The following is a 72089-nucleotide window of genomic DNA, read 5'->3' as shown; positions in this document are numbered from 1 at the left end:
GTTCAAAACAAGACCATAGAAGGAATATGTGAAAGTGAAGTGGAGGGGGGCATTTGGGGGGTCTGGAGTTTACTCAAAAATTAAAAAAGGAACAGTTTTATCACAGCACCAATTTAATACACTGACAGAATTCTTAGACTGAGCTGCATGAGCAAAATATCTTACTAATGACCACAATAAACACTCATGGGCTGGAGGTTAGGGAACCAGGCTTGCAACCGGAAGATCGCCGGTTCCATCCTCTGAGCTGCCTGCTCCCTGTGCGCTGTGAATAGGGCTGCCCACTGCTGTGGGCAAGTATGCACACTGCCCCCTAGTGTGTGTCTTTACTAGTGTGTATATATATATATATATCATTTGAAAACTCCAGTAACCCTTTGAGACCCATTTTGTGATAAAAGACAAACAGAGATGATTCAAACTTACTTCACCTACAAGCGAAGAATGTTTTTGTTTCTCCTGTACGGTTAGTATTTTGAAGATATGAAACTGAAGTAGCTCCTAAGGATCTAATCCACCGAGTAAAGACACATTTACAACAAGTTATTTTAATGTCTGACATTCAAAAGCAGACCTCTAAAGGCCAGGATGAAATCTTCTGCCAATATTTGATGACTATTCCAAATAAAAGATTCAACGAATTCTGTTGACTCGTCACAGAATACCTCACCTGATATGCAGACGGCGGACCCAGAAGCCTGTCAAAAGGCTCTTACTGAACAAGGGCAACTTCTTGGACGACACCAGCAGGTCCTGTCAGGAATAACTCATTCCCTGGAGTCAATCACTCACCAACAGGAAGAACAGCAGGCTCAGTTGGCCCAACTGGTCGCCAGTGTGCAAGGATTAACAGGCCAACTATAGAGTATGAGTCTCACTGAAGCTGCAGCCAGTCCAGGGCATCATACCACGACAGCGCAACAACCCATCGCAGTCTTTCCGGTCAGTAAACCCGATAAATTTGACGGAGACCGAGCGAAATGTTGTGGATTCCTGCTTCAGTGCTCAGTTTATTTTGACAATTCACCTGCTAGGTCAGACCAGGCTAAGATTGCTTTCATAGTCTCTAGATTAGCTGGGAAAGAATGGGCTACCGCTAGCTGGACTCAGATACAACATCTCACTTATGAACTTTTTAATCAAGGACTTTAAGATGGTGTTTGATCATCCTTACGAGGGTAAGGTTAGTGGGGAACTATTAATAAAGCTCTGTCAGGGGAATCGCTCTGTGGTGGACTATTCATTAGAATTTTGAAACTTAGTGGCTGGAATGAGGCAGCCCTTCTCGTTATGTTCCGCCAGGGACTGATTGCCGAAATATTAAGTGAACTAGCGAGTAAGGATGACGATTTAATGCTAGATCAGTTAATAACTCTAGCCATTAAATTAGACCACCTGATACATCATCGTAACACAGCCAAGGGTGGAAGAAACCCGTGAAGACCACTCCCTCGTGTTAAGAGTCCCGAACCTATGCAGTGTGACTCCTCCCGTTTATCGTGAGAAGAAAGCTGCGCCGCTTGGAAAATCATCTATGTATTGTGGAAAGGCTGGACACCAAGTTCGTGAGTGCCGCGCCCGACCACAAAAAAGCACGGCGCCGACCCCTGGACACACTAATGTGGTGAGTGTGCCCACAAAGGGGTTGGTGTCGAAATCTGTAATGTTGCCAGTGATTATCTACCTCGCCTGATATGCAGACGGCGGACCCGGAAGCCTGTCAAAAGGCTCTTACTGAACAAGGGCAACTTCTTGGACGACACCAGCAGGTCCTGTCAGGAATAACTCATTCCCTGGAGTCAATCACTCACCAACAGGAAGAACAGCAGGCTCAGTTGGCCCAACTGGTCGCCAGTGTGCAAGGATTAACAGGCCAACTATAGAGTATGAGTCTCACTGAAGCTGCAGCCAGTCCAGGGCATCATACCACGACAGCGCAACAACCCATCGCAGTCTTTCCGGTCAGTAAACCCGATAAATTTGATGGAGACCGAGCGAAATGTCGTGGATTCCTGCTTCAGTGCTCAGTTTATTTTGACAATTCACCTGCTAGGTCAGACCAGGCTAAGATTGCTTTCATAGTCTCTAGATTAGCTGGGAAAGTTTTAGAATGGGCTACCGCTAGCTGGACTCAGATACAACATCTCACTTATGAACTTTTTAATCAAGGACTTTAAGATGGTGTTTGATCATCCTTACGAGGGTAAGGTTAGTGGGGAACTATTAATAAAGCTCTGTCAGGGGAATCGCTCTGTGGTGGACTATTCATTAGAATTTTGAAACTTAGTGGCTGGAATGAGGCAGCCCTTCTCGTTATGTTCCGCCAGGGACTGATTGCCGAAATATTAAGTGAACTAGCGAGTAAGGATGACGATTTAATGCTAGATCAGTTAATAACTCTAGCCATTAAATTAGACCACCTGATACATCATCGTAACACAGCCAAGGGTGGAAGAAACCCGTGAAGACCACTCCCTCGTGTTAAGAGTCCCGAACCTATGCAGTGTGACTCCTCCCGTTTATCGCGAGAAGAAAGCTGCGCCGCTTGGAAAATCATCTATGTATTGTGGAAAGGCTGGACACCAAGTTCGTGAGTGCTGCGCCCGACCACAAAAAAGCACGGCGCCGACCCCTGGACACACTAATGTGGTGAGTGTGCCCACAAAGGGGTTGGTGTCGAAATCTGTAATGTTGCCAGTGATTATCTACTGTCATCCAAACTCTCGTCATTTCAGCCTTGATCGATTCCGGCGCGGAGGGGAACTTCATCCACGCCAGACTGGTGGAAGAACTACAAGTTCCCATGAAGACCCTCCAAACCAAGCTTAAAGTGGCCGCTTTGGATGGAGGACCAGTAGGAGTTGGCACCATCTCCCAAGTCACGAGTCCATTAGAACTAGAAACAAGTGCCCTACACAAAGAAACTCTGTCCTTCCTCATTCTTGAAAATTCAGAATTTGAGTTAATCTTAGGACTCCCTTGGTTGGAAAAACATAATCCCATTATCTCCTGGTCCGGACACACTATCACTAGATGGTCTGACTATTGCCTTCAATCATGCCTGATTACTCCTTCCTTATCCCTTTGTTCTTGATGGAAAGCCCAAATGCTGAGTCCGTTTTTGAAATCCTCCCTGAATACCTTGATTTGAAAGAAGTGTTCAACAAACAGAACACCACCAAACTGCTGCCTCACAGACCCTATGATTGCGCCATAGAGCTCATAGAAAACCCTGTTTTTCCCAAAGCCAGGATTTATCCTCTGAGCCAAGATGAGCAGAAGGCTCTCGACGTCTACATCCAAGACGCCCTCAGTCAAGGATTCATTAGACCATCCACATCCCCCATAGCCTCCAGTTATTTTTTTAATAAGAAAAAAGATGGTGGCCTCCATCCTTGCATTGATTATAGAGCCCTCAATCAAATTTCCAAAGCCTACCCATATCCTCTTCCATTGGTGCCTGTCACCTTGGAACAACTTCAAGGGGCCAAGTATTTCACCAAGTTAGACTTACGTTGCGCATATAATCTCATTAGGGTGAAGGAGGGGGATGAGTGGAAAACTGCATTTTTGACCACCAGGGGGCACTACGAATATCAGGTAATGCCCTTCGGGCTCTCCATCGCCCCCCCTCCCTCCCCCGGGTATTCCAAGCATTTATTAATGATGTTCTCCGAGACATGTTAGGACACTGTGTCATCGCATACCTGGACGATATCCTTGTCTATTCACCCAACTTAGGGCTACATGTACAACACGTCCAAGCGTAGACTCTTGCAGAACAATCTATTTTTAAAAGGGGAAAAATGTGAGTTCCATTTACAGTCTGTGTCATTCCTAGGGTACATCATTAGCCAGCAAGGCGTCATTATGGACGATCATAAAGTGGATGCCGTGGTTCAGTGGCCAACCCCCAAGTCTGTCAAAGACGTGCAGCGATTTCTGGGTTTTGCCAACTTTTATCGTAGGTTTATTTGTAATTTTAGTAGTATTGCTGCCCCTCTCACATCATTGTTAAAGGGAAACCCCAAGAGAATCACATGGAATGCACAAACAGAGAAAGCTTTCCAGCGACTCAAAGAGGCGTAAGAAACTACACCCTATCGCTTTTTACTCGCATAAGTTATCCTCTGCTGAGAGAAATTACGGGATAGGGGATCGAGAGTTGCTGGCAGTCAAGCTGGCCCTGGAGGAATGGAGACATTGGCTGGAGGGAGCCAATCACCCTTTTTCAGTAATCACGGACCATAAGAACTTGGAATATCTCCGTAATGCGAAAAGGCTTAATCCTCGTCAAGCCAGGTGGTCCTGGTTCTTTGCTCTTTCGGTTTAGCATCACATATAGACCTGGCTTTCACAACACTAAAGCGGATGCCTTGTCCCACCTTTATCAGGGGGAAAATGCCACACTAGGCCCGGAGAACCCAGAACGCATTCTGCCCTCTGAAGTCACCATATCTTCCATTCGATGGGAGATAGATGAGGCAATAGAAAGAGCCAATTGCAGTCTAGACTTACCCAGCCAATGCCCCCCAGATAAGTTATATGTACCAGAAGCTTTCTGCACACAGCTTATTACATGGGCTCATTCATCTTTGACGTCAGGACACCCAGGGGAAACCCGCACACACAAACTCCTAGTACAACGCTATTGGTAGGGATCCATGACCAGAGACATACACACATTCCTTGGTTTCTTCCTGCTCTGTGTGTTCTCAGTGCAAGACACCTAAGACATTACCTGCAGGAAAGCTAATGCCATTACCCGTACCTCACAGACCATGGTCCCACCTCGCAATAGACTTTGTAACTGACCTGCCAGAATCACAAGGGTTTACCACCATTCTTACTGTGGTAGATCGATTCTCCAGAGGGGTACGGTTCGTACCTTTCCCAGCTATTCCCAGTGCCTTTGAGACAGCTTTAACCTTGTTTCAACAGGTTTTTCGTAATTTTGGAATTCCTGAGGACATAGTGTCTGACAGGGGGCCTCAGTTCACCTCTCAGGTATGGGCAACATTCTTCGAACAGATTGGGGTGTCAATCAGTCGTTCCGAGGCCCACCCGGACTCTTTGGGGGGGGTACTGTCACGCATGGGAGAAGATTCGGACTTCATTTCCCAGCATGCATGTGGAGATCACGTGTCAAAACAACTTCCCTCGGACTCGGAAACTGAAACGGACTCCATTGCCCACAATCCTTCAGGGGATCACATGACATCAGACAATCGCACACGCACCTATCAGCACTCCCGATCGCCAGAATACTAATGTTGTGCACCTGTGTATCCTGTCATAGGACCATATTAGTTTAGTATATAAGCCCAGGCTTTAGATGTAGACATTGTGAGGTATTGTTAATTCCAAAAAATTACTGAGCGTTATATTCTCATTGTCTTTGCTTGTTATGACCTGTGCTTTGTTTCCTTGACCTTGTTTTTTGCTTAACCCCTTTGTACTGCTGCCTATCGTTTGTGGATCTGTGTTTTTGACCTTTTGGCTTGTTTTTGACCACGATTTTGGCTTATTCCCTTTGTTCTCGTCTGCCTGGTATTATTATCACAATTGTGATCTGGCTGGTTTTTCTTGATTTGACCCACGCCTGTTTTCTGACCACGGCTTTGCCTGACTATAATAAAATGACTGTTGCACCTTTTATCCGCAAACGTCTGAATTCTGTTGACTCGTCACACTTGTGTTCATTATATACTAAAAATGCATGTACAATGCAGTATATATTGTATGTTATTTTTTATCATGGCTGACATAAGCCTGTATATTTGCTCCTAATTAGTTATAAATACATGTATGACAAATTTAAAAAAGCAACAGACAGATTTTTAATGACTTTTTTCATTGTTAGGGAAATATATATATATATATATATATATATATATATATATATATATATATATATATATATATATATATATATATATATACACAATAATGCTGATAAACACTATATGTGTTTGGTACAACCCTTAAAATACAGAAATTACAGATGCCTCAAAAACTAAATATAACATTTTCCAGTGTTTGGTTTGTCCATCTTTTAATCTGCGGGGATATTTTACCTCCAAAGTTCAGTCTTAGACAATGTCTTCATTATATGTTCCTCATGATCAAAGAAATCTCAAACTAATGTTGAGTTCTGCACTCTGGGGTGGTCAGTCCATTGTTCTGAGACTGGACTTTGCAAATCTTCTTTTGTTTTATGTATTTTCTCCATTAATACCATTGACCCAGCATCACTGATGCAAAACTCCATTCAATAAGCATCAAAACCTATTTTGACGGCTAATGTCGCCCCCTTGTGGAGAATTTTCAGTCTAATAAAATGAGTGAGTGATTGAGAAAGTGAGAAAGAAATTGAATAAAAATGTACAGTTCAAAGCTCATTGGGCTGAAAGTCTCATGGGCACTGTCCCATTATTGCACATATAAACAGCACTGTTTTGTTTGGATTTGTGACACTGACTAGATAAACATAGAGGCTTCTGATCCAAGATCAGTCCTGCTTTGTGAATATCAGGACTGGTGTTGTCTGAAATGCCTACCTGTAGCGAGGAAGTTTTGATTCATTTTTAATTCATAATAAGTCATATTGTGCTCTAAACCACATCAGCAAGTTGGCGCAACCTTGTTGAAGACCTGAAGTGATTTTCAGTTTTGGCATTTTTATAGAAACGTTTTGGGCTATTTGGGTGACTATTCTAGTTCTCATGTTTGTTAGCAACTTCAGCCTCATTGCTCCAGCTCTAAAGAAACAAAATATGAACACCAAGCATGTGTTGGCTGATTGACTAGATCTGAGGTAAATGCAAAATTGGGTGAATTTGATTTTTCACAATTGTTTTCATTTAATGTTTAGGGTTTTTAACAATTCAATTCAAACTCCATACCCCAAATGAAGTCTGGTTATTTTAACGATAAGTCAAATCTTTTGTACTTCAGGCTTGTGTCTACTATAGAGTCCAGTGGCAGCACTTTACACCACTGCATTCGATGCTTTGCATTGCGCTTGGTGCGCTCTGTAGCGATTGACTCTGCAGAAAGTTGGCGACCTCTGCGCACTATGCGCCTCAGCATCCGCTGACCCCGCTCTGTCATTTCACGTGGCCAACCACTTCGTGGCTGAGTGGTTGTAGTTCTCAATCTCTTCCACTTTGTTATAATACCACTGACAGTTGACTGTAGAATATTTAGTAGTGCGGAAATTTCATGACTGGACTTGTTGCACAGGTGGCATCCAATCACGGTACCACGCTGGAATTCACTGAGCTCCTGAGAGCGACCCATTCTTTCACAAATGTGTGTAGAAGCAGTCTGCATGCCTAGGTGCTTGGTTTAATACACCTGTGGCCATGGAGGTGATTGGAACACCTGTATAACTGTATAATAACTATAATACTATAATGATTATTTTAGCAGTGATTTGGCCAAACAATAATAAATTTAACATTTGGAATATGTTTATTTCTCACTTTGTCACACAAAACATATCACTGATAACCGATAAAACTGATACTGAACTGTAGTGTAACAGTAGTGATGAAATAAAATCATATGGGTACAGAGAAAAACGCCATCTCGGTGCAGTATGTGCCTCACAAATGACAACTATATGTTTGTGCTCATGGCACACGGGTGCACTGGGAACACCAGCTGCTGACTCTTCTGTCTTTGGCAGCTGTGCAGACCTTGAATCTCTTCCTCTCCACTGGGCCTGTCCTCCCAAATACTAAATGCATTCTCTTTACTGATATGTAATATTGTCTCCTCTGTTCTCTTCTACTCCCTTGTTCTCTCCTCTCCTCTATTACCTTCGCTGTCCCATTTTTCTTCTCTCCTCTAATCTCTTCCCCTTCCCCATTCTCTCCCCTCTCCTTCCCAGTTCTTTCCTCTCCTCTCCTCCCCATTCTCTCCTCTCCTCTCCTTCCCAGTTCTTTCCTCTCCTCTCCTCTCCTTCCCCACTCTCTCCTCTCCTCTCCTTCCTAGTTATCTCTTCTCTTTTCTTCTCTTCTCTTCTCTTCTTATCACTTCTCTTCTCTTCTCTTCTCTTCTCTTCTCTTCTCTTCTCTTCTCCTTTCTAGTTATCTCCTCTCTTCTCCTCTCCTCTCCTTTCCATCCCAGTTCCCTCTTCTCCTCTCCTCTCCTCTCCTTCCCAGTTCTCTCTTCTCCTCTCTTCTCCTTCCTAGTTCTCTCCTCTCCTTCCCAGTTCCCTCCTCTCCTCTCCTCTCCTCTCCTTCCTAGTTCTCTCCTCTCCTTCCTAAGTCTCTCCTTTCCTCTCCTTCCCAATTCTCTCCTCTCCTCTCCTCTCCTCTCCTTTCCTCTCCTCTCCTTCCCAGTTCTCTCCTCTCCTCTCCTTCCTAGTTCTCTCCTCTCCTTCCTAATTCTATCCTTTCCTCTCCTTCCCAATTCTCTCATCTCCTCTCCTTCCCAGTTCTCTCCTCTCCTCTCCTCTCCTTCCCAGTTCTCTCCTCTGCTCTTCTTCCTCTATTCTGTTCTCCTCCCCAGCTTTCTCCTCCCCTCCCCAGTTCTTCCATCTCATCTATTCTCCACTCCCATTTCCCTCCTTTCTGTCATTTTCCTCTCCTCCAGGTTTTGGTGCATGGTTTTTGAGTTAGAATTAAGTGATTAAGATGTAAACAATGTCTTTTTGTGTGGTTTAATGTAAAATGCTCAGTTCTATGAAAGCTGAAGAGCTTAATGCCTGTAAAAGCTCACTTATGAAAAGTTATTACATGAAATGGTTATGAAAGCGCTGCTCCACTATGGCCATGTCTCCTTCACACGTAAGATAAGTTACAAATCAGTTTATTTATTATTTTTATTCATTAATTGTAAATTATTTAATTAATGGGGAAGCCTGGACTTCTTCTGCAGTGGTCTTAATCATTAGTTATATGCACAAATCAGTTTTCAGAAAAATAATTCTCAGTAATGAATACTAAAATGAGTGAAAACACATTATGTGTATTCATAATAGGGTAGTTGGACATGCTGAACATCCAGCTCTGCTCTTCCTTCAGTCTGCTGTCAGCGCATGTTTCCTCCAGTAATAAAAACGTGTGTCTTTGTGAACGTTTGGTCAGAAGGGGGCACTAAATTCAAACTTAACCACAGCTACATCAGAGTGCCTACATTAAACATAATGCTTCAAACAGCATTCATTTCTGTCAGGCCCAATAGTAGTTTGGGACTCAGTAAATAACCTTCAGCTCTGTTTTTCTAACTCTTGCTAAAGGGACAATTATTACTTCTTGCTTTTTCTTGTTTCTTGTTGTTTTTGTTTAGATGCAAACAACAAATCAGTTTCAAATCAAGTTAGTTCAACACTTTCTTCTCCATCCTGTTCTGCCATACAGTAGTATGGAAAAGTTTGATCATCCCCAGTCAAATCATGTCTTGTTGATATTCTTGCTACACACACTCTTTAAGGAACAAGCTGGAATATTGCACTGTTCTGCAAAATTTTAGTGCACATCATTTCTATTTGATGCTGAAGCTAGACTGTGCCCAGCATGACAATATCTTGCAGACTTACATTTTTACAAAGTTGTTGTCATGGCCTCCCCCAGCTGGGCACCGTTACACAAAGCAAGACGTCTATCATGGTCTTCTCTGTCCCTGTCTTCATCTGTTTTCTTGCCCTGTGTTGTAGCCATGTGCTTGTGTTTTTGTTTTGGTTCTTGTGCTCCGTCCTTTCCCCGCCTTCGCTTTTAGTTCCTCACCTGTCTGTAGACTGTGTCCTCCCTCTCCCAGGTGTTCCCCATTTGTTGTAGCCTTTATCTTGTCCTTTGTTTCAGTCTGTGTTTGTCTGGTCTGCTCATCACGTTGTTAGATGTAGTTGCCCTGTGACTACCTTGTGTTTTGTTTGCTTTGTTTAGACCTTGTAGTTTGTTACCTTGTACTTTGTATGTTAACTAGTTTGTTTTGGTTATTAAAGTCTGCTCACACTTATATCCAGCCTTCCTGCTCATTCTATACATGACAGAAGACCAGACCATTCAAAGTGGATGTAGCGAGCTCGTTCAAAGTACAAAAGAAGCTCATTGAGGAGAATGAGCTTAGGCTTCAGGTTACTGTTTGCTTCGTCAGCTTCAGCCATTTCTGTCTGATGGGGATGAGAGGGCCACTTTGCTCTTGGTCCACATCTCCACCATCCTGGATGGGGAGAGAGCCGGTCTCCCCCCCAGAGGATAATTTTGGAGGGGGGTGCCAAGGGACTCTGACTTGTGTATCGCACAGCAGCAAGCCATGGCTGCTCAAGCCTCCCAGCCCGAGTCCCTCAGCCAGCTACAAGTGAGTGGTGTCCGAGCAGGAGTTGGAGAAAGTTGTATGAGGTGCAGACTATTACAACCCCAGTTCCAAAAAAGTTGGGACACTGTGTAAAATGTAAATAAAAACCCATAGACCCATATTTTACTCACAAATGAACATAGAACACATATCAGGTGTTGAAAGTGAGGCATTTTACTATTTCCTGAAAAACATTAACTCATTTAGAACTTGATGGCAGCAACGCATCTCAAAAAAGCTGGGACAGGGCTGAGTCTACCACTGTGTAGCATTGCCTCTTCTTTTAACAACAGTCTGTAAATGTCTGGGAAATGAGGAGACCAGTTACTGGAGTTTTGGGAAAGGAATGTTGTCCCATTCTTATCTGATGGATTGTAGCTGCTCAACAGTCCTGGGTCTTTTTTCCTGGATTTTTTGTTTAATGATGCACCAAATGTTTTCTATTGGTGAAAGATCTGGACTGCAGGCAGGCCAGTTCAGCACCTGGACTCATATGAGCATATGTTGTTCTGAAACCTCTATATACTGTTTAGCATTGATAGTGCCTTCTCAGATGTGTAAGCTGCCCACACCATAGGCAGTAATGCAACCCCAAACCATCAGAGATGCAGGCTTTTGAACTGTGCACTGATGATAAGCTGGATGGTCCTTCTCCTCTTGAGGCCGCAGGACATGCCGTCTGTCGTTTCCTAAAAGAATTTCCATTTTTCCTCAGTCCATTTTAAATGAACTTAGGCCCAGAGAAGATGGCGGCATTTCTGGATCATGTCAATATATGGCTTCTTTTTTGCATGATACAGCTTTAACTTGCATTTCTGGATTGTACGGCGAACTGTGTTCACAGAAAAGGATTTCTGGAAGTGGTCCTGAGCCCATGCAGTGACTTCCAGTACAGAATCATGCCTGTTTTCAATGCAGTGCCGCCTGAGGGCCCAAATATCTCAAGCATCCAATATTGACCTTTGGCCTTGTCCCTTGACTACAGGAATTTCTCCAGATCCTCTGAATCTTTTGATGACATGATGTACTTTAGATGGTGAGATATATAAGTCTTCAAAATTTTGCGTTGGGGAACATTTTTCTAAAATTGTTCTATAAGTTTTAGACACAGTTTTTCACAGACTGGTGAACCTCTGCCCATCTTCTGAGAGACTCTGCCTCTCTAAAATGCTCTTTTTATATCCAGTCATGTGAGTTAGTTGCAAATTGCTCCTCCAGCTGTTTTCTATTAGTACCATTTACTTTTCCAGCCTTTTGTTGCCCCGTCCCAATTTTTTTGAGATGCGTTGCTGCCATCAACTTCTAAATGATTTAATGTTATTCATGAAATGGTAAAATGCCTCACTTTCAACATCTGAGATGTGTTCTGTGTTCTGTTGTGAATAAAATATGGGTCTATGAGATTTGCATATCATTGCATTCTGTTTTTATTTACATTTTACACAGTGTACCAACTTTTATGAAGTTTGGGTTGTACTATTAGCCATAGTAAATAGGTTTTTAAGGATGTGTGACCAGAAATCAGCATTGGGAGTGATTGAAAGTCTTCCCATTTCCCGCTGAACTGAAGTCTATAAGCAGCATTCCAACATAAGAGTCCTTTATTAAGTTAGTGTTACTAAGATATTTGTGACTGTGTAGTTTCCACCAAGCTGTCAAAGTTGATTCAGTCTAGTCCAACAGAGCCGGACATGATTTCGTACCAATAATACAGGTCAGAGGACAGAAATTAGAATTTTTGGGCTAAATATGGGTGAGAAAGCAGACGTGTTAGGTTGGAAAGAAAGCAAGAGTGGAATTTATAAAGGAATCCATTGCTTCATGAAGGTGGAGCTAAAAATAGAGGGTGACAGTGTGCTCATGAACATTGTCCTGTGGACAGCAGGTCTACAGGACTATAACTTTTAACAATTTCTAGGAATGGCTCTTTTAACCCATCTTTATTCATTCAAACTTGTAGGCATTTCTTGCTCATGTCAGTGGAGGAGCATCATGCCAGGTGCAGCACACCATAGGATACAAATAGCTGCTCACTGCTGAATAAATCATGAGGCATCTCAAGCCTGTTTGGCTCTGAACATGATTCAGTGCTTTACCTTAATTGGTAATGTGGCTGTATGAGCCTCTGACTCCACCTTCATATGTAGCATGTGCTCTAAAACAGCAGATATAAGAACGCTGTGTAGTCTTTATGAGCTCAGTTTCCTCTCCTTCTGCACAGGCTTCAGGGAAACAGTCTCCTCCAGACACCATGAGCAAGATCATCCTCTATGAGCATGTTAACTTTCAGGGCATCAGCAGAGAGTTCACCTCCTCCGTCTCCAACTTAATTCAGGAGAATTTTAATGACTGCATCTCCTCTCTGAAGGTGATCGGGAATCCATGGGTGGCATACTCAGACATCAATTTCAGTAGTAACCCGGAAATCTATGAAGAGGGTGAATATGCCAGAGTGGAGCACAATGACAGCATTTCCTCTCTAGAGTTGGTGACAGAGGACCTGACAGATCCTCAGATAACACTTTATGAACATGTGAACTATCAGGGTAGAAGTATTGTGCTGAAGAATGAGACCAATCTGTGCCATGGCTCTTTTAACGATGTAGCATCTTCTCACAAGGTGCAGAGAGGAGCCTGGGTTCTGTATGAGCATATCGACAGACATGGGGCAAAGATGGTGGCCAGAGCTTCTCGTGATGTTCCAAGCTATGGCTGGTTCAATGACCGAGTGTCTCATTTACGCCCCCTGAAGCCAGGAATGCCCACCATTACAGCAGAGGTTCTCTGGGACAAGAAGGAAGAACATGTCAAATCAGTTATCCTCGACTCCATATGTGGCCTGAACCATGGAGAATGTGAACAAAGCTTCTCCACTGAGCTGTGTAGAGAGTATGAGGGCTCCGTCACTGACAACTTCAGCTTTAGTAATGCAACACAGATCACCTTGGGATCAACATTTGATGTAGATGTAGAAATGATGAAGGCGAGCTGCAACCTCTCTTTGAGTAATACCTTCACTGTGGAGAAAGGGAGCAGCAACACCAGAACTGAGAGGAAGAGTGTCCAGATCTCCCTGCCAACCACTGTCCCTCCCCACACCAAGCTCACTGTGAACGTGGTGAGGAAAGAAGTGGATGTGAAGGTCCCAGTCAAGCTGACCATCACCACTGGTTCCCACAGCAGGGATGAATTTGGAGAGTACAGGTGCCAGTCTGGCAACTCCATCACCACTGAGTTCAAGGAGGACAAAATCTAGTGCATGAGTGTGGTGAGATACAAAACACACAAACAGCATAGTCTTAATTTAGCGTTTGGTGTTTGCACTAGTAGAGTCTTGTTTTTGTTCTTGTTTTATTTGGTAAAACACTGGTTAGGAAATAACCATAATAGCATAATCACCTCATCATCTGACCAGGTGATGCAAACCTCAGAGCTCATGTCTTGATTTCTCTTATTTCCAGGGAACCCTGCTAGTGTGGAACCCTTTACGCTGTCACTGTGCCTCACGAGGGTATCATCAGGACATCACCCGACAGTCTCGCCATCAGCTGAGATCGACATGAGAAGATTTTCTTTTTTTATTCAAACCTCTCGCCTCCTAACTTTAACTGCTTCTTTGATGCACCTTAATTCTGTTAGCATAAGAATAAGCATAACATTTCTGTGTGTGGTCTTTTCTAATTATTTCAGTTATGCTATATCTAATAATAGTTAGGCATAGTAACAGACCCCTGAAGTTGTCTTTATTCTGCAGTTGGTGTCATGGTCATATTAGGAACTCCAGGTCTAAGCTGTTTTTTTGTTATGACCAAAATCACACCTGGTGTTTTAATTAAATATTCCAAAGCTGACATGTTTTACATTTGTCCTCCAGTTGACACTGGAACCTCTGAATTAGAAGATTACTTAGAACACAAAATAGTAATGTTACTTCATGCAAGTTAATATTGCTGCACACTTAATTGACATCAGCATTAGCAGTCTGAGTTTGAGTAGCTTTTGTTGGTATTTTATAGTGTTGAAGTTTATGGTATAATATTTCAGTGCACTGGAGCTTCTGCTTCCTTGTGGCATGTGTTTTGGTATTATTTGTATACATTATTTGTGTTTTGACTGCTAAAAAACGTAATATTTCAAAGGACATTTGGAAGAAAAATGTACACTGGACAAAAAGCTTGGCTTTGGAGCAATTTGTTTTCCACAGCACTCAACAGCCAGGTTGAGAAAACCAGCAAAGACCCAGAGTTCCTCACATGCGCATGACACCAACAGAATGATTCACAACTTCGAGGTCTATATGTGTTAAGTCTTATGTCCTCGTTGACTGAAGTACTTTTTATTATCAATTTCTTTTGATTAGACTGGTTTGACCATGTTTTTGTAACATAAAAGCAGCAAAAATAAAGAAGTATGCATTTCTGTCTCTTGTGGCGACTGAAGTTAATCTGTAGAACTTTACTGAAGGGTAATGTTCAAAAGGGTACATGACACCTACATAAAGCCTTCATGACAATATGAATACACTGCCTGATGTCTGATAGATTGCAATAATTTTGAATAGGTTTTGGCCAAAAACATACTTTTAAATCATTTGAATTCATAGCAGAGAGGTACTTCCATTGGTGGTTCTAGAGAACTTTACCAGGGGTGGCAAAAAAGTGTCAGGGTTTTGGCAGGGGTGGCAATGTGGGGGTGGGGGGTAGGTTTTAACAGGGTCGATACTACTCATTAAGTTGTTTCGCTGACGGCTGATAAACACATGCTCACAATGAGAATGTGTGTGTGGCGGGGGGGATGAATGTGCAAGCACGGGGAGGGTAAGTTGTTTGGGAGCTTTGAAAGGGGCATTCATCTGCCCCACAGAGGGGTGGAAGCCAATGACCCAGGAGAAATTTTGGGATGGCATTTGGGGTGGCCAGTCAGCTTTCAGCAGTGGCCTTGGCCATCATGGCCACTCCTTTAAACCGTGCATGAGTACATCCACCATTTACCACTATTTTACCATCATCAACATTACACATAGAAACTCAGAAGACACATGTGGGTAGTTTTAAATTCGGGTGTTATTTCACAGAAAAAAAAAGTGGTTTGCTTTACATACCAAATAAGTGAAACCAACTAGCGAACAATTGATACATGTTAAACAGTGCTGCAACTAGGAGAAGGGGGCTGGTTAGCGTTAGCATCGCTAGCATGCTAACAGCTCTGCCCACCACAGAACATGTTTGATTCTGGTGAACTGAAGAACTGCAAACGTTTAGATAATTAAAAATAATGATTAAAATCTGAGAAAGTGAAGGCGAGCAGTTGCTAACGGGACTAAAAGGCAAAATGCCACCCATCACAGTACAGGTCTGATTCTGAAAGTTGGTGCTCTGTTCACACAAATTTAGATGATAAAATGTTTTTTTTTGAGAGAGAGAGAGAGAGAGAGAGAGAGAGAGAGAGAGAGAAAGAGAAAGAGATAGCAAAAGTAGAGTGACAGTAATCCAAAATCAGATGTGTTCTGTGGTGTGTGCAGAGCATGTTGTAGCTCTTTGTCATGGCACGGTTGCAATCATGCTTAGTTTTTCTGACCTTTTTCCTTGCTGTGATTTGCCCCCTTTTTCTATTGGTGCCACCATCAGTGAGCTCCCACACCAACAATCAGTGAGCCCTCTAAAATATAAATGGGTAGTATGTGTTTATTTATCAATATACATGTGGAATAAAAATTTACATCAGAATTTTTGAATACCATCATCATTTGTACATACGGTGGTATACCGAATTGCCCTCATACCACCCAAATCTAGCAAGCATGTTATCCTAAGTGAACCAAACTTATGGCAGATTAACTGGAATTGGTGAATTATCAGAAACCTGTTTAGAAAGATGCCTGGTCAAAAACAGGCATCTATAACTGAAAAAGGCAAACAGTAACTGAAAAACATAAAGGTTTGATAGCAAGTCCAGGCTTGGTTACAAAAAGTGAACACAGAATGCTGCCTATAACAGCTTGATAGCTGTTAAAATGTAGAGACATTTTGAAACCAAGTGCTCCACATGTGCTTAAAAAGTCAACACAGTCACTGAGCAAATTTATGTTTCTGGGCAAAAAAGTAGTCTACTCCTTTTTTATGCTACTATTGGGCAATATTAAATCTTTATGAATAAAAATTAAGCTTACAGACCTTGTCCTGATTGAAAATCTGGCACTTGAGGTGAGTTTGAGGCTCTTCTTTAGCACGGGCTCTTTATCCATCAGTTTCAGTGTGATTAGATGATTTGGCAGAATGTTTAGTGAGTTTACAGCTGAATAACTGAAACTGCTACTAGATCAGACAAAATCAAGAAAAGCTGAAGGAAAAGGAAGTTTTAACTATTACACTTTTTTTGTTCAGATGCTGCCAGAGGAAAGTTGTTGCCCTCGCTCACTTTGCACACAGTAACCTGATGCAGGTAGTTCATGCTCAAGAATTTACATTGCAGCTTACTTTGCGCTACTTTGTTACTGGAAAGTGTATTTACATTATTGTATTGCATTACATGACCACATTGCCCCCAGCACTGGTTATTATGTGATATAATGCAAGTTGCTTTAACCAATATGATAATGGTCATTTCCACTAGTGCCTCTATGTGATTGCACAAATGTTATTTTTCTAGTATTTCTAGGATATTTTGTCTTATTATTCCACATTATTTATGGCAGTCTTAAACACTTAAATACTGACATCTGGGCAATCAGGCAACAAACAGCATGTGAATAAAAGTCTGTGGACACCTAATTATTCAATTCAGGTGTTTCAGCCACAGCCATTGCTAACAGGTGTATAAAATCAAGCACATAGCCATGCAACCTCCATAGACAAACACTGGCAGTAGAATGGGTTAAAATGAAGGGCTCAGTGAATTTAAAACGTGTCAGTGTCATAGGATGCCACCTCTGACATGTGGAATTTCTGCCCTGCTAGATCTGTCATGATCAATAGTAAGTGCTATCAATGTGAAATGGAAACATCTAGACGATGACTACTCAGCCACAAACTCACAGCTAATGTGCGATGCAGTCTTCTGTTGCATCGCTCACTACAGAGCTCTGATTTGCTTCTGAAAGCAACATCAGCATGAGAACTGTATGTTGGGGGTTTCATACAAGAATTTCCATGGCCGAGCAAGATCAGCATGTGAGATGCCAAGCATTAATCATGTCCCGTGCCACCACATCTGTGCACAAAGCAAGGTCCATGAATGGCTTGACAAGCTCATTGTCGAGGAACTCCATTGTACTGAACAGAGCCCTGACTTTGACCCCAGTGAACACCTTTGGGATGAATTGTAACACTGATTGCGATCAAGACCTTCTCAACCTCACAAATGCTCTTTTGTTTACTAAAAATGTAGAGTTATGGGACTTTAACTTCATATATATATATAATATATATATATATATATATATATATATATATATATATATATATTATATATATATATATATGTGTTACTGTGTGTATTTGTAAGTTGCTGGCTAGATAGTTTACACTCACTGATGAAACCAGAGGTCTATTGGTCAGTCATGTCACATGCTATATAAAACGATTCTTTAAGCTCAAAAGTGAAAAGGTCTTTGCACTTTTAGCTGCTGCTGTTAGGATCTTCTCTAAATTGAAGTTATTAAAACCAGGTCAGGTTTCAGGTCAGCGGGGCAAGGATGTCTCTGTAGACTGGAGGGCCTGAATGGGACTTGTTTTTGGGCTGGGAGTTACATGATGCAATCAGCCCACTCCAAACTCTAACAGTATTTCTACTGACACACACACACACACACGCGCGCGCACACACACACACACACACACACACACACAGTTTACAAACTTTCATCTTCTTAATTAACATTATTTGAATGCTACACTTGGATAACCTAGGTAGCTAGCTAGTGAACTAATGCTCACTAAGTTAAGGTCAGTTCACTGTCCACTGCTCAGATATGTCCTCTTCCCCCTAATTAGCCTTTTTTGTTCTTGTCTTCTTGGATTTTCCTTTTGCTTGCAGCTCTTGTTGCTGCTTTCCATTGGCATCAGTAATGAAAAAACACTAATGACCACTGTTGAGTGCTGCCTCTATTATGTTTGCCAGTACCAGATTCATCATCCCTCTGAATTTGATACGCTAATCTCTTAAGGCAGATTTTAGCTTCTTATTTGAAGAATAAGTAGAAGAATTTATTCTCTGTTCCACCCTAAACAGTCCCACAGATGTCTGAATGTAACTGCTACATCATGTAAAAGGAAAAGGAAATAGAAGAATAAGAATCTAACTTCAGCCTCATCTCTATCCACTATATGAGATGAGTCACAATCAGAAAACAGGGGTTGCACCACTTGAAGTGAGGGCCGCACGCAACCCCTAAATTACCACTGATATTCACTTGGATGTAACATGTATAGTTTGAGCATTCTTGTGATTATATGCAAGTTTATACATTAGCACCGGCCCAAAACATGATCTGCCTAGCAGGAACTCTCCCGACTCTCCCGATTCCACTTTCTTATAATACCACTGACAGTTGACTGTGGAATATTTAGTAGTAAGGAAATTTCATGACTGGACTTGTTGCACAGGTGGCATCCTATCACGGTACCATGCTGGAATTCACTGAGCTCCTGAGAGTGACCCATTCTTTCACATGATTTGGATGGTTGAGTGAATACTTTTGGCAATATAGTGTATCACAAAATGAATAATTGCTATTGGAGCTATCAGATGTCTGCAAAAATTCCAATATATTTTACTACTGTACTTGTTAACTTACAGTACTGTTAACACAACAGTAGAGAACTTAAGCAGTAACCTATCCTATAGAAACGTTTTCAAGATTTATTCACCTCACTCCCCTTTCATGTCTCAACAATCAGAACACGTTTGAACCCCAACAGTGATGGAAAAAAAAAACACTCCTCAGCTATTCCTATTATAAACAGGTAGTAAAACTGCAATACAAAAGCCTCTAATAATCCTTATACTGCTAATAAACTGAAAAACTTTAGACAATATCTGCTTGTCTTCTTATGGATTTGGTCTGAGGTCTCCTCCACTTTTCAGAATAACAGATAACCTTCACATGTTTTATTGATCTTACACCATATGAGTGATATAGAACATAATTTTAGCTGTTGGCTTCTGTTTGAAATTGACTTTTAAAAGATTAGTCAGCATCCAGTCACACAGTTTACTATAAGTTACCAAGAACACCTCTGTGCTACCAAGTGAAGCAGTCACTGCACTCTGAAATGCACTTCGACATGGTGTTGACACCTTTAATGCTTATCATTTCTGCATATTTAGCGCCTTGACCACACTCAAGCCTTTATCTCTGTTCTCAGAGGTCTGTGGCTGTAATGGCAGCTTAAAAACGTGAAAAGAATGGACACCTACATACTTTCAAAGTAATGACTGAAAACGAGCGTAGGAGGAATCTGTGCAAGAAAGGGGGCTTTAATGTTTGGGGGTCAGGAGTTCACTCAAAAGTTAAACATGAACCGTCTGAGAAGATCTGCGCTTTAATCTCAGCACTAATTTAGTAACAGAAGAAGGTTTGTCATTTTAGACAATTGCTTAAATTAGTACAAGCTCATAATGTTTTGGCTCAGGCCATTGGAACAAAACCATGTATCTCAGTTTTATTAATTTTTCAGTTTTTGACATAATTTGAAGATGCCCGTTATATTGCGTGTAAATTTCATGAGGAATGGACCAAGATAAATGTTTCAGTGGCTTACATTAAAAGTAAAGTAAGTTCTTTCCTTCTGTTGTAAAGTTACAATTTAACTTTATAACAAATACAAGTGTTTAGATAGATAGATAGATAGATAGATAGATAGATGAGTGGTGTGTGTTATAGTGTGCAGGTGTGTGTTGGTCACTGTCCCACTGTCCCAGTCCAGCTGCGATAAAGGCCCAAAGCCCAAAAGGTAAAGCTCTCTCAGTGAAAGAGTGCTGTACCACATACAGCATATTTAAATATGGAAACACACATAAACTGCATGAACTGTCATATAAACATTTGTACGTTTTTAAATTCTGATTAACTACGGATGTGTTATAAATTGTCAGTTGACAGTTTATGAAACAAACATATTGTAAAGCATTTCTTTCATTTTCCTTTTTATTGTGGTCATTAGTATATTAGCATTTTATCACAACATGCAGATCAGAATTCTGCCAGTGTAAAGGGCAAACGCCAAAACCTTATAATGCTCATAAACTGAGAGATTCAACACAATCTGTCCTTGTCTTCTCATAGACTTGGTCTAAGGTCTCCTCCTCTTTTCAGAATAACAGATAGCTTTCACAAGTTTTATTGAACTTACACTGTATTGGGGATATAAAACATAACGGTAACACTTTCTATGAATGTCACTTTTTGTAAGCATCTATAAACACATTCATAACATGTTATATGCATTCATAAGACATTACAAACATAGCTATAATATTTATAAAAATGAATTATACATTATAGCCATGTTTATTATGCATTATGAATTATTAACATAATACATTATAAGTTGTGTTCATTACAAATTATAATCGCTCATAAGTTGTATTTGTCCGCTCTAAGTAAAGTGAGGCATACTGTACTAAAGCCTCCTCCAGTGTTAAGAGTGAGGCTTCAAGTTGAAATATTTACTGAAGGATTTACTGAAACAGTAAAACATTCACAATAAAGCGCATTACAGGCTTCAGATGTCAGAGTTTAAACTAGTGCTGCCATCAGTGTTTTATCCAATGTGGGAAAGGTAATGTTCACCACCGTTAGCTTGGTATTTGTCTTTACTTTGCAGTCTCCAAGCTGGAACTGACTTCTTTGGCACTGACATTATAACATGTTATTAGCACTATGTATAATACATTATATTAACAATTCATAATGCATCATAAACATGGCTATAAAGTGTAATTCAGTGTAATTCTTTTTCATAAATATTTATAATCATGTTAATAATGCCTTATGAATACATTATAACGTGATTAAATATGTTTATAGATGCTTACAAAGATGACATTCATAGAAAGTCTTTTAGCTGTGGGCTTTTCTTTACTTTTAAAAGGTTAGTGAACATCCAGTCACACAGTTGATGACAAGTTATCAAAAACAGCTCTGTGCTAACAAATAAAGCAGTTACTACACCCTGAAATGCATGTCGGCATGGTGTTAACACCTCATGACTAATAGTTCTGCATGTTTAGCGCCTTGGCCACAAACAAGCCTTTATCATCTGGCTTCAGTGTTCTGTGGCTGTAATGACACCTACATACTTTCAAACTAATGATTTAAAGCAAGACCGTAGAAGGAATACATGAAAGTGTGTGTGTGTGTGTGTGTGTGGGTGGGGGGGAGCTTTAATGTTGGGGGGGTTCTGGAGTTTAGTCACAAATTTAAAAATGAACAGTTTAATCACAGCACCAATTTAATAATACAATAAGCTTTGGATATCGATTTAGGCAGATAAATAAAAAGTAGCTCATAATGTGTGTATATATATGAGCTGCATGGGGGAACACTGGACGTATAAACTATCTATTCCTTTGGTGGTGATGAGGAATGTGAACTCTTTGGCCAACAAGACAGACAAACTAGCAGCACTGGTTCGTAATCAGTGGTCATACCGGGAATGTAGTCTTTTATGTCTCACGGAACCGTGGCTAACCGGCAACATTCCCGATGCTAACGTGGACATTCCCGGATTCACCACCGTGAGAGCGGACAGGGACGCCAAACTGAGCGGAAAAAGCAAAGGTGGGGGACTCATTCTTTTTGTGAACATCAGATGGTGTAACCCAGGACATGTGACTGTGAAGGAGATAATCTGCTGTCAGGATATTGAACAGCTGGCGGTGAGTCTCCATCCCTATTACATGCCTAGGGAGCTGTCCCACGCCATTGTTGTTTGTGTTTACGTTCCTCCTCACGTGGATGCTGAGATGGCGTGTGACGTCATACACGCAACCAACGCAAGACTTCAGACCCAGCACCCGGAGGCTGTCATCGCTGTCATTGCTATCACTGGTGATTTTAACCACATTACACTGGACTCAATGCTCACTGCTTTTTACCAGTATGTAGACTGCCCCACTAGAAAAAACAGGACAATTGATCTCCTTTACACCAAGGTGAAGGATGCATAAGTCACCACTCCCCTGCACCCTCTGGGAAAATCTCACCACAACCTGGTCTACCTGCAATCTCAGTACAAGCCCCGTGTCCAAAGACAAGCTGTAACGATGCGCTCCTTCAGGAAATGGTCTCCTGAAGCGGAAGCAGCTCTTAGGGATTGCTTCAAGTCCACTGAATGGAGTGTACTGCAGGAGCCATATGGGGAGGACATTGAGGGGATTACACACTGCATGATGGACTACATGAACTTTTCCATGGACATTATTTTTCCTCTGAAAACTCTGCACTGCTTTGCTAACAACAAGCCCTGGATAACCAGCAATGTCAAAGGCCTGCTGAACAAGAAGAAGAGAGCCTTTAAAGACAACAACCAGTAAGAGCTTAGGAACGTCCAGAGGGAGCTCAAAGTCCAATTGCGAGAGGCCAAGAACACCTTCCTACAGGAAGAAGGTGGAGCAGAAGTTAAGGGAGAATAACATGAGGGAGGTATGGAATGGTATGAAGACCATTACAGGCTGTATGCAGAGGAAGGATGGTGCGTTGCTGGCTAGATAGTTTACAATTACTTATGAAACCAGAGGTCTATTGGTCAGTCATGTCACATGCTATATAAAACGATTCTTTAAGCTAAAAAGTGAAAAGGTCTTTGCACTTTTAGCCGCTGCTGTTAGGATCTTCTCTAAAGTGAAGTTATTAAACCCAGGTCAGGTTTCAGGTCAGCGGGGCAAGGATGTCTCTGTAGACTGGAGGGACGGAATGGGACTTGTTTTTGGACTGGGAGTTACATGATGCAATCAGCCCACTCCAAACTCTGAGAGTATTTCTACTGACACATACACACACACACACACACACACACACACACACACACACATTTTTGCTAAAATTTGCAAACTTCCATCTTTATAAATATTATTTATATGCTACATTTGGATAACCTAGGTGCCTAGCTAGTGAACTAATGCTCACTAAGCTAAGGTCAGTTCACTGTCCACTGCTCAGATATGTCCTCCTCCACCTTAATTAGCTTTTTTGTTCTTGTCTTCTTGGTGCCACCTTGGATTTTCCTTTTGCTTGCAGCTCTTGTTGCTGCTTTCCATTGGCATCAGTAATGAAAAAACACTAATGAACACTGTTGAGTGCTGCCTCTATTATGTTTGCCAGTACCAGATTCATCATCCCTCTGAATTTGATACGCTAATCTCTTAAGGCAGATTTTAGCTTCTTATTTGAAGAATAAGTAGAAGAATTTATTCTCTGTTCCACCCTAAACAGTCCCACAGATGTCTGAATGTAACTGCTATGTCATGTAAGGTGGAAAAGGAAATAGAAGAATAAGAATCTAACTTCAGCCTCATCTCTATCCACTATATGAGATGAGTCACAATCGGAAAACAGGGGTTGCACCACTTGAGGTGAGAGCAGCAGGCAGCCCCTAAATTACCACAGATATTCACTTGGATGTAACATGTATAGTTTGAGCATTCTTGTGATCATATGCAAATTTATACATTAGCACCGGCCCAAAACATTACCTGCCTACCAGGAATTCTCCCAACTCTCCCGATGACCAAATCCAGACTTGGTAGGCTGTAGAAAATTAAGTTTCTACTGTGATTCTCAGTGATTTTTAATCAGGGTTTTGTAGTATAATTAGTAAATTAGTGGTAAAGACTGTCACATTACTTGGAGGGACACAAAGTATTCAGTAATATGAAGTCCTCCAAGTCCTCCACAGTGGAGGACCATGTAATAAAAGATTTATAGATTAATTAACATATAATTATGAGAGTAACTTAGAAATATTGGTTTGTTCTCATATTTTTTTTTCTTTATATTAGTAAACTCATTCATTAGCAGTGTCATTAGCAGCAGTTATTATGTTGTTACTGAGCAATTAGACTATTAACTAATGACAAAATAAACTATGAGTTAGTGAAATCAATTACTAATTTATTACATGATCACTAACTAGGTAACTAAATAATAATTCAGGCTTAATTAACACTAAATTAATATATAAATGAACATATATAAATACTAACACAACAATTATTCTTTCATTCTTAATATAATGTGTTATGACTTCTTAACTAGTTTAAGAATAGATAATTACTCTGCTGCATATCCACATTTGAAGTGCTGGCTTAGCTTGTGCACTACACGTACACTATATTGCCAAAAGTATTCGCTCGTCTGCTTTCACACGCATATGAAATTGACTGGCATCCCATTCTTAATCCATAGGGTTTAATATGATGTCGGCCCACCCTTTGCAGCTATAACAGCTTTAACTCTTCTGGGAAGGCTTTCCACAAGGGGTAGGAGTGTGTTTATGGGGATTTTTGACCATTCATCCAGAAGCGCATTTGTGAGGTCAGACACTGATGTTGGACGAGAAGGCCTGGCTCGCAGTCTCCGCTCGAATTCATCCCAAAGGTGTTCTATCGGGTTCAGGTCAAGACAAACTCACTCATCCGTATCTTTATGGACCTTGCTTTGTGCACTGTTGTGCAGTCATGTTGGAACAGGAAGGGGCCATCCCCAAACTGTTCCCACAAAGTTGGGAGCATGAAATTGTCCAAAATCTCTTGGTCTGCTGAAGCATTAAGAGTTCCTTTCACTGGAACTAAGGGGCCGAGCCCAACTCCTGAAAAACAACCCCACACCATAATCCCCCTCCACCAAACTTTACACTTGGCACAATGCAGTCAGACAAGTACCCACTCCTCTATAGTCTCCACTGCTCTAGAGTCCAGTGGCGATGCTTTACACCACTGCATTTGACGCTTTGCATTGCGCTTGGTGATGTAAGGCTTGGATGCAGCTGCTCTGCCTTGGAAAATTATTCCATGAAGCTCTCTATGCTGGTCTTGAGCTAATCTGAAGGCCACATGAAGTTAGGAGGTCTGCATCAATGGACTCTGCAGAAAGATGGAGACCTCTGCGCACTATGCACCTCAGCATCCGCTGACCCCGCGCTGTCATTTTACGTGGCCTACCACTTCGTGGCTGAGTTGCTGTCATTCCCAGTTGCCTCCACTTTGTTATAACACCACTGACAGTTGTCTGTGGAATATTTAGTAGTGAGGAAATTTCATGACTGGACTTGTTGCACAGGTGGCATCCTATCACGGTACCATGCTGGAATTCACTGAGCTCCTGAGAGTGACCCATTCTTTCACATGATTTGGATGGGGGAGTGAATACTTTTGGCAATATAGTGTATCACAAAATGAATAATTGCTATTGGAGCTATCAGATGTCTGCAAACATTCCAATATATTTTACTCCTGTACTTGTTAACTTATCATTAATGTTATATTCCTGATGAACATAAGTGTATTCAGTTTATATGACATTAACAGTATGAGTCTCTTTAGCTACAGGTACGGCTGTGTTGTGACTTACTATTACAACCTGTTCATCTAAATGTTTTAAATGCTGTTAATGCTACAGTAGAGAACTTAAGCAGTAACCTATCCTATAGAAACGTTTTCAAGATTTATTCACTGCACTCCCCTTTCATGTCTCAACAATCAGAACACGTTTGAACCCCAACAGTGATGGAAAAAACACTCCTCAGTTATTCCTATTTTAAACAGGCAGTAAAACTGCAATACAAAAGCCTCTAATAATCCTTATACTGCTAATAAACTGAAAAATTATAGACTATATCTACTTGTCTTCTTATGGATTTGGTCTGAGGTCTCCTCCACTTTTCAGAATAACAGATAACCTTCAGATGTTTTATTGATCTTACACCATATGAGTGATATAGAACATAATTTTAGCTGTTGGCTTCTGTTTGAAATTGACTTTTAAAAGATTAGTCAGCATCCAGTCACACAGTTTACTATAAGTTACCAAGAACACCTCTGTGCTACCAAGTGAAGCAGTCACTGCACTCTGAAATGCACTTTGGCATGGGGTTGGCACCTTTAATGCCAAATCATCTCTGCATGTTTAGCGCCTTGACCACACTCAAGCCTTCTCAGAGGTCTGTGGCTGTAATGGCAGCTTAATAATGTGAAAAGAATGGACACCTATATACTTTCAAAATAATGACTGAAAACTCAATGTTTTGGCTCAGGCCGTTGGAACAAAAATGTATCTCAGGTTTATAAATTTTTCAGTTTTTGACATAATTTGAAGATGCCCGTTATATTGCGTGTAAATTTCATGAGGAATGGAACAAGATAAATGGCCCAAAATGTTTCATTGGCTTACATTAAAAGTAAAGTAAGTTCTTTCCTTCTGTTGTAAAGTTACAATTTAACTTTATAACAAATACAAGTGTTTAGAGAGATAGATAGATAGATAGATAGATAGATAGATAGATAGAGCACTCCAGCTCTGGAATAATGGTAAAACTCTCTGAGTGGTGTGTGTTATAGTGTGCAGGTGTGTGTTGGTCACTTTCCCACTGTCCCAGTCCAGCTGCGATAAAAGCCCAAAGCCCGAACAACATGCAGATCAGAATTCTGCCAGTGTAAAGGGCAAACGCCAAAACCTCATAATGCTAATAAACTAAGAGATTCAACACAATCTGTCCTTGTCTTCTCATAGACTCGGTCTGAGGTCTCCTCCTCTCTTCAGAATAACAGATAGCTTTCACATGTTTCATTGAACTTACACTGTATTGGGGATATAAAACATCATTTTAGCTGTGGGCTTTTATTTACTTTTAAAAGGTTAGTGAACATCCAGTCACACAGTTGATGACAAGTTATCAAAAACAGCTCTGTGCTAACAAATAAAGCAGTTACTACACTCTGAAATGCATGTCGGCATGGTGTTAACACCTTATGACTAATAGTTCTGCATGTTTAGCGCCTTGGCCACAAACAAGCCTTTATCATCTGGCTTCAGTGTTCTGTGGCTGTAATGACACCTACATACTTTCAAACTAATGATCAAAGCAAGACCTTAGAAGGAATACATGAAAGTGAAGGGGGTGGGGGGCTTTAATGTTGGGGGGGTCTGGAGTTTACTCAAAAATTTAAAAATGAACAGTTTAATCACAGCACCAGTTTAATAATACAATAAGCTTTGGATATCGATTTAGGCAGATAAATAAATAGTAGCTCATAATGGGTGTATATATATGAGCTGCATGGGGAAACACTGGAGGTATAAACTAGGGAGAATAACATGAGGGAGGTATGGAATGGTATGAAGACCATTACAGGCTGTAAGCAGAGGATGGATGGTGCGTTAGATGGTGACGCAGAGAGAGCCAATGAGTTCAACATCTTCTATATAAAAATGTAGAGTCCCACTACAAAAAACAGGACAATTGCCACAGCTCCTATATGTCCAGTGGTCACCTCCACACCCTCCCTCTTCTCAGCTCCTGGTACTTCAGTCTCTGCCTGCCTGGATATCAACACCGTACTTCTTCAATTGAATATTCATGCACCCCCCACCCCCCCCCACCCCCCCCCGCCACACACACACACACAGACTGACAGCACAGACAACACAGCCCCCTCTCCCCCACCTTTTCACGCATTAACACATTCGATCTGATCTACAGCACTGCTGCAGCCCCCCCTTCTCCCCCCTCTGCACATCTTCTACTACTGAAGTCCTGTGCCAATGAGCTGGGGGCACCCCTACAGCACATTTTCAACCTGAGTCTGCGCTTGGGGAGGGTTCCCACTCTGTGGAAGACATCATGCCTCATTCCAGTACCCAAGAGGGGGCGACCCTGTGAACTCAATGACTTCAGGCCGGTCGCTCTAACATCACATGTCATGAAGACCCTGGAGCGTCTGCTTCTACACCTTCTCAGACTCCAGGTTCGACACACAATGGACCCCTTGCAGTTGGCCTACAGGGAGAAAGTGGGATTAGAGGATGCCATGCTATACTTTCTCCATCGGGCCCACTCTTATCTGGACAAGGGTGGCAGTGCTATAAGAGTCATGTTCTTAGATTTTTCCAGTGCCTTTAATACCATTCAGCCCCTTCAACTGAAAGACAAGCTGGCAAGGACACAAGTTGACTTTAAGTACAACTCTGAGATGTGCCACATGCAGAAGTTTTCAGATGACACTGCCATTGTGGCGTGTGTAAGGGGAGGGCAGGAGGAGGAGTACAGGAACCTGGTGAAGGACTTTGTGGTGTGGTGCCGTAGGAACAACCTGCTACTGAACACTTCCAAGACCAAGGAGATGGTGGTGGATTTTCGCAGGGCTAGGCCACCCACACAGCCAATCTCTATTGAGGGGGTTGAAGTGGAGAGGGTTAGGACCTACAGGTATCTCAGACTGCAACTGGTTGGACTGGTCAGCCAACACAAACATTCTGTACAGGAAGGGGCAAAACCAGCTGTATTTCCTGAGGAGGCTGGGGTCCTTTGACATCTGTAGGAAGCTCCTGCAGATGTTCTATCAGACGGTGGTTGCCAGCTGTCTTTTTGTGCTGTGGTGTGCTGGGGAGGAATCAGGAAAAAGAGAGACGAGATGCAACTGCACAAGCTGGTCAGGCGTGCGGGGTCAGTGGTCAGTGTGGAACTGGACTCTGTGGTTAAGGTGGCCAAGAGAAGGACACTGCACAAACTGCTCTCCATTATGGAGGACGATGGCCACCCACTGCACACCATCATCATGGACAAGAAGAGCAAGTTTAGTGGCAAGTTCCTGTCACAGAGCTGCTCAACCAACAGACTCAGAAGATCCTTTGTCCCCAGAGCCATCAGGCTCTTCAACTCTTCCCAGGGGGGCCAGAAGAGAAGAGAGAAGAAGGAAGAGGAGAGATTAGGACTGAATCTGAATCTCATGTTAAATCATAGGTTTATCTCATACTAAATCACAGGTTTATTTTATCCATCTGCCCATATGGACACCTTACTGTACATATTGCACTTTCTGCACACCTTATCGCACATCTTGCACATCTGGACACTCCACACTAGACACTTTATTTCAGTACCAATATCTTCACATATTTATTCAGTATTGTCATTATATGCTGTTACCTGCACCTTCTTGTACATTTATTATTGCACTGCCTGTTTCACTTGCAAAAAATGCAAAAGTGAGGTTTTTTAATGACTTTTAATTGTTAAGGAAATTTATGCATAATATATACATAATAATAACTTATACATAACATAAAACCAATAAACACTGTAAATGTTCTGTACAAGCCTTAAAATACAGTGAACACAGAAGCCTCAACACCTAAATATAACATTATTTTGTGTGTTCATCTTTTATTATAGCTTTCATTCATTTTGGTTAATTGCATTTCTCATGATCCAAGAAATCTCAAACTAAAGTTGAGTTCTGCACTCTGGGGTGGTCAGTCCATTGTTCTGAGAACAGCAGCAGCTACTTTGTTTTATTTGCAAATTTTCCTCTGTTTTGTCTGTTTTCTCCATTACTAACACTGACCCAATGTCACTGATGCAAAGCTCCACTCAATGAGCATCAAAATCTATTTTGATGGCTAATGTCGCCCCCTTGTGGAGAATTTTCAGCCTAATAAAATGTGTGACTGAGTGAGTGATTGAGTAGTGAGTTCCAGGGCAGGTCAGTGGGGTACACATCTAATAAAAATGTACAGCTCAAGGCTCCTTGGGCTCAGAGGCTCTTGGCAATCAGTTTAATAGGCCTGGTGCAAAATCCATTGTCCTTGATAATTTAAAAGAGGCCTCAAAAAGCTTATCTGTAACCATGTTTTAGATTCATTTGACCACTGATCTTTCTACACTGTGTGATGCATCCCGTCCGATTATTGCACATACAAACAGTACTGTTCTGACTGGATTCGTGACACTGACTACATAAATACAGAGGCTTCTGATCCAAGATCTGTTCTGCTTTGTGAATGTCAATCCTGGTGTTGTCTGAAATACAGCATCATATCTGCCCTCTTAAAAATGATTGTTCTTCAAGAGTTCCATGGAACCATGAACACTTAAAGGACCCCGTGTATGATTAAAGGGTTCTTTGCATTGTGAAAGAGTTCTTCAGACTGATGGAGTATGTGCTTTAAATGGTTCTATATAGTACCTTTTTGGTACGATGTCAAGCTTTTAACAATAGAAGAGCCCTTTTGGGTGCTATATAGAACCCTTTTTTAAAAGATTCTACACAGAACCATCTACAGCACATTCTGCATCCATTTGAAAAACACTTTCATGATGCAATGAACCCTTTAATCATGCAAAGGGTTCTTTGAGTGTTTATGGTTCTATATAGAACCATTTCCTTTACTAAAGAACCCATGAAGAACCATCCTTCTTAAGATGTATTATGTGTATTATCAATATGAAACATAGTTCTTTCAAACCATTATAGGGTTTCATAATATTAAGCTTTTTACCAAAAAAAGAAGTAGTTCTGATGAATTTGTGCACAACATGGGTCAAAAATGACCCATATTTATATCTTATTTCAATCATGGCTGAGTGTTTATTATTATTATTTAATTAATGGGGAAGTCTGGTCTTCTTCTGCAGTGGTCTTAATCATAAGTTATATGCACAAGTCAGTTTTCAGAAAAAGAATTCTCAGTAACGAAGTGAAAACACATTATGTGTATTCATATTAGGGTAGTTGGACATGCTGGTCACCCAGCTCTGCCCTTCCTGCAGTCTGCTGTTAGCGCATGTTTCCTTCAGTAATAAAAACTTGGTCAGAAGGGGGCACTAAATTCACACTTACCACAGCTACATCAGAGTGCCTACATTAAACATAATGCTTCAAACAGCATTCATTTCTGTCAGGCCCAATAGTAGTTTGGGAGTCAGTAAATAACCTTTAGCTCTGTTTTTCTAACTTTTGCTGAAGGGAGAATTATGATTTCTTGCTTCTTCTTGTTTTTTGTTGTTTTTGTTTAGATGCAAACAACAAATATTGTTTCAAATCAAGTTAGTTCAACATTTATTCTCCATCCCGTTCCACCATACAGTAGTATGGAAAAGTTTGTTCATCCCCAGTCAAATGATGTCTTGTTGATTTTCTTGCTACACACAATCTTTAAGGAACAAACTGAAATATTGCACTGTTCTGCAAAATTTTAGTGCAGTAATTTCCATTTGATGAGATTGACAGGAAAAACATGAATCACAAAATGTGCCTTAAGTTTTGGACAGACCACTTTATTATTATTTTTTTCAGTAGCTGTCATTTTGTTGTTGACAATATTTTATTACACATTTTGCTATTACACATGCTAAACTGTGCCCAGAACATGCTGTTTTAGTTGTAGACCCACATCATATTCAGAGTTGGTGTTATGGCCTCCCCCCAGCTGGGCACTGGTACACACAGCAAGATGTCTTGCTTAGCCAGCTTACTCTAAGCTTGATTCAGTCTAATATTTTTCTTTTATTTATTTAACAATATAAATAAAATAACAATTTAAATATAATAAACAATTATTGTTTATGTATTATTATTATTATTTAGCAATATACATTAAAACAATATAAATATAACAAAAAACAATGATAATAATACAAAATTTATAGCATGTAACTATTGCCGTTCTCTGATGTTTGTGTGGGTGTTGGTCATGTGTCTATATGTGTGTGTGTGCATGGGGGGATGGATGTCCGTGGGCAGGCTAGCAATTATGTGGAGTGTCTGAATACACGCAGTATTGGTAGCTGTGTTTTGGGTTTATAGTTCTCAAAAGGGGCAAATTGAATAAATTGGGTTCGGGAGGTTATTGTTGTAGGATGGTAATAAATGTTGACCAGGTCAGGTTGAATGCAGTGGATTTGTTTTTGACCAAGGCTGGAAGATGTTCCATTGATATACAACCATATTTCCAAAAAAGTTGGGACGTTGTGTAAAATGTAAATAAAAACAAAATGCAATGATGTGCAAATCACTTAAACCTAACTTTCATTAAAATAGTACAAAGACGACAAATCAAATGTTGAAACTGAGAAATTTTATTTATTGAAAAATATATGCCCATTTTGAATCTGATGCCAACAACATGTTCCAAAAAGTTGTGACAGGGCAACATAAGGCTGGTAAAGTTGTGTAATGCTAAAAAACACCTGGTGGTTAATTGGCAACAGATCAGTAACATAATTAAGTACAAAAAAGCAACCCAGAGAGGCTGAGTCTTTCAGAGGTAAAGATGAGGAGGGGTTCACCACTCTGTGAAAGACTGCACGACCAAATAGTGCAACAATTCAAGAATTTTCAATGTAAAATAGCAAAGAACTATTGCTTTTCATCATCCATCGTACATAATAACATTAAAAGATTCAGAGAATCTGGAGAAATCTCTGTATGCAAGGGACAAGGCCAAAAACCAGTATATGCTGGCTACGATCTTTGGGCCCTCAGATGGCACTGCATTAAAAACAGACGTGATTTTGTAGTGGAAATCACTGCATGGGCTCAGGAACACTTCTGAAAACAAATGTCTGTGAAAACAGTACATCACTGCATTCACAAGTGCAAGTTTAAAAAAAGCAAAAAAAGCAAAGAAGAAACCAAATATAAACAGGATCCAGAAATGCTGCCACCTTCTCTGGGCCCGAGCTCATTTAAAATGGACTAAAGTAAAGTGGAAAAGTGTCCCGTGGTCTAACAAATCAACATTTGAAATTCTTTTTGGAAATCATGGACGTTGTGTCCTCCAGGCTAAAGACCACTCAGCTTGTTATCAGTGCACAGTTCAAAAGCCAGTATTCACAATGTTATAGGGGTGCATTAGTGAACATGGTATGGGTGACGTGCACATCTGTGAAGGTGCCATTAAAGCTGAACAATATATACATGTTTTGTCAAGATATGCTGCCATCCAGACAACGTCTTTTTCAGAGAAGGCCTTGCATATTTCAGCAAGACAATGTCAAACCACATTCTGCATTACAACAGCATTGTGCCATATTAAAATAGTCCAAGTACTAAACTGCAGTCCAGACCTGTCACCAGTGAAAACATTTGGCACATTATAAAATGAAAAATACAACAAAGGAGACCCTGAACCGCAGCTAAAATACTATACCAATCAAAAATGGAAAAACATTTCACTTTTAAAACTACAGCAACTGGTTTCCTCAGTGGTAAACATGCCCCCATCCCAACTTTTTTTGGAACATGTTGTTGGCATCAAATTCAAAATGGGCATATATTTTTCAAAAAACAATAAAATTTCTCAGTTTCAACATTTGATATGTTATCTCTGTAGTATTTTCCTTTAAAAATATGGTTTACATCATTTGCATATCATTGCAGTGTATTTTTATGTACATTCTGCACAGCGTCCCAACTTCTTTGGAAATGGGGTTGTATAATTTATGAGTATGTTTTTCCAGCGAGGATGCTGGTCCTCCTTGATTTCCAAATCAGCAGAATTGTTTTTTTTTGGCGATGGTTAGCGCTATGAGAAGAATTCTGCTGTTTTTGTTTGTTAATCTTACTGTTGATATGTCTCCAAATAGACTGATGGGGATAGTGGAAGAGACTGATTCAATAATGTGGTTAATTGATCAATAATTTGTTGCCAAAAGTATTTATTGGGCATACAGTACTATGTGACATGAGTGTAGTTATCGGGGGTGTTTAGTGAGCAGTATGAGCAGGGAGTCTATAAATCCTATTTTAAATCATTTTAGTCCGGTGTAGTGTACTTTGTGAATAATTTTGTATTGCATGAGGTGCAGACTACTACAACCCCAATTCCAAAAAAGTTGGGACACTTTGTAAAATGTAAATAAATGTAAATAAAAACCCATAGACCCATATTTTATTCACGATAGAACATAGAACAAATATCAAATGTTGAAAGTGAGACATTTTACCATTTCATGAAAAACATTAACTCATTTAAAACTTGATGGCAGCAACGCATCTCAAAAAAGTTGGGACAGGGCTGTGTCTACCATTGTGTAGCATCCCCTCTTCTTTTAACCACAGTCTGTAAATGTCTGGAAAATGAGGAGAGTAATTGCTGGAGTTTTGGGAGAGGAATGTTGTCCCATTCTTGTCTGATGTAGGATTCCAGCTGCTCAACAGTTCTGGGTCTTCTTTGCCAGATTTTTTGTTTCATTATACACCAAATGTTTTCTATTGGTGAAAAATCTGGACTGCAGGCAGGCCAGTTCAGCACCCAGACTCATATGAGCATATGTTGTTCTAAAATGACATGGCATCTGTGGTTTCCAAAAATAATTTCAAATTTTGATTCATCTGGCCACAGAACAGTTTTCCATTTTGCCTCAGTGCATTGCAAATGAGCTTTGGCCCAGAGAAGACGGCGGCGTTTCTGGATCCTGTTTATATATGGCTTCTTCTTTGCATGATGCAGCTTTAAATTGCATTTGTGGATTGCACGGCGAACTGTGTTGCGTACAGGCATTTCTCCAGATTCTCTGAATCTTTTGATGATATATGTATTGTGGAAGGAGGGTCTTCCAAATTTTACATTGAGGAACATTTTTCTGAATCTGTTCCACAATTTTAGACGCAGTTTTTCGCAGATTGGTAAACCTCTGCCTATCTTTGCTTCTGAGAGACTCTACTTCTCTAAAATGCTCTTTTTATATCCAGTCATGTGAGTTAGTTGCAAATTGCTCCTCCAGCTGCTTTTTTATTAGTACCACTTACTTTTCCAGACTTTTGTTGCCCCTCTCCCAACTTTTTTGAGACATGTTGCTGCCATCAAGTTCTAAATGAGTAAATATTTTTCATGAAATGGTTAAAATGTTTCACTTTCAACATCTGATATGTGTTCTATGTTCTGTTGTGAATAAAATATGGGTCTATGAGATTTGCAAATCATTGCTTTCTGTTTTTATTTACATTTATTTACATTTTATACAGCGTCCCAACTTTTTTGAAGTTTGGGTTGTACTATTAGCCATGTTAAATATGTTTTTAAGGATCTGTGACCAGAAATCAGTATTGGGAGTGATTGAAAGATCTTTCCATTTCCTCAAATGTTGAGTCTGATTTGGATGCTACCTTGTAATTTTGGACAAGGGTTTCTTTGTAAAGGAAAAATTAATGACGTCTGAAATTGGGAAGGTGAGTTCATATGTCTGATTTTTAAGCCTATAATTGACTTAAATTTTAGATATTTGAGGTGCTGGTTACTGACAAAGTCACATGTCTGGGTTAGATGTGAGAATTACATAAAATTGTTGTTATAAAAGATGTGCTTGGAATGTGTTATACTCTTTTTTTATCTATCTGGGGACATTTGGGATTTTATTGGTAAGTGGAAAGTCAGTGTTATGCCATATGGGTGTATAGTCTAACAGAGATGGACATGATCTCATAGCAAGAATACAAGTCAGAGGACAACAATGAGAAATTTTTGGCTAAATATGGGTGAGAAAGCAGACTTGTTAGGTTGGAAACAAACCAAGAGTGGCATTTATAAACCAATTCAATGCTTTGTGAAGGTCGAGCTCAAAATAGAGGGTGATAGTGTGCTCATGAACATGCAAGCAGGTCTGCAGAAAGAACAATGATTATCTGCAGCAAACAACATCATTATAAATACAACAATTTCTAGGAATGCCTCTTTTAACTCATCTTTACTCATTCACACTTATAGGTGTTTTTTGCTCATGTCAGTGAAGGGGCATCATGCCAGGTGCAGCACACATAGGATGCAAATATCTGCTCACTGCTGAATAAATCATGAGGCATCTCAAGCCTGTTTGGCTCTGAACAAGATTTAGTGCTTTACCTTAATTGGTAATGTGGCAGTATGAGCCTCTGACTCCACCTTCATATGTATCATGTGCCCTCAAACAGCAGGTATAAGAGCCTATAAGAAGTCTTCAAGAACTCAGTTTCCTCTCCTTCTGTACAGGCATCAGGGAAACTCCTCCAGACACCATGAACAAGATCATCATCTATGAAAATGCTGTCTTTCAAGGCATCAGCAAAGAGTTCACCTCCTCTGTCTCCAACTTAGCTCAGGAGAATTTTAATGACTGCATCTCCTCTCTGAAGGTGATCGGGAATCCATGGGTGGCGTACTCAGATGTCAATTTCAGTGGTAACCAGGAAATCTATGAGGAGGGTGAATACGCCAGAGTGGAGCACAATGACAGCATTTCTTCACTAGAGGTGCTGACGGAGGACCTGACGAACCCTCAGATAACACTTTATGAAGATGCGGACTATAAGGGCAGAAGTATTGTGCTGAAGGATGAGACCAACCTGTGGTACGGCTCTTTTAACAATGTGGCATCTTCTCACAAGGTTCAGAGAGGAGCCTGGGTCCTGTATGAGCATGCCGACAGACGTGGGGCAAAGATGGTGGCCAGAGCTTCTTGTGATGTTCCTGTGTACGACTCATTCAATGACCGAGTGTCCCATGTGTGCCCTCTGAAGCCAGGAAGGCCCACTGTTACAGCAGAGGTTCTCTGGGACAAGAAAGAAGAACATGTCAAATCAGTTACGATCGACTCCATATGTGGTCTGAACTGTGGAGAACGTGAAGAAAGCTTCTCCACTGAGCTGTATAGAGAATATGAGGGCTCTGTCACTGACAGCTTCAGCTTTGGCAATGCTACACAGATCACCTGGGGAATGAAATTTAGTGTAGATGTAGAACAGATGAAGGGAAACCACAACCTGAGTAATACCTTCACTGTAGAGAAAGGGAGCAGCAACACCAGAACTGAGAAGAAGAGTGTCCGGATCTCCCTGCCAGCCACTGTCCCTCCCCGCACCAAGTTCACTGTGAACGTGGTAAGGAAGGAGGTAGATGTGAAGGTCCCAGTCAAGCTGACCATCACTGCTGGGTCCCTCAGCATGAATGAATTTGGAGAGTACAGGTGCCAGTCTGGTAACTCCATCACCACCGAGTACATAGAGGATAAAATCTAGTGCACAAGTGTGGTAAGATACAAAACACACACAAACAGCATAGTCTTAATTTAGCGTTTGGTGTTTGCACTAGTAGAGTCTTGTTTTTCTTCTTGTTTTATTCGGTAAAACACTGGTTAAGGAATAGTGCATAATCATCTCATCATCTGACCAGGCAATGCAAACACCAGAGCTCATGTCTTGACTTCTCTGGTTTCCAGGGAATCCTGCTAATGTATCATCAGGACATCACCCGACAGTCTCGACATCAGTTGAGATCGACATGAGATTTTTTTTCTTCCAAACTTCTGACCTCCTGACTTTACCTGCTTCTTTGATGCATCTTAATACTGTAAGCATAAGAATAAGCATTGCATCTCTGTGTGTGGTCTTTTCTAAGTATTGCAGTGATGGCATATCAAATAAGTAAGCACAGTAATCGTCCTATAAAATTATGTTTATATTCTGTAGTTGGTGTCATGGGCCATATTAGGAACCTCTGGTATAAGCTGGTTTTCTCTAAGACAAAAATCACACATAGTGTTAAATTTTCCAAATCCATATGTTTTACTATATGGACATTTTTCCTCCCGTTGTCATTGAAACCTCACCAATAGGATGATTCACTTCAGAGGTCTATAAATCGTCCCTTTAGAATTAAAAGGTTCTGTCTGCATTCTGAGCAGTTTTGAGATGTTGAGCTTCAAAGATTTTGCATTCTGTTCAGCAAAACCAATATGTGGAACACGTCTGTGTCATACATGAAAATGACAGACACCCTAAATGTATTCTAAATGTTCAATATCAAAATCCTATCGCATTTATAAATGAGTTCTTTTGGAAAGGTCAAATGCAGAACCTTCTAATCCTAAGAACTCACTTTGAGGAATTATGAAGTTCTATCTAGTAAAACATTAAAAGAAGCAGTGATTTTCAAGGAACACAAACAGGTTCCTCATAATTTGTTTTTATAAGATAAAATCAGTGTTGTAGCAGAGTGTCTACATTATCAGAAAGCGAAATTTAATGCATTCTTATGGCATTTTTATGAAATTTATTTGTATTAATTTATTTTTTGTGACATTTCTTGTTTTAGAATAAATCATCTTTTACTTATTCAAAAAAAAGCATTGCTTTTTAAGTATAAAGGTCAGCGCAGAGGTCCATTTTAGGTAGGAACCATTAGTTTAAGTGTACATTTGGTTTCACAGCGACCAGTTACTGTAAAGAACTGTCCCAGCAAGTAAGTGTAGCCGGTCAGTCTAAAGGCAGTCTGATGTTTTGTTTTATATCAGAAATGTGATATTAATGTGCCAAAATGTTTTATTTTGGGAGAAAGAAAGAAAAAAAAAGCTGCATGAATGAATGAAATTAATGTTTATGTTGTAATTAAAACCCCAAAAATTCAAATGTTCACTATTTAATTACCTTTAAGGCTTAATATTTATAAAAATTTAAGACAATAAGTTTAAAAAAAAAAGAAAACTACAAGGAGACAGGCAGTGCATGGAGGATGCAGTGCATGACAAAGAAGCAGAACCTAATTGGTTCTCTTGTGTGTATTCAAAGAGCTGATTGGCTCACAGATAGAACCTTATAGAACTAAGTTAGAGTTTGACTTTGGAGACAGAACCTCTTTTGTTTTCTAGATAAAGAGTCCAAAAATGCATACAACTCAAAAAAAAAAACACCTCACATAATGTTAAGAAGTTGTTACAGAATATATCAATAACTCAATTTTGACAAAAATGTCAGATAGAACTTTATAATTCCAAGGGGATGAAACGTTTTCTGTCCTCTTTGACTGAAGTACTTTTTATTATCAATTTCTTTATGATTAGACTGTTTTGACCTTGTTCATGTATTTTTTTTTAAGCATTAAAAAGCAACAAAAATAAAGAAGTATGCATTTCTGTCTCTTGTGGTTACTGAAGTTACTCTTTAACACTTTTTTGTAGGGCAGTGATCAAAAGGCTGCATGACAACTTCATAAGCCCTTCATGACAACTGACACAATCCTACATAAACATTTATGAACACTTATTCCAGTAGATGTCATTTGTAATGAAAGTTGCCTTTGCCAGTGCTGTTGACTATGTCAGATGACACTGAAATTTTTTGTGACAGTAGTCGTGACACTTTTTGGGGTAAAATACAGATTTTGTAGCTCAGTGTACATCACAGTGACATAATACCAAATAAGACCACACGATCAAATGATTCTTCAAAAGTCCATTAAAATGCAGCCATTGAAAAGAACAATTTTGTACATCTCAAAGTGGGTTAGTAATCCTCAGCTATTAAAATATACTATATGAAATAGAAACGTATTATACTGTACCAAGTATTTGATTTACCATAGAAATCCAAGGTTTTATTCTAGATATGCGTTATATGTTTTGTTGATGGCTACATGATGTCAAATGGTTGCACTAGAGCAACTATTTGACATCATGTAGTCTTCAACAATGTCAAACAATCTAGCAAACAATTGATAAATGTTAAACAGTGTTGCAACCAGGAGAAAGGATTAGCATTAGCATCGCTAGCATGCTAACAGTTTAGCCCACTACAGAACATGCTCTGGCTAACTAAAGCACTGACACAAGTTTAGTTTAACGGCTTCTCAAAAACAAAAGGCAAACAGTAACTGAAAAAGAATACAGATTTCTAGCAAGTTTAGGCTTGTTGCCGAAAGTGACCCCACCCCACACAGAGTGCTGCCTTTGACAGCTTGATAGCTGTTAAACTGTAGAGACCATTTAAAAAACAAGTGACAGTCTGATGGCTGTTAAACTGTAGAGGCCATTTAAAAAACAAGTGACAGTCTGATGGCTGTTAAACTGTAGAGGCCATTTAGAAACCAAGTGACAGTCTGATGGCTGTTAAACTGTAGAGGCAATTTAGAAACCAAGTGCCCCACATGTGCTAAACAAAAGTGAGGAGTCAGCAAATTTATGTTTCTGACTAACTTGAAAATGTAGCCCATTCCTTTTTTATGATAGCACAAAGTAATAAAATAATCTTTATCAATAAAATGTAAAGCTTACAGAGCTATTCCTGACTAAAAACCTGGCTTTTTAGTGCATTTGAGTCTCTCTTCTTTTATATCATTTTCATGTTAGTATGATTAAATGTTTTGGCAGAATGTTTAGTGAGTTTACAGCATCTGAATAGTTGAATGAAACAGCTACTAGATCAGGCAAAATCAAAGAAAGCCGATAGAAAAGGAAGTTGATGTTGGCTTTGCTCACTCTGCACTGGTCATATTCACAACTGAAGTCACACAGTCACCTGATGCTGGACAGTCAAGCAACATACACTATATGGTTAAAGGTATATGGACACATAATTATTAAGTTCATGTGCTTCAGCCACACTCTTTGCTACTAGCTGTATAAAATCAAGCATAGCCATGCATTCTACATAGACAAATACTGGCCATAGACTGGGTTATAATGAAGGGCTCTGTGACTTTAAACGTGTCACTGACATAGCATGCCACCTTTCCCACAAGTCAGTATGTGAAATTTCTACCCTGCTAGATCTGCTGCAGCCAACTGGAAGTGCTATCAACATGAAATGGGAACTTCTAGGCAACGAACTGCTCAGCCACAAACTCACAGCTGAAGCACTTTGCTATGTTCTGTTGCATCGCTCACTACAGAGTTATAATCTGCTTCTGGAAGCAACATCAGCATAAGAACTGTGTATCGGGGGTTTCATAAATGGATTTCCATGGCCGAGCAACTGCACACAAGCCTGAGATCGCTGTGTGAGATGCCAAGCATCCACCCTCTATCTGTTCCAGCATGTGCTGTGCCCCCTGTGCACAAAGCAAGGTCCATGAATGGCTTGACAAGTTCATTGTGAGAACTCCAGTGGCCTGAACAGAGCCCTGACCACAACCCCAGTGAACACATTTGGGAAGAATTGGAACACTGATTGCGAGCCAGGCCTTCACAACCTCACAAATGCTCTTTTGACTGAATGCTGTTGTTGCCACACTCAAAACGTAGAGTTATGGGACTGTAACTTCACATATACTCAGTTTGTGTCTTACATTAAGTTGCTAGATTTCATGTCACAGGCTGTATGAAACGATTCTTTAAGCTCAACAGTGAAATGGTCTTTGCACTTTTAGCTGCTGCTATTAGGATCTTCTCTAGAATTAAGCTGTTAAACCTACGTCAGGTCAGCGGGGCAGGGACGTCTCAGTAGACTGCAGGGCCTTTATTATTATCTGCCTTAATTAGCTTTTTTGTTAGCTTTTTTTGCAGCTTTTGCCACTGCTTTCCATCTTCACGTTGGTAATTCAAAAACAGTAATGAACTCTGTAGAACGCTGCCTGTTATGTTTGCCAGTACCGCATTCACCATATGCTAATCTCTCAAATCTGACATACAGTACAGCGGTTACATGCTAGCACCCTTACAGACGTCTGAATATAACTACCACGGTTATTTAAGGTGGAACAGGAAATAACAATGAGAAGCTAAGTTTAGCGTTATCTGTTTTTATGCACTGTATGAGACGAGTTATAATCAGAAAACAGTAGTTGCACCACTTGAGGTGGGTCCACAGGTTTAACCCCTAACCTACTATGGATATTCACTTGGATGTAACATTTATAGTATGTCTGCGTGTTCTTGTGCTTATATGCAAGTTTATACATCATCACCAGGCCGAAAATGCTACTTGCCCACCAGCAATTTGATATAAATACATACATATTCAGCCTTGTATCTCCATTTGTTGTTGTATATTATTTTTGCATCATTTGAAAAGTCCAGTAACCTTTTACAATGTGTTAAAATTTTGTGATAAAATGACAAACAGAGAAGATCTAAAACTACTTGGGGAAAAAAATTGCTGTTACACTGACTTCCATCACCAGTTAAGAATGTTTTTGTTTCTCCTATGAAGTTGTCATTTTTTAGATACAAGGTTTTGTTCCGACAGCAATGATGCCTGTTTTCAATGCCTATTCTCTCTGAATGCTGTGTGAGCCTTTAATTTTAATATGGGTGCAAAATCAAAAACAAGACATTGTAAGAGAGAAACAAGCCTTACTCACTTTAACCTGTGAGAACATCTTTGTGTTTCTCTCCCTGCAGCGTTTCGGCATGGTTCATTCTGGGGGGGGTGGGCAATTTCTGTTAAGTGGTGGTGGCCTGAGAGATTCTCACTCTCTACACTATGTATTTCAACTTTGTGGTATTGAAAGAAGAAATTAGAACCAACACTTTCTATGAATCCTTATCATGATTGGCATAAGCCTGTAAAATTGCTTCTAATCAGTTATAAATACATGCATGACAAACAGCAACAGTGAGGTTTTTAATGACTTAATTGTTTAGGAAATTCATACATAACACAATACATAATTTATACATAACATAATACCAGTAAACACTATAAATGTTCAGTTCAAGCCTTAAAATACAGAAAACACAGAAGACTCAACAACTAAATACAACACTTTTCAGTGTTTGGTGTCTCCACCCTTTATTACAGTTTTCATTCATTTTGGTTCCATTGCTTTCAGTTCTTCAAAGAAATCTGCAGGGTCCTCCGAAGTTCAGTCTTAGACATTGTCTTCATTTTCTGTTTCTCATGCTCATTCTCATTCTGTTTCAATCCATAAACTTTGCAAATTTTCTTCTGTTCTGTCTGTTTTCTCCATTAATACCACTGACTCAGTGTCTTTGATGCAAAGCTCCACTCAATAAGCATCAAAAGCTATTCAGAGGGCTAATATCGCCCCCTTGTGGAGAATTTTTAGTCTCATAAAATGAGTGACTGGCTCAGAGGCTCATGGGCACCAGTTTAAATGGCCTGCTTCATAATCCTTTATCCATGATTATTTAAATGAGGCCTCAGAAAGCTCATCCGTAACCATGTTTAAGATTCATCTGACCTCTGATGTTTCTACACCCTGTGGTTCATACTGTCCCATTATTGCACATATAAACAACACCGTTTTGACTGGATTCCTATTGACATTGTCTTCATCTGTGCTGTTCCACTGTTATGGACGACCTCAGTGGTAAGACTTTGAGCGCGTAGTGAACACTCCAGTTTCGGAATAATGGTAAAACTCTCTCAGTGAAAGTGTGTGTTATAGTGTGCAGGTGTGTGTTGGTCAGAAGATCAGTGAAGGTCACTTTCCCCCTGTCCCAGTCCAGCTGCACTCTGACCCTCTGCAGCTTCTCTTTTATTTTGAGAAACTGGAGTGGCTGTCCTGGGTAGCGTACCCAGTATTTATCAGTGCTGTTAAAGCCCAGAGCCCACACACCACCCCAGAGAGATCCTCCCTTTCTCGGAATAGACTCTGCTATCACTCCCACTTCCCAGCGAGCAGTATCTCCAACCTGGACGTCCCAGCGGTGAGTGCCTGAGTTAAAACCCTCAGAGCCCAAAACACACTTGCACCAATCAAATCTCTCTGGATTATTAGGAAGCAGTAATTCCTCATTTCTGCTTACAACAGCAGTGAGATCATCAGACAGGTGGAGGGCTCGATGTGCAGTGTTGGGGTCCAGAGTAACAGGGGCTGAGGAGAGAGAAGAAGAACATCCATGTAATTTACCTTGATGATGTTGTTTAGCCAAGAAATGTGAAAGACTTATTAGGTTCAGTCATGCTTAATATGTGGTCCTTAAACAAATGGTTTAGTAACACTGACTACTTAAATACAGAGGCATGTGATCCAAAATCAGTCCTGTTTTGTGAATATCAGGCCTGGTGCTGTCTGAAATGGCTACCTGTAGTGAGGAATTTGTTTCATTTTTAAAATTCATCATAAGTCATATGGTGCTCTGAAGCACATCAGCAAGTTAGTGCAACGTAAATGAAGACCTGGATACTGTTTGAGAAGGTTTGAAAGAAGTTCTGGTGATTTTTTTAGTTTTGGTATTTTTATAGAAACTGGCTATTTGGGTGACTGTTCTAGTTCTAGTGTTTGTTAGTAAGCTCAGCTCCCTAGCTTAAGCGCTGAAGTAAAGAAAAATTTGAACACACAGTATGTGTCGCTGATTGACTACACTATTGACTATGGTAAGAGTGCAAAATTGGGTAAATTTGATTTTTCACAATTTTTTTTTTCCTTTAATGTTTAGTTTTTTTATCAATTCAATTCAAACTCCAAACCCCAAATGAAGCCTGTTTATTTTAATAATAAGTCAAATCTTTTGTACTTCAGGCTTGTGTCTACAAATAATGGTAACTCACTGTACTGGAGAATCTCCTGCATGTTCTCCCACACTCTGAACTTCAGGTTGGAAATGCATTTTGCAACATTGATCAGAGCTCCTGATGTCTTCTGTGGATCCTTTGGTGTGCTCTTGAGTCTGAAAACAGCAGATAATGTATTGTATAATTCACTTGTCCTGAAGAAATACTGCTTTTAATGTACCATTAATTCAGCTATAAGTCAAAGCACATTTTTGCAAACTAATTTCTAAACAAAATGTAATCTTATAAAGAGTTTAGATGAGAGAAATAAATTTATATTGGCCCTCTGTATCTTATTACTGTACAAGGAGACAGAATCTTTGATGCTTGTATCATATTTAACAGGCTACATTTACATATTTTCTTATTAGTTTTAAGATTTTTAGGGAAGAAACAGATATTATTGCTTACTCCAAGAAATCCAACTATGAAAACGTTATTTCAGGAAATCTTACTTTTTTTCCTTAATATAAGCATCTGTCAATACTCCAAGTTTAGTGAATGGCTTTTTATGCAACATACCACATAAAATTGTCATAAGTCATACCCAAATTTGCCACCAGAGTTTTAACTGATGTCATGACTACAGTGATTAAGTGACCCTTATTAGTCCCACAATGGGGAAATTTCACCTCTGCATTTAACCCATCCGTACAGTGAACCACCACATACACACTATTGAAGACACACACTAGGGGGCAGTGAGCACACTTGCTCGGAGCAGTGGGCAGCCCTATCCACAGTTGGGGGGTTAGGCGCCTTGCTCAGCGACACCTCAGTAATGTACTGTCGGCTCAGGGGATCGAATCGGCGTCCTTCCGTCCGCAAGGCTGGTTCCCTAACCTCTAGCCCACAACTGCCCCCTCCATGACTGCCACGACTGCCACGACTGCCCAGGCAAATCACACACAGACTGCCATGACTACTTTTTATAAAGTTTGCCCTGCTCATGGATCCATCCACTCTGCTTGGGTCATGTGGGAGATATCATTGCTATCCCCCACACGATAACTTTACAGGAGAAGGAAAAAACTTACTTAACTTTTAATGTAAGTCAATGGAACCAGACGTTTTTCCCCAAGTAATTTTGGGTCATTTCTTTTGGTCCATTCTCAATGAAATTTACACATGATGTAAAAGCCAACAAGCAATTTCAAATTATGCCAAAAACTGAAATTCCGACTGCAGTGATATACTGAATCATCTCAAATGAAGGCAAAATCTCTACTTATTATAAGATTGTTATGATTGTTTATGATAGACTTATTTCTGCACATTTGTGTGTTTTGTGTGGGATTAATGTCGTTTGGTCATGTGCACGACATTGTATTGATAATCATGCACAGCTTTAGTGGTTTCAAAGCTTTTACAGACATAACATCTGGTTAAGTCTGAGGTTGATTGGTACAGCATGACTTCAGGCTTTGAACTGATTGTTTTAACAAGCCAATTTTGCTGAACAAATTGAATTTAACTATAAAATTGTGTGTTCATTCATGAAATTAAAAAAAATTAAGACATTAATATAACATATATAACATTTTGGAAAACACCTATACCAAATGTTTACCATTTACTTCTTTTATGTTTTGTTTTTATTACTCGCCAAAAAATGGAATATTATAGCTTTTACTGAGTGTTTTTCTGAACCTGTTGGATATATTTTAAATCAACAGCATTGATTTTAGTATTTACTTACTGATTCATTGTCGACTGAACTTTCTAAAAGAGGGGAAAAAGGAAAAGAAATTGATGGCACAAATGATGTTTATCCTACAGGAGATACAGAAAGATAACAACTGAACAAGAACATTAGAGAGAGAGTGAGAAGTGTTTGTTACCTGTAAGAACAGAACGTCCTCAGCTCCCATTTCCTTCTCTATGTGTCTGATTGTGTCTGAAAGAGCTGATATTTCTCCATTCATCTCCTCAATCTTCCTCCTCATCATCTGACTCTTCTGCTCCTCTTCCTCCTTCAGTGCAGCTATCCTTGCTGCTTCTTCATCTCTTAGAAACTGGTGAAGCTTCTCAAACTCCTCCTTTATCTGCCTCTCTGTGTGCTGGGCCTGCGTCTGGAATGAGAGACCATTAGGAAACACAAACTCTAACAGATGATCTACAAACATTTACCACCTACAGGAGAAGTGGACACTCATCAGAAACATCACCTCAGCAACATGTTCCACAATTCAAGATGATGTTTCACCTTAATGTGAGCTGCTGTTTGGTCATAGTCTTGTCTTGTCTCCTCATAGAGCTTCAGTTTCTCTTGTAGAGACTCTAAAGAGGTCTTGAGTTCTGTCTGGAATAATCAAATATACAGTTTAACTGAGACAATTCTCTACCTGCAAACTAATGGAGCTATTCTTAGGTTATAGAAGTATGTAATAAAAAGCAAAGGTTCCTAAATGGTTCTTGGCTTGGATGTATGGTTCTAGAATTAAACTTTAATTTGTGTACAGCCTTCACAGAACCTTTTTTATTATTTTCACACTCAGACATCATCAACTAAAAGTGGTTCTTCTATGGTACGACTCCAAAGAACCATTTCTGACAGCTATAAGGGCCAATATCCTACTATGCTTATTTTTTTTCTTTTCCTTGAGGTTCATTTATGATGATTTTTGTACCAAAACCAGTTGGAATTAATTTTTATGTCATTATTTTTTATGTGTTAGAATGAAACAGACTGATATATGTAAATGAGCTCTGTCCTGATTGGCTGCTTTGTATTTTACCTCATTAAAAAAGCAGTCTGAGCTGAAACTAATGTACACAGAATAGGTTAATATAAACCAATCAGCCATAATATTAAAACCACCTTCTACACTCAGTGTCCATTTTATCAGCTCCACTTACTATATAGGTGCACTTTGTAGTTCTACAGTTACAGACTGTAGTCCATCTGTTTCTCTGCATACTTTTTCAGCCCCCTTCACCCTGTTCTTCAGTGGTCAGGACCCCTATGGACCCTCACAGAGCAGGTACTATTTGGGTGGTGGATCATTCTCAGCACTGCAGTAACACTGACGTGGTGGTGGTGTGTTAGTGTGTGTTGTGCTGGTCTGAGTGGATCAGACACAGCAGTGCTGCTGGAGTTTTTAAACACGTCAGTGTCACTGCTGGACTGAGAATAGTCCACCAACCAAAAATATCCAGCCAACAGCGTCCTGTGGGCAGCGTCCTGTGACCACTGATGAAGGACTAGAGGATGACCAACACAAACTGTGCAGCAGCAGATGAGCTGTCGTCTCTGACTTTACATCTACAAGGTGAACCAACAAGGTAGGAGTGTCTAATAGAGTGGACAGTGAGTGGACACAGTGTTTAAAAACTCCAGCAGCACTGCTGTGTCTGATCCACTCACACCAGCACAACATGCACTAACACAACACCACCACGTCAGTGTTACTGCAGTGCTCTGTGGTGGTCCTGACCATTAAAGAACAGGATGGAAGGGGCTACCAAAGTATGTAGAGAAACAGATGGACTACAGTCTGTAATTGTAGAACTACAAAGTGCTCCTATATATATAAGTGGAACTGTAAAACTGGACATGGAGTGTAGATACAAGGAGGTGATTTTAATGTTATGGCTGATCATTGCATGTAAATCTGTTGATTTTCATGACATCACAAAAACAACAAATTCAAAACTGGCTGGTTTTGCAGCTTAGACTCAATATATGGACAGTATGGGCTGTGGGGATGTAACATGCTTCAAAAATGCTATATAGTATATACAACTCTTTCCACACATTGAACACACATCATTTTTCATTTCAAAAATTGAGTAATACTCAGTGTCCTCTGAAATGGGCCCTTTCCTACTTCAGTTTGCGTTTACACCATACATTCCTTTCCTCATTGTTTTTATTTTGCCTTCAAGTCACATGCATTTCCAATCGGACCCCACTCACTCTGTCACACGTTACATAACAGGATGGACTGGCACTCACAGGACATAAGTTGTTTTGTATCTTCTTCTGTCTTAAAAGCGTGGTCAATTTTTCAGGTTCACAAACACAAATCAAACCAGTAGAATAAACATCCTACCTTGAAAGTGTGCACAGCTTCGTCTGTTGGACAGCAGCTGTGATTTCTATGGATTTGTGAGGCCTGACACACCACACACACAGGCTGCTGATCATCCAGACAGAAGAGTTTGAGTTTCTCATTGTGCAGAATGCAGAGCACCTCAGACCCTGCTGAAGATCTCTGACTCCTGCTCTCTAGAAAAGACTCACACACGTTTTTCAGTACGAGGTTACAGGGGGGCTCATATTTTAAGGGGAATCTTCTTCTACAAACTGGACATTCTCGAGATCTCTTAGTTGCCCAGAACTGCTGCAGACAGGTTTTACACACACTGTGGCTGCACGACAGAACAACAGGATCCCTGAAGATGTCACAGCACACAGGACAGGAAAGCTCTTCTTCCGAAACAAGGTTTTTAGCAGCCATTTCCTCCAACTGCTGCTGTGCTGGTTGTCTGTAATGGCTTCTTTAGTCCAGTTAGTTCCACAAAATGAACGTGGCAGCACAAACAAAATCCGACAGCTGAACGCTCTTCCTCTCACGCTTCAGGCATCTGAGGACATCTGCAGGACAGAGCATACATCTGTTGCTTACTTCCTTTTTTCAGTGTGTACCAGCAAAGGAAACATGGATCTCCTATGGAAAAAACATGGCTGTGTACTTCCTTCAATGACAAAGTAAGGGAGGAGTAATTTTGATAAGGAGGAGCTAGATAGTCACAAAATTGTACTTGTATGCTTTATCCACTAGATGGAGACAGTTCACTGCATATTAGGTTGCCATAGAACAACTTGAATTGGCTCACTGGGTCTCTTGCTGGAACACTCTCTAACAGTTAAGATGATCTTAACACAATAAACTTAGCTGGTATACATTTATTACTTAACCAAATAGTTAGCATTTCTTGTTTTGGGAGAGTCTGCACTGTACGATTTCTGGTTTCTCTGACAACCAGTTTCAGCAAACGAAATAAGCTCTAGATTTGAGAAAAAGTGTTTTAATGTGTGCAGCATTGACAGCTTAGTCCACTGGAGCTGGACTACAAACATATTTTTGGGCAATTAATTTTGTTATGGAAATACGAGAAGCATTGGTAACGCTTCAGTATATAGGTAATGTTATAATGCCTTTATAAAGGTCTATTAAGCTTATTAATACATTATTAAACAGTAATTAGAATTAATCATTTTCCAGAGACTTTTCCCACAAGAAGGATAACATGGTTTACAGGAGCTTTATGAATATATCGGTTAGTGATTGATTGAAGTACGCTATATAGCCAAAAGTATGTGGACACCCCTCCTAATAATTCAGTTCAGGTTTTTCAGCCACACCCATTACTAACATGGATAAAGATTAAGCACATAGCCTTGCAGTCTCCTTAGACAAACACTGATAGTTGAATGGGTCATACTGAATAACTCAGTTTAAACATGGCTCAAGTCAGTTTGTGAAATGTTTGTCCTGCTAGATCTGCCCCTGTCAACTGTAAGTGCTATTATTGTGAAATGGATGTATCTAGAACAACAGCTCAGCCACAAAGTTGTAGACCACACAAATCACAGAGTGGTGCCGCTGTGTGCTGAAGTGACAGTGCATATCCTCTGTTCAACCACTCACTAAAGAGTTCCAGACTGCCTCTGGAGGCTGCATCAGCGAAAGAACTGAGCATCAGGAGCTTCATGGAATGGGTTTCCAAGGATGAGCAGCTGCACATGGAGCCCTGACCACATTCCCAGACACAAATGTTTCAGAAAGCCTTCTCAGAAGAGTAGAGGCTGTTATAGCCACAAAAGGGAGGTAAACTCTATAGTAATCCCCATGATTTTGGAGTGGAATGTCTAAGCAGATCATATGTGTGTGATGTACGGGTGTCCATATACTTTTGGCAATAGTTCTTGGCCATATTAATAGATAAGAACAAACTGCCACACTGATCAGGACGGGACATTTTGGGTGTGTCTGAAATGCAAGTTTTATAATAATAATAATAATAATAATATTTTACTTATATTGCACTTTTCACGTTGGTGGCAGCTCAAAGTGCTTTCTAGGTGATAAAAAATAGTTCTACAAGAAATTATAAGTATTAATGTAGAATCATAAGAAAATGACACAGATCAAATTAAAAGATATCACAAGACATAGAGTTATAATTAAACGCATTTTGTACCATGTAAAGGATGTATCATTTTCTTAGGGAGTCCAGTAAGAAGAGCATTACAATGATCAACTCTGCTTGTAACAAATGTATGAACACGTTTCTCTGCGCCGCTCTGAGATAGAAAAGGCAGAACTTTAGCGATATTTCTCAAATGATAAAAAGCTACGTTAGTGACTGTGTTTACATGTGGGGTAAAACAGAGCTCAGAGTCTAAGATCACACCCAGGTTTCCTTCTTCAGGTTTGGTATATGAAGATAAAGAGCGTAAAGCATTTTTCTATACCAATGATCAGTACAGTTTTTTTTGTGATTTAGTTATGGAAAATTTTGCGACACCCCACGCTGCCATCTCCTAGGGTGGGCTTTCAGTTAACTGCTCCAGCACCACCAGACTGAGCACTTCCTCGGAATCACATTCTTCGGACAACAGCCACCTCCTGCAGGAAACGTCAAGCTGTTGCGCCAACATGGAGGGCCAGTCAAACTCCCATTGCATCAGCCGAACTGCTGACTGTGTTGTTGAGTCCAGCCAACCCTCTGAAGGTCAACTTTTTTCAGTTCATTGTACTCCAATCTCTCCAAGCGATGAAGACTCAATGGCGACGTTCATTCACACGTCCTGGGTTTCGGCACCACTGTGATGCTTTTTGTGAGGCTGGGAGGAGTGAGGACACTAGGTGCAGGGTGTGGAGTGTTTTCTTTTTATTCTGATAACAGCTTTTCAACCAACATACCGTGATTTCCTTCTCTCTGGCTATAAGCAGGCTGGCAGAAACAAGACACAGGTAAATCTTGTCAGCTACTCAGCCTGCTGGTTCGGCATGACTGGCTTTCCGTCCTGCATGTGATACTTGGCCATGCCCCCTCCTCCACACCATCTTCTTACTTTGGAAAAATCCTTCTGAACTTCTTCTGAATAGCAGAATACATTAGAATCTACAACATGGGAGTCAAACTGGGTTCTCTCTGGGCCACAGCTCTGCAGAAATTAGCATTTTAGCTCTTCCAGCTATTGAAAATCAACACACAATAACATTGTTAATTAGCTGATGTGTTGACTAAGACAGAACACTGATTTATGTAGTGCATTGTTCTGGCAAGAGTGGTATCTGACACATAATCTACAATATGTATAAGGCAACTTTACATATGTTAAAACTTGAAGTAATTTTAGTCTTTGCATTGTTGCTATTTGAGAGATGATTGACCAGAGTACAGAAGGCAAGTATGAAAAACAGTACTGTTATTAGTAAAGAAGGTTTCATAGACTGTAGCTAACAAACAGTAAAGAGATAATGAAAAATAACAACAACAGAGATAAAAACACAAAAACATTTCACTATTGACTAAATATTTTCATGAAATACAGAAAATGTGAAAGAGAACATGTTTGCCAACATGAAATCCAAGCCTGGCTTTTTTAAATCTCCTCCTCCTCTACACCTCCTCTACCTGTTGGAGGAAGTGAATCTCATACCGTCTCTCTGATCTTTCTTCATTCTGCACTCACTTCACTCAGAGACACCAATGAGGAGCTTTTAAACAGTGACTGTATGTGTTTGTTTCTTGATGTGTGATTCTGAAAGGAGCTAAAACTCACTCAGTGGGTTGAAGGGCTACGGTGGCTGATTCTCAACTGTGCTGCTCTGATCATTACAGACGTCCTAAAAGAGAAAGTGGAGTTTGGACTAAAGGAGCCGTTACAGAGAAACAGCACAGCAGCAGTTGGAGGAAATAGCTGCTAGAAACCCTCTCCCAGTTTGTGAGAGAAGATCCTCTAAAGATGATCCTTCTGTTAGCCATACACAGAAGAGCCTTTGTGAGTCTTTTCTAAGGAGCAGGAGTCAGAGATCTTCAGCAGGGTCTGAGGAGCTCTGCATTCTGCACAATGAGAAACTCAAACTCTTCTGTTTGGATGATCAGCAGTCTGTGTGTGTGGAGTGTCATCTATCAAGAACACATAGGGACCACAACTGCTGTCCAGCAGAGGAAGCTATGACTGACTTTAAGGTATGAAATCTTAAAAAAATAACACTGGTGCAAATTAAGGAGGGTGGGCACTTTTGACATTAATCAAGATCATTTTTATGGGGTAGCAAAAAAGTTGTCCAAAAAAAAACTTTAATGTTTTTCAATAAATCTACTACACTAAGCATATTGCCTTGTCATTACAAGCTGAATCAAAGCTGTGTGAGTGAAATGTGCTGTGCACACTGAGGAAAAGTAATAAAAAAGTTTCTGTCAGGGTGGAGATGACAGTGTGGATTCCAATGGCTTCAACACTTTTATTTACCTAGTTTTATGTTTGAATTTGGATATCTTCCTCATTCCAAATGTCCAGTATACTGGGCATTTTTCCAATGTATTCTATCTCTATAGTAGTTGGTGTGTCATCACACTCACTTGTATGTCTTTCTACAGATCCCAGTGTTTGTATTGGTTAATCATTTAATAGAATATTTTATTTTTATATTGTGTATGTAGGCTATAGTATTTCTTTGTTGCCCCCTGCCCCAATTCTTATCAGACCAAATTTGTACCCTGATCACAACCAAGTGTTACTCTTTCTAAGTGAAATAGCAGGATGACCCTTTAGATAAATGCAAAACAGCTATTGCCCTTTAGTCTATGCTGTACCATTGTTGACATGATGTCTCAATGCTTTTATTGCAAATTCAAAGCTCACAGTGCTTTACAATTAAGTAATGAGTTCAGTAGTGTTGAGTAACAATTTAAAAAAGAAACTAAAGTCGAATTAATTTTAAGTTAAAGATGAGTATTAATTAGGTGTCTAAGAATGCATTGTGACCTTGTGATATCACAATGTAAAACTGTCACATTCATGTCACATTTTCATATCTTAATGATTAGGGTTGTTGGTTTACTTTATTCAAATTTTGTCTAAAATCTTATGAGAATTTAGTTGTATGCAAAGGTTTGGATTCTCCTGGTAAAATTATATTTTGTTGATTTTTTTTAAATTGAGAATAAGTTAACATATAGCACGTCATGTGCTACACTGGGCTCAAAGAGGACGCTGGAGGCAGACACAAACTAAAACACCACCAAAGCTAAGCTGGCCACTTTTCAGTGGCTTTAAACAGTCCTTTTCTCTCTTGAGCTCTCCAGCTCCTTAATCTTCAGTCTCTCACTGCTTCTGCTGCTGCCCATCCCTCTTTCTCTCTGTTCCCTTTCTGCTCTTTTTAAAAGGTGCTCACGCTGCCAGCCAGATCAGTTCTTGCCAGGGTTCGTCCTTGCTCGGAGTTTGGGCCCCGCCTCCCTGCTGGCCCTCACAGCCATCATCGGGGCCCGGGGGATGGGCACATGCCATACCCAGGCTTATTAACTGGCTAGACTCATGTAACAAGCAAAACAGGTGTAACAGATTACATTATATAAAATTGATACACAGATGGAGCATTGGACAGGCCGAATAGCATTACTAAATATTCATAGTGCCCCCTACCGGTGATGAATACCGGTGATGTTTTCCATTCATCCCTTTCTCTAATTCTTACCAAGTTGTAAGCACTATGGAGGTCTAATTCAGTGAAGTATAGGGCTCCTCTAAGTTGTTCAAGAGCTACCATGACAATAGTTCATGGTCAGCCCAAGAGATACACGGGTTGTGTTTTTCTAACCATGGCAGCCCGAGGATTACTAAAATTTCAGAAGAATCAATTACAAAAAAGGAAATAAGTTCCTGATGAAGGGCACTAGTACTGTCGGTTGTGTTATGGAGCCGGCTTCTACTGGCTCCCCGTCTAACGTAAGGTCTCGTAATGGGTTGCCCAGGGGCTTTACTGGAATCCTCAGCTCCTCCAACAGCTTAGCATGAATGAAGTTCCCCTCTGCTCTGGAGTTGATTAAACCTGAAGCAACAGAGAACTACAGTGGCAGGAAACAAGCACTGGTAAGAGAAGGGCTTTCGAAACCAACCCCTTTGTGGGAACACTCACCACGTTTTCTAGGGGTCAGCACCCTGAGATCTGTTCGGACGGGCTTGGCAGTCATGTAGAAGGTGACAAGCAGTCCCACAATATAAGCACAGACCCCGTCTTAAATGTTGAAGCCTCTCCTCAGCGGACAGACATGTGTCACATTACACGGCTTCTTCCGGGTCACTGGAGGAACATCCTTATGTCGTTTATGAGGAGCTGTGATGGAAGGGTTGTTGTGTGACTGATGAGCCCTGCGGTTCTGTGAAAGTTGGTCCAGACAAATAGAAACAAAGATCAATTTGTCCAGTGTAAGTTCATCATCTCGACAGGCTAGTTCAGTGAGGATATGTGGGTTGAGATCCTGGCTAAACATAAACTAACAGAGCCGGCTTACACAGACTGCACTGCACAGACAGCATGTGATCCAAGCTTGTGGTCAAAAAAACATGCACAGGTCAGTTCCAAAACAATCCAGAAAGGCCAGAGGAAAAACATTATATAGTCAGGCAACCAAGATCAAAAGGGCAAAGGCAAAATTCAGAATAGAAAGTCCAAAAATACAGTCCAGATACACAAAAGGCAAAACCAATATACAACGCTCAGTAGCTCAAGGAAATGAAGCAATACCTTGAGGAAGAGCGTTGATTGCTTGTTATTGACTGATCAGCAGTTACATGATCTCCAAGAGAGTTCTGGGAAGGGTAGTTCTTAGATCCAGAAGAATGCATGACAGAAAGAGTCCTCTCCAATATTTTCTATAAGGTGTTTGCAGGGAGCCAGTATCTGCAGATCAAAAATTTAAAATCAATTATAAAGCATGGTCACCCACACTACACCCCCTTCAACTAGGGCCTGGTAGGTCCAGTCATAGATTTCCAAAGGAAAAAAGCACAAATGTGTACTTCACACAACCCTGCACAAATTCCAATTTATACAATGGTTACAATTACTTTTACAATTATTTTTCACATTAGTCATATCTGGTTCTAAACTGCCTCTTAAAAGTTGAGTGTAATTGGTAAATTGCTAATCTGACAGGACAGAGCTGAAACACTAAGCTGGGATTGTTGAATGCAAAAATTAGCACACTACTGTTGTGAGAAGATAACACATTCTCTACCGAGAACACACTTAAATATGGCATTGTTCTGCAAATTTTGGAGAACAATTTGTATTTTCTATTACTATTATTTATTTATTTTACAATTTTCTATTTACTGAAGGTTAGAAAAAATAAACATGAATAACAAAATGTGGCATAACTTTTGCACAGGACACGTTTTATATTTTAATTTATTTTTCACAAAAAACATTAGCAAATAAACAGTAACTGTGCATTAAAAAGTGCAGACGTGTGTTCTCCAAGAGGACGCATACTTTCGCAGATAACTGTTTAAATACAAAACTGAGAATAATAAATGACTTTAAATCAACTGATTTCATACAAATGTATTTAGGTTATTTCATTGGAAGATGTACTTTTGTACTTTTAATGTTGACTCATGAAATGTTTTCATGTCATTTAATTTGAAATGTAATATTTCTGTCACAATTAATAATGTAATTAATAATGTATATATGTATGCATTTATTAACATCAAAGCATTTTACTCCAGTTTAAATATTATTATTTGTGCTGTATTTATACTCAGTCAGATATTAGCAGTTAAATTCAATTTAGGAATCTGAGGCTAATATTAAAAAGCACTAACTAAAAAAATATATATATGGAAATACAGCTCTGAAAATTTGCATGGTTGCATGAATAAAACAGGTTTCTGCTTGAATTTTTCAAACAGTATAGGTGATTTTGTTTTCCCTCCAACTGCACTTACACAGCTAAACTACTGTTTCATTGCAGAATAAACTCAAGTCTGCTTTGGAGCCTCTACAGAAGAATCTGAAAGTCTTGAAGAAAGCTAAACAAGACTATGACCAAACAGCGGCTCACATTAAGGTGAAACATCATCTTGAATTGTGAAACATGTTGCTGAGGTCATGTTTCTGATGAGTGTCCACTTCTCCTGTAGGTGGTAAATGCTTGTAGATCATCTGTTAGAGTTTGTGTTTCCTAATGGTCTCTCATTCCAGACGCAGGCCCAGCACACAGAGAGGCAGATAAAGGAGGAGTTTGAGAAGCTTCACCAGTTTCTAAGAGATGAAGAAGCAGCAAGGATAGCTGCACTGAAGGAGGAAGAGGAGCAGAAGAGTCAGATGATGAGGAGGAAGATTGAGGAGATGAATGGAGAAATATCATCTCTTTCAGACACAATCAGACACATAGAGAAGGAAATGGAAGCTGAGGACGTTCTGTTCTTACAGGTAATAGTTGCTTCGCCCACATACAGAATTGTTTTGCTGTTTTATGTCTTTATTGCATTGATCATTTCACCATGGCAAATCTCTATTTTCTAATGAAGTTTTCAAATCTCCAGAAAAAGAATGGATAATTAAATATTATAAATCCCCTGAATTTGCACATTAGCATTTGTATTTGTTGTATTTTGTTCTCTGTAATCATATATTCTCTATGATAAACTTTAAATAAGTAGTATTTTCCCTCTCAGAACATCAAGGCCGCAATGAAATGGTAAGTGTATATATTATTTACCTTTGTATTGAATACTTATTATAAGTTAATTAATAGACATGCATAGAATTATACTATATACTATCATTAATATTTATACTCTACACACTATTTTCAGGGTGCAGTGCACACCCACGATTCCAGACGTGGCATCAGGCATTCAGATTAATGTTAAAAAACACCCTTTCCAACTTGACCGTGGTGGATGTTCTTCTGCACAGTAAGTTTTTATACTGTTCTGCATACAAAGGGTTTATCAAGGACCACTGCATTCAACGGGTAAAAGTCAAAGACAACTTTACTGTCATCCCCTCTCACCATAGGCATGTGTTAATTGTGGAACAAAATATAGTTCCTCTAAAACACTGTGCTACAGATCAGAGCAGCAGACAGCAGTACCTATAGACAAAAAATAAAAACATATGATAAACTGTCCAGCAATTGTATACAGAACAGCAGAAACTAAACAGCAGACAGTGGACAACAGAATGGAAGAAAAATAAACAACAGTGAGTCCATTGATCATAAGCATATGTACCTTCTGCTCTTTTAACATTGGCACACTTGGTATCAGGAAAAAAATGTCTTGCGATCAATTATTTCTTCTTCACATTGAAAATATGAGAGAAATCTAGCCTAGAAATCTAGTAATTGAAGTAGATTTAGTTCAAGATAGCAAAAAACCCTGAAAACACCCATGTCTACTGTTAAGGCAATAATGAAGTTTAAAACAACTGGAGCTGTAGTGAACCTGAATGAAAGAAGAAACATGTTTATTTTATTCCCAAGCTCAGTAAGGAGGGTGGCTAGAGAAGCAAAAAAAAGATTTGAAGAAGGGGGTCACAAGCATTTTGGGTTCACCAAGCATTTTGCCACACCCATGGCAACAAATGATTTGGCTGGCATGCCAGAAGAAAGCTTTTTCTTGCATCTAACCACAATTGTGTCAGGAGTTCATTGGATCTCAAATCTCATCAAGTGTCATATGAGAAGACTCAGAGCTATTCTGTCGGAAAACAGGATGCGCAAAGTACTAAATGATTATTACACATCTGGATTTGTAACATTTTTTTTTCTAAATATACATTTTCATCATCTAAAGATTATTTTTTTTTTGTCACACCTCTATTAGTTTCTGCCCCCTCCCTGCCTTGTAATCCCTCCAGCTAGTCACTGGTGTCTATATTTTGTTTCCCTCAGCTAGCATTCAAGTTTTTCAATATAATTTTCTTTGACATTTGAAAATAACAAGCTAAAAAAACACAAATTAAATTATTCAAATATTTTCTTTGTCTGGCTGTAAGCTTTGGTATAAATCAGGGGTCGGCAACCCAAATGTTAAGAAGAGCCACTTTGTCCTTTCAACAAAAATCAAACCACCTTGGGAGCCTCAACAATTTATGTCCATTTTACCATCTTGGCTGTAAATATGTCTCAGTATGTGCTGACGTACTAGTATAGGATAAGAATATAATATAAACTAAAACGTAGACCTACTTTGCTCTGCCTTAAGCTTTAGCTCAGCTATAGGTGCTTTTCTCGCATCTCCAGCAGGAAACTTTTTCTCAAAAGTAGAATAGTTTCTCAATGTCTCCCAACTTTTGACTTTTTTACGAGGCTGAAGTCGCTTTTCTTTCACCATTCGGCGTCAGAATGTACCTGCTGCACCATTTAAGGTGGAATGGGAAAATTCAAGAAAATTTTAGAAGCTGGCAAATGAGAAACTGACTTCAGCTTTGTGACTTTTTAGCATTTGACAGTTTCTCATTGCAGATTAAACGTACCAGGAAACCAGCTGGAGTGATTATAAATGCAAATAAGTTCATTTATCTCCAAATCATCAATGTTCGTCTTAAATCTTTCTCTTTGCCTTTTCATTAGCTACTAGTTACGCAAGACTGTCTGCGTTGCTGTGTGACCAGCAGTCTGCACGCCAACCTTCAGGGTTAAAGGGTGAATTGGCAGCTATGCATTAACTAGAGCGTTTAAGACCATTTATTGTGACAACTGTGTTGAATGATCAGCAGAGCTTTATGTTACTGCAAAGGAGGATTATTTTATTTTTACCAAAAAGTCTAATTCTGCTGTGGAGCTGCAACAGGGCAGTAAAAGAGCCACATGTGGCTCCGGAGCTGGATGTTGCCGACCCCTGGTACAAAGCAAGAATGTTTTTTTTTGTTTGTTTGTTTGTTTTTTTTTTTGCTTTAGCATGCTAACTTGTATCAGCAGTCATCATTAGCAGATGGAAGATTGCTACCTCAAACCCAATGTGAACATAGAAAATCGAAATGCATGCTTTTTGAATATGAAGTATTTTAGTTTGGTTTTTTGCTATGGTTCAGAAACAGCTTACACCAAAGGGAAATATTTCAGCTCACAATGATTTCTGGGCAAATTCTGCTGCTGAAGCCGATACTGCTGAAGTCACTTGGTCCATCGCCCCATTGAGGGCTCATCTAGCCCTCTTCACTTGAGCTAATAAGATGATTCTGAGGGGAAATAGTGAGGCCAAGTGAGTGAGGCCTTCTTAAAACCAATCTTAAAATGGGCAGGTAGGTTTAAAAAAATAATGAATTTGAAAAAAGCCCTCCATGCACTGCCTTCTTAAATTACCTTAAAATCCTTAGTTTACCTTAAAGTGATGGAGACACCCCATCAACTTCTAACCCTTAACTTCAGTCTTTTACAGAATTTCACACTAGTTGATAAGGCCAAAAGAGGTTTTAATTCATAATGAGTTTTGGCTACAAAAACATGCTCATCAACGCTAGGTTACATCTGACCTGTTTGTATGTTTTGCACACACATAAGAAACTCAAAACCTGGGACGCTGAGGTTGGAGACACTGATGACTGGGCAGTGGGTGTTATAACAGAGTCTGCCCTGGAAAAGGGAGACGTTGTCTGGGATGCAGTGTGCGGTCTGGCCTATAGTAAAAGAAGAAATAAATATTTGGTACGTAATCCAGGACAGCCAGATCGCTATTTCACACCGAAAAAGAAACCACAGAAGATCAGTGTGCAGCTGGACTGGGACGTGGGCAAAGTGACATTCAGTGATGTCCTAACCAGTACCCACCTGCACACTATAAAGCACAGTTTTACTGAGAGGATGTTCCCATTTTACTACAATGGGTCTGATTGTCCACTGAGGATCATAAAGATAGCAGAAAATGATTGTCTGCTGTTATAAATGCTACCAAAGTGGTTTAAAAGCAAAGCTTTACACTACAATCATTAACAATAGAATAACACTTTCCGTAATGCTGTCTTTAAACGCTAGCTTTAGTCTGTTCCATGTGAAATGTGCAATGCTGCATGCAAGAGCCAGTAATTTCCAGAATAGGGTAATAATATTGTGTTAAATGTTATAAGTCTTATGTACCTGTACATGCTATTGGCTTCCCTGCTTTAACACACTTGACTCATCTCTTCAGCTAAATAACAAGCCTTTTATGATGTTAAACTAGGTTAATAAACACAATGTAGGACCAGGATTGGAAAACCTCGACATAACAAAATGCCCAGCAGACGTACCCAAAAAATGAATAAACACTTGCGCAGGACCTGGTAGACCACCACAGCTTCAGATCTGAGAAAAATCACAGTTGTTTCTGTCCATCCTTCCACTGTGAAAAGACAACGCAGCACTATAAGTCTGAAAGGATGTGTAAAAGAAATCAAATGAAAATCAAAGAAAGAAGCTGCTGATGTTTTCAGAAAAAGAGTCCAGACATCAACATCACTGAATGTGTTTGAGATTATGTGAAATGTGAGAAGCAGAAGATGCTTCTAAGACTGAACTTTGGAAAATATTTGAATATTTTTTGAAGATTCTCCAGGATAGAACAAAAGCTGTAATAAAAGCAAAGGATGAATACACTAAACACTGGGAGTTTTGATATCAAATGAAGTTGTTGAGTTATTTTTGTCAAATGTTTTTGTCTGCTAATGCTAAAAAAGGAACAAATCGACAGTTTTGACTGGTAATAAAATACATTATGTGTAATCTTTGAATTTTCTACAGTACAGTATGAATTATATAAATGATGTTTTCTGCAACATATTGTTCTAGTTTAGCATGTTGAAACACTATATTAACCCATAGCATCATGTAAAGCTCATCAAGCAGATAAAATAGAGGAGATCTGTCTGGAGTAGTGACCCACACACATAGAGAGAGACAGACTGACCCAACACACACACAAACACTGGACACTTTGGAGCTGAATGGAGCTCTGCTATCAACACCTGCATGATTACACAAGTGTTTTTGGGGCAGATGGGTCACAGTCACTCTGTGGAGATGATTTAAATACATAAAGGAGACATTCTGAAGATCTGAACTGCTGAACTGACCATAAAACAATCTGACTAAAAAGTCTAAAACATCTCCACTGTAAAACCGTTATGTGCAAGTGTTAAGGGGTCATTGCTGTTAATTGGCTTTTGATTTGCTTGTTAAGACTCAGGCATTGCCATTTACATGTACATAGTGTTTCTTGAACTTTGTATGCTCTTCTTGTTCAAAACATAATAAAATTATATTTCTATTGAAAGGGCTTCAAGGAATTTTATCACCTAAAATTGTATGCAAAATTTTAGCCACACTGGCCAAAATCTACTTTGTTGATTTTTGAAGTAAAAAGAAGTAAACACAACCACTGAAGGGAACTATTGTGGTGTTGATCAGTCAAAGTGTCAGGTTAGAACAGAATTTCTGATCGAGAATGCTCATTTTTATTCAGGACAAGGCGGAAATGCCACATCATAGACACAGAAATAGCAGGGAGGTCACCACCCACCACCCATACACTCCCACTTCACAGTTAAAGCACTAACTCACACAACCAAACCCACACTTCAACACTGAATGACACAAGTAACACATAACACAACTCACACTACAAATAAATCCAACAACAGCAATAACAGTCACTGTTTAAGGGAAGCACAGCCAGTGGTAAAGCGCCACAATATGTTATTTTATATTTGATTTACTCAAAAAATATAAAATACACACTTAAAAATGATGGTTTTTCAGGGATTCTTTAGAAATGAAAATGGTTCTATACAGAACCATGAACGTTCAAAGAACTTTTCGCATTAAAGAGTTCTTTGCATCGTGAAAGGGTTCCGCAGACTGATGGAAAATGTGCTGTAGATGGTTCTATATATAAGCTTTTTGAAAAGGGTTCTATATAGCACCAAAAAGAAAATTACACCTTGTCAACTGTTAAATATGGGGGGTGTCTTATGAATACTTCCAGAAATACCAGTTTATGTATTTCTGCTATTCAATTATGAAATAACATTTGCAAACAAATAAATAAATAAATAACAATCCTGCAGAGACTGTGTTTACTTATCTTAATAGATCCACAAAACATGTTATTTGGCAAGGGTAGCCAAGGGTTTTTGTACAAATGTACATAACACTGCATATACTAGGAGATTCTTGCTACTTAATGATGCTATTGTATCGATTTCAACCCTGATTTCCTTGATTCATGTATTTGGGATAAACTTTATGTTCCATTTTATTACTTTTAGAGGAGAAAAAAAAATATGTGGAATGTAAATGCATGATAATAATAATAATAATAATTATAATAATACAATAAAACAAATTCTATACTAAGCCTATAAACTAGATATAATAGTTAGAAGAACTTTTGGCTAAGAAGTGTGAGATGGGTGAATTCTGGTGTCCTCAAGTTGAGTTAACCCAAGTAAATAAATGCAATCAGTTACCTTGACTTTAGGTTGAGCTGATTTCTGGTTTTATACATTATGCCAATTTATGCTACACGGTGGCACAGTTTCTCATAAATGCATAAACTGTGGACAGCTCAAGTGTATAATTTGGGTATATATACATATATTTAATACTGTGTCTCATTAACTTTACATAGTCCACTGTACTGGCCACTGTACTGGTGTTGTAGATATGGTTTCTCTGTACACTTTTTAGAACAATAATCTCTCATATGTACAAGATAACACATAAATAAACAGAAGACAGTTTAGTTTGGGAAAGTATGTCATTTTCTGGAATCTCTATAAATTGTACTCCGATGATCCGCAGTTTTCATAAAGCATGCTTGTATTGTGAGCTAATGTGTTCAAAAACATTTCCATCCTTGTTATCCGTACGTTCTACATCATTATGAAGGTTATGCTAAGCAATACACAGATTAACCCTATTCTGCTTTTACTGATACTTTCATGGGTAAGATCCTCAGGGGACACAGTAAACTCATATTATTGAAAAATGGTAAAACTCTCTGAGTAAACGTGTGTGTTATAGTGTGCAGGTGTGTGTTGGTTAGAAGATCAGTGAAGGTCACTTTCCCCCTGTCCCAGTCCAGCTGCACTCTGACCCTCTGCAGCTTCTCTGTAGGTGTGAGGATGTGATCCGGCTGTCCAGGGCAGTGTACCAAATATGTATCACTGCTTTGATGGTAGTACAGACTAAACATCAAACCCAGGAAAGAAAATCCTTTTCTCGGTGCAGAGTCTCTGACCACACCCAGTTCCCAGTTTTCACTGTCTCCAACCTGGACGTCCCAGCAGTGTGTCCCCGAGTTGAACCCCTCAGAACCCAGAACACACACGAAAGTATCAAATCTCTCTGGATTATCAGGAAGTGATGGTTTCTTTTTTCTAAATTCCACAGTAGTGAGATCTTCAGACATGTAGAGGGCTGGATGTGCAGTGTTGGGGTTCAGAGTAACAGGGGCTGAGGAGAGAGAACACAACATCATGTTCAGCGTTTTTCCACAGTACATCATTAGACTTCGAAATAAAACTAGAGAATTTCTAGCCTTAATGTAATTCTTAATCTAATATCCTGTTATCATTTTACCTTCATGTATACATTATGTCCATCTCATGCAAAGAAATCAAACCATAGATGTCCATAAATTATGTGTAATAATGAGAAATGACACAGGGAAAAAGTATTGAACACGCTTACTGAAACTGATTTAATACTTCGTACAAAAGCCTTTGTTGGTGATGACAGCTTCAAAACGCCTCCTGTATGGAGAAACTAGTCGCTTGCATTGCTCAGGTGTGATTTTGGCCCATTCTTCCACACAAACACTCTTCAAATCCTCAAGGTTCTGTGGGCTTCTTCTATGAACTCTGAGCTTTAGTTCCTCCCATAGATTTTCAATTGGATTCAGGTCAGGTGATTGGCTGGGCCATTCTAGCAGCTTTATTTTCTTTCTCTGAAACCAATTGAGAGTTACCTTGGCTGTGTGTTTGGGATCATTGTCTTGCTGATATGTCCACTCTCGTTTCATCTTCATCATCCTGGTAGATGGCAGCAGATTTTTATCAAGAATGTCTCAGTACATTTGTCCATTCATCCTTCCTTCATTTATATGAAGTGTGCCAGTGCCATATGCTGAAAAGCAGCCCCACACCATGATGTTCCCACCTCCAAACTTCACTGTTGGTATGGTGTTTTTGGGGTGATATGCAGTGCCTTTTGACCTCCAAACATGGTGTGTATTATGGCATCCAAAGAGTTCAATTTTGGTCTCATGTGACCAGACTACATTCTCACAGTATTTCACAGGCTTGTCTACGTGTTGTTGAGCAAACTTTAAACACACTTCAGCATGCTTTTTCTTCAGCAATGGAGTCTTGTGTGGTGAGCGTGCATACAGGCCATGGCGGTTGAGTGCATTACTTATTGTTTTCTTTGAAACAATTGTACCTGCTGATTCCAGGTCGTTCTGTAGCTCTCCACAAGTGGTCCAACTGGTTTTACCCATCATGAGATGTTTCTTGTGTGGCACCTTGGTAATGAGACACCTTTTTATAGGCCATCAGTTGAACCAGCTGATATTAATTTGCACTAAGTGGCAGGATTGCTTTCTAATTACTGATAGATTTCAGCTGATGTCATGACTTTCCATGGCTTTTTGCACCTCTCTTTCCTCATGTGCTCAATACGTTTTCCCTGTGTCATTTCTCATTATTACACATAATTTATGGACATCTATGGTTTGATTTCTTTGCATGTGTGGATTGGATGGGTTGTTACCGACATCTGGTGAGAATTTCATGTCAATAGCATCTTTAGAAATATATTTACTTAGAAAATTGGTGATGTGTTCAATACTTATTTCACCCGCTGTATCTGTTGACTGTGCTGCTGTGTTTTGTACTTCTGTAAAGTACAAAATACAGAGATACAAAGATTTGGCTTCAGTGGATTCCTCCTGAAGTGTTTTTAGAAAGAGGAATTCCATTAAAGGGGAAGTTACAGATTTAAGTTAATCGTTGCGATAGAAGTCATTGCAAGTGGTTTTATGTGGAATGATTCATTTTATTTACTGACCAAAACCACCAGTGAATCTATTTGTGTCTTCTAAGTTTTATATGTAACACTGATGATGGTCAAATAGTGGTAAACCTGAACAAAGAAAAGTTTTCTTTGTGGACTGTTTTAACTGTTTTAACGCCCTGCATGTATCTCTTCAGTATGAAAGGATTAAAAATTTATGTTTCAGTCCAAAAGCTTTTCAAACATATCATAAAACAGTGTCACACACATGAAGACTTGTAACCACTTCATGTAATAGCTTTCTGTGAGGCATTTAATGCTTCAGATCTCTGGTTTCTATAAAAACTGTTACAAACTATCACTAACAGATTATGGCTCAGTTATTCTGAAGAACATAGTTTAAGTATTACTAATTAGGTATCCCCATTTTTTTTTTTAAATCCATGGAAACTAGAAACTGGTCACTTTTGTTCCACTGACAGATTTTCATGATTTTATATAGAAAAAGAGCTTTAAAATTAAACCGTGCAGAATCAGCCAACAGTGCAGAATCTAAATCATATCTAGACCAAATGTGCTTGAGATGTTATTGAAAGCATTACTATGATTATTTATGATATATTTATAGTCAATTATCTATGATGATTTCCATAAGCGTCACGTTTTATTCAGCATGTTGGGTGATGATGGGTCAGCTCAGGTTTCAGTTTCAGACAGAATGTTCTTGAGCTCGAAGCTACATCATACGATGTGGTTCGGGCTGGGTTCGGAAAGAAAGTTCCTGGGTAGTATTTGGGATTGGACCATCATTTAAGGCCAGATTAAACCTCTACTCTCACTGACCAAGTCCGGTAGTAAATACTGATTGTGCTGATTTCTGGCACCATTATTTGTTCTCAGAAACAAAAGAGAAAAAGTTTTTTTTAAACAAATTTATATGTATGAATGCCAGACATCACTTTATTCTGAATTTGAAAAAGAAATGAAACAAATTAAAAGGAATGAATTAAATCTACTCCAGAACTTACTGTACTGGAGAATCTCCTGCATGTTCTCCCACACTCTGAACTTCAGGTTGGAAACATGTTTAGCAACATTGATCAGAGCTCCTGATGTCTCCTCTGGATCCTTTGGTGTGAAATGAGCTCTGGAAATATAAGAACGTGCAATTCATCACTGAATAAAGTTTACATTGTCAGTTTTTCTGTTGCTCCTGTAAAATACATACTTTTTACTACTACTGCTAGCATCACCACTACTGCTACCTCACTGCTTGTTATTATAATGAATCGTCTTTCTCATTTCTACAGATAGTTCTTTAAGCGTTCTTAAGTTAAGGCAAAGATTCTATTTAGAACCATGATTCTATATAGAACCATTTCATGATTAAAATATAGGACCAAAACTGTTACAAGCTTGCCAGAAATCATTTTCAAAAACGTTCTATTTAGAACCATATGCAGCACATAGTCCATCCATCTGAAGAACTGTTTCCCCATGCAAAGAGTAATTTAAACATGAAATGGTTCTATATAGAACTTTGAGCTACACGTTTACACGCATTCTAAAGTCTTGATTTATTAGCAATACATTCATTTTGTAATACACCATGTTGGAGAATAAAACAAAAATGAGTGATGTGACTTTTACTTACTGTTTTTCTGTGTACATGAAATTCTGAAAGGAGAAATAAAGAAAACATTGAACTGAAGTTGCTTTCCAAGTGCATTTCAGAACTAAAACGGAGACACATTTTGATTTCTCAAAATGAGAGGCAGTGGTGTCTCAAAAGTATTAGTGCCCTTTTTTATGAGCCTGAATGCTCAATATGTAGCTCCGCAAAAACTGAGTATAAACGTAAAACTGTCCCTGGTGGGCAGATAGAGTCTGTAAGTTAAAACGTATTACTGATGTATTCTAGAGCCTATAGCAGTTTCACTGAGGTATTAGTGAGTAATTTGGTTACGTAAATCCACTCTCATTTTCTGTGAACACTACATTGCTCAAGTATTTTTGTTCATAGCCATATAATTTACATTAGTAAGCTTATTTTCATATCGATATTGTCGGAACAAAACCTCTCCATTTTTGTCGTTTTTCGCTTTTTGAAAATGCCTGTTGTCCTTTACATTGTGTGTAAATTTCATGATGAATGGACCAAAAGAAATGACCCAAAATTACTTGGACACATTAAAAGTAAAGTGTTTTTTCCTTCTCTTGTAAAGTTACCATTTTGGAGATACAAGGTTTTGTTTTCCGACAGCAGCGATATACTGATTCCAGAAGTTTCCCCACAAAGTACCTCAGCTCCTGCCCTCCTCCTGCTGAAGTCTGTGCATGTCATTCCCACCACGCATATAAAATAGCATCGGGGATTAATATGATTGTCTTCATTACAGTGTTCCAGATTTTCTCCAAAACATTTCACCTGACTGCTCTTTCCTGAAACAAACTCTTGACTGTGATAATTTGGTTTGCTGACATTTGTTTGATGTGACAGCTGTGATGTTGATGTGACAGACTTCCAAGTAAAATGTTGGAACATCAAAACAACTCTTGTCAAACAATATAAACTGAAAGAAATTGTATCTAACATTTTATTCATGCGCTGTCACTTAACAGACTTGAATCATTAGCCATTTTTTCAGTTCAGACTTTATTGTGTTTATTTATTGTGTTTGTGTGTCTGTAACAGAGAGAGCTTTTCTTACCTGTAAGAACGGAATGTCCTCAGCTTCCATTTCCTTCTCTAGGTTTCTGATTTTATCAGAAAGAGCTGATATTTCTCCATTAATCTCCCTAATCCATCTCTTCATCATCTGACTCTTCTGCTCCTCTTCCTCCTTCAGTGCAGCTATCCTTGCTGCTTCTTCATCTCTTAGAAACTGGTGAAGCTTCTCAAACTCCTTCTTTATCTGCCTCTCTGTGTGCTGGGCCTCCGTCTGGAATGAGAGACCATTAGGAAACACAAACTCTAACAGATGATCTACAAGCATTTACCACCTACAGGAAAAGTGGACACTCATCAGAAACATGACCTTAGAACCATGTTTCACAATCCGAGATGATGTTTCACCTTAATGTGAGCTGCTGTTTGGTCATAGTCTTGTTTAGTTTCTATTAAGACCTTCAGATTCTTCTGTAGAGGCACCAAAGCAGACTTGAGTTTATTCTGAAAAGAAATAACAGTTTAGGTGTATGTAGTCTCTCTTATAGTGGGTAGTATGGCCACCAATTACCCAGTATAATGTATGAATTTATATATTTTGTTGACTTTTAAAGTAAAAAAAAGAAGTTAACAAAAAACATTTTAATGCAAATGTTTGTGCTCTGTTACTTTATATTTGCTTATAAAATGGCAGTTATAGGACATAATGTAAGCACTCTGGCCAGGGATGTCTAAGCTTTTGCAAACAACTGCATGGATATATATTTTTTTTCAATAAACCCATTTTAGATGGTCACGTAAACCTATTTTTGAAGGATAGAATGACTTATACTTCTGCAATGTCCATTTACTTTAAATAAAAACCCATAATTAGCAACTTTTTAATTGTAATAATATGCAATAATTGTAAATATTGCAATGTGGAGGGTTCTCACAAGAAAGATCCATAATTCAGCTTTACTCAACTCAGAAAACAGTGTACAGAAAGATTTCACTCTCTCTCACTTGCTACAACAACACACCACCCTGGCAGTTCTTAGCCCCACCCTTCAGAATAAGAGTCCACAGCAAAATTAACCCAGTGAATAAAAGCAAAACATGTTCTGCAACTTAACAAAACTAACATGTGAAAACATTAAACACACTACTTACTGCCTTTTTTAAATGAAAGAACACCTGCATGCTCTTATGCCACAATATTTATATTGCAGAAAACAGTAAAAACATATACATAAACCTGTGCTGCATAAGCACAAGCATGCAGTGGCTTCTGCAGGCCCAACAAAAACGCTGCTAAATGTTGTTTCTGAAGTCATCCTTGTATTTTTGAGCATCCAGCACTGCTACACATTGGTACAATACTACAAGTCATCCATGCTGTCAGTATGAACTAGTCCTCATATTGGTTGTGTGGACCAGGCCCTGAGACTGTGATGTGTGCAGCTGAACTAGAGTGGTGATCTAGTGGGCACTGCGAGAGGAAACAGCAGCCTGGTAAGTAGGCTGACTAAATGCTTACCCCAAGAGACTGGCACTTCTTTTCATATTCCTCTCAGGACAAAGTGGACTCCCTCAGACTGCAACTGACTACAAAGCGGGAGGTGACTAAAGGACTGCTGAGTATTCGTTTCACTGAAACTTGACTGAAACATCCCTGACTCAACTAAACAGGCTAACATTAGCGTGCTGTTGCCGGTTGTTACGTCCAGTGTTTGATTGTATCTCTTTGTGTCTGAATGTTTTCAGGTTGGTGTTGCTGCATGATTGACGTCCCACTTTTCACAGCATGTGATTGGCTGTTCCTGTTGGCGCCAGCTATGAAAGGCCTTTGATGTTAGACAGTGTGGAGCCTAGCACTACTCTGCTCCCCTGGCTGCCCACCAGTCAACAGACCAGTTTTGTTAGCAGTGATTTGCAGGCCTACAGGCACACGTGGGTCAGCGAAAGTACTTTTGTAAATTTTTGATGTCCTTTAAAATAAAGGAAACATAGGGGTGGCCTGCCCTTTTTACTTTTTTGTTTGACCTGTTGCGCTTTGTTTTTTGTAGTGTATGGTGGGTAGTGATTTTGTAATGTTCTTTATTTATTTATTTTTTTTGGTAGATTAGTTTTTTTTTAAGGATCTTTAATTTAAGGTTTTTAATTTTGGGCCTTGGGCCTCCCCGAAGTTAAGTTTCCTTTTTGTTTCCTTAAATTTTGTCTTATGTTTATATATATTACATAATCATGATGGCTGGATAAAAGTGCAGATAAATATAAAATAAATTATCCAATAAATTATTAAATCTCCATTTGACATGTTTGTTATTATTAGCTATTAACTAGAAATTCCTCTTTGTTCTGGTCTGCCGTCTGACCAGGCAGTCTCGCTTCCTTATTGTTGCGTCTTACCCCTAGGAGATGTTACACCAGTATAAAGTTATGGCAAAGTTCCATCCTTAGGTAGAATTTTGATCAGTATACTGGATGAACTGGCATACCAACAATCATTAAATTGAACTATACAAATGTGAGGGTCTCACAGAGAGAAAAGAATGGCGGCTTTACAGTCTGTCCAAATATGGTGGCCTTTCATTAACGTCAAAGGCGAGGTTAGGCTCTCAATATATTAATAATTAATAATATCTCTATAGTTCACTCTTATTTTTGCCCTTTGCTCTGAAAGCACACCCACTGAAATACTTTGTCCTCAATACAACTTAACAGGGCAATCTAAAAAGCAGTTGAGACAGTTTACACTGTTCATAAACAAATACTAGAGCACATATCATACCTTAGAGTCATACACAGCTTCATCAACTGGACAGCAGCGGTGATTTTTATGAGTGTTTGACAGGTGACACACCACACACACAGCCTGCTGATCATCCAGACAGAAGAGTTTGAGTTTCTCATTGTGCAGACTGCAGAGCACCTCAGTCTCTGCTGAAGCTGAAGCTGAAATTGAGGCTGTCTGGTTCTGGTTCTGGTTCTGGCTCTCTAGAAAAGCCTCACACACGTTCTTCAGGGCGAGGTTACGGGGAGGGTTCGCTTTGGAGAATCTTTTCCTACAAACTGGACATTCTCGAGATCCTTTAGATTTCCAGAACTTCTTTACGCAGGTTCTACACACGCTGTGGCTGCATGACAGAACAACAGGATCCCTGAAGATGTCACAGCACACACAGCATATGAGATCATCCTCTATCAGTGCGCTTGTAGAAGCCATTTTCTCCAACAGCTGCTGGTCTCTCCTTCGTCTTCTAACGGCTTCTTCGTCGAAGACGTCACTTTCAGTTCCGCGTCCACACTCAGTGCCTGTGGTCCTTTAGAAAGACTGTAAACAACAGTTTATCAGCGGCTCTCAGGCAGGACGAGGCGGCCTGAGGGCGGATCTGCAGTGACAGTGTGAGTTTCGGTTTCGTTCCGGAAGTAGGGAGGGGAGGAGGAGGGGCTTTGGAAACAGAAGATCTGAGCATGCGCAGAACTCTAACTTGAGTCCGCTGAACGTTCTTGATACACAAACTGAGACCAGACTAACATTCAGCACCCAGTGTTTTTCCTGTATGTGAACACTAAAAAAAAACATAAACACTCTTTACAAAGAGGTCTTATAACATTTCTGGACATAAGAAAAAAATAATTAAGAAAAGAATATTTTTTTTTTCCCTTTGCAATTTCTGTTATATTTTATTTTCTTATAGTTCATTTAATTTCCTATATACTCTAACTGCTATTATACTATTTCAGTATTTGTATTAATAGCATGTATTACTATCTGAATAATCAATGGGTAAATGTGGTTAGTACGTAATAATGTTTGAATAATGTTTACTAATAATTCAGTGTTTGTTTTTTTAATACACTGGATGTTATAGGATATTATACAGGGTGTCCC

The 72089-nt window shown here is 39.6% G+C and overlaps 4 protein-coding genes across 4 annotated transcripts; 2 read left to right on the top strand and 2 right to left on the bottom strand.

Moving 5' to 3' along the window:
* The first annotated feature begins 12556 nt into the window (after positions 1–12556).
* Positions 12557–13561, top strand: LOC118823094 (epidermal differentiation-specific protein-like). The gene has a single exon (XM_036592484.1). The coding sequence runs from the start codon at positions 12557–12559 to the stop codon at positions 13559–13561; it is 1005 nt and encodes a 334-aa protein (XP_036448377.1).
* A 22722-nt stretch (positions 13562–36283) lies between these two features.
* LOC118822869 (epidermal differentiation-specific protein-like) lies at positions 36284–37296 on the top strand. Its single transcript, XM_036592189.1, has one exon. It carries the CDS (start codon positions 36298–36300, stop codon positions 37294–37296), a length of 999 nt encoding a protein of 332 aa, XP_036448082.1. The 5' UTR covers positions 36284–36297.
* Positions 37297–42602: 5306 nt separating this feature from the next.
* On the bottom strand, positions 42603–49201 carry LOC118822991 (tripartite motif-containing protein 35-like). Its single transcript, XM_036592343.1, has 6 exons — positions 48567–49201; positions 46718–46813; positions 46353–46583; positions 46211–46233; positions 44509–44627; positions 42603–43831 (listed from the first exon to the last, which is right to left on the bottom strand). Exons 1-6 carry the CDS (start codon positions 48972–48974, stop codon positions 43287–43289), a joined length of 1422 nt encoding a protein of 473 aa, XP_036448236.1. The 5' UTR covers positions 48975–49201; the 3' UTR covers positions 42603–43286.
* Positions 49202–61469: 12268 nt separating this feature from the next.
* LOC118823068 (tripartite motif-containing protein 35-like) lies at positions 61470–71621 on the bottom strand. Its single transcript, XM_036592443.1, has 6 exons — positions 70986–71621; positions 68621–68716; positions 68256–68486; positions 67199–67221; positions 66573–66691; positions 61470–63984 (listed from the first exon to the last, which is right to left on the bottom strand). The coding sequence occupies exons 1-6, from the start codon at positions 71418–71420 to the stop codon at positions 63446–63448; spliced, it is 1443 nt and encodes a 480-aa protein (XP_036448336.1). The 5' UTR covers positions 71421–71621; the 3' UTR covers positions 61470–63445.
* Positions 71622–72089: the final 468 nt, after the last annotated feature.

Source organism: Colossoma macropomum, unplaced genomic scaffold, assembly GCF_904425465.1.
Source record: "Colossoma macropomum unplaced genomic scaffold, Colossoma_macropomum, whole genome shotgun sequence".
Lineage (NCBI taxonomy): Eukaryota > Metazoa > Chordata > Actinopteri > Characiformes > Serrasalmidae > Colossoma > Colossoma macropomum.
Note: the sequence above shows the minus strand (reverse complement) of the source record. Positions and strands in the feature narration are given on the sequence as shown.

Coding starts and splice junctions, on each gene's coding strand:
- LOC118823094 (XM_036592484.1), top strand. CDS start 12,557: ATGAGCAAGATCATCCTCTATGAGCATGTTAACTTTCAGGGCATCAGC.
- LOC118822869 (XM_036592189.1), top strand. CDS start 36,298: ATGAACAAGATCATCATCTATGAAAATGCTGTCTTTCAAGGCATCAGC.
- LOC118822991 (XM_036592343.1), bottom strand. CDS start 48,974: ATGGCTGCTAAAAACCTTGTTTCGGAAGAAGAGCTTTCCTGTCCTGTG. Junction 44,628..46,210: donor GTTCAGTCGACAATGAATCA/GTAAGTAAATAC, acceptor TGCTGTTTTCAG/ACTCAAGAGCACACCAAAGG. Junction 43,832..44,508: donor GCAGGAGATTCTCCAGTACA/GTGAGTTACCAT, acceptor CTCTCTCCTCAG/CCCCTGTTACTCTGGACCCC.
- LOC118823068 (XM_036592443.1), bottom strand. CDS start 71,420: ATGGCTTCTACAAGCGCACTGATAGAGGATGATCTCATATGCTGTGTG. Junction 66,692..67,198: donor TTCATGTACACAGAAAAACA/GTAAGTAAAAGT, acceptor TTATATTTCCAG/AGCTCATTTCACACCAAAGG. Junction 63,985..66,572: donor GCAGGAGATTCTCCAGTACA/GTAAGTTCTGGA, acceptor CTCTCTCCTCAG/CCCCTGTTACTCTGAACCCC.